At 36.5% G+C, this 72,089-nt stretch overlaps 1 protein-coding gene across 1 annotated transcript; it reads right to left on the minus strand.

The window, feature by feature from the left end:
* Window positions 1–27,978: 27,978 nt before the first annotated feature.
* LOC149201762 (uncharacterized) lies at window positions 27,979–44,684 on the minus strand. The gene is made up of 2 exons (XM_089399814.1): window positions 44,466–44,684; window positions 27,979–28,409 (listed from the first exon to the last, which is right to left on the minus strand). Exons 1-2 carry the CDS (start codon window positions 44,562–44,564, stop codon window positions 28,056–28,058), a joined length of 453 nt encoding a protein of 150 aa, XP_089255940.1. The 5' UTR covers window positions 44,565–44,684; the 3' UTR covers window positions 27,979–28,055.
* Window positions 44,685–72,089: the final 27,405 nt, after the last annotated feature.

Here is a 72,089-nt window from a genome sequence, read left to right on the forward strand (position 1 = left end):
CAAATCCTCTAGCAGAAACGCAGAGCGCAAACAACCACATTGATGCATCCAAGGGGTAGCCGAGAAAGTCAAGAAGAACTGTTGTCTATCTCTAGCTTTGGGAAGTCGAGCCCCTTGATTTTAGGAGAGATGTTGGAGGATCGCGTTGTATAAATAGTAGGGCTTAGGTGCATAGTTTTTTTAGTTGGATTTTAGCCAATCATTAGTAGAATTTTCGCACTTTTGTGCAGAACTTGTTCAACTCATTTTCCAACTTCTTTTTGTGGACAGTTTATGTAATGTGACTTTTATTTTTGATAATGTAGATGAAACATTTTTTGGGCCAACACTGATCTCTTTCAGAGGGTTGAAGCTCTTATGTTAGGGCCCAACCCAATCTTCCTAGAACCACTTGCTTTGTACTTATATGTCTTTGCTTCAGTTCATGAGTTAATTTCCGTTACCTAGATTCATTTTATCTTGTTTATAATAGGTTGCTTTTGATGGTTTATGTAGCTGATTTTGTTTCAGTTGCTGAAGTAGGTTCATACAGTGATAGGCTAAGATTCAAAAGGGAAAAAAATAGGCCCTAATCTCTTTTCTCCCTTCCTGGGATCATGATTTGAGGTCATGGCACCATTGCTACCACCAAAAACACAGTTTTTCTCTTCCATGCAATCTCTAGTGTGATGACTTGATTTGAAAGTTAATGTATTGCTTCAGATTCAGTTTGCTAAGATCATTTCATATTTTTACAATAGATCTCTTTGCATTCTTTTCTATTTAAAGGTTACTGTTCAACATTTTCTATTTGTAGGTCAGAAATTAGGTCAAGTTAGAGAAATTTTTGTTTCCAGGGTATAACTAGACTTTTCTTTGATCAGTTTTTGTAAGTAGATGTGCAGATATCTTGCGGGACACCTCAGCTCACCATACATCTATAAAGCAGCCAGCATTAGCTCACTTTTCACATATTTCCCAAGTCATTCGCAACAATTCACCAATCTGCCCTAATTTCTACATTTTTCTCCATAAGCTTCCCTCCTACCATTTGAACAAATCCAACCATCATGTTCCCTCTTGATCTTCCTTGACAAGCTCCAAACACCTCAACACCTTCATCTAGCCTTCAGTTACCCTTTCCACCATTTTTCCACCTTCAAAACCTCTAAAAATAGCTCTCAGCATCCTCCTATAGATCCCCTGTAGCCTCCTGTAGAATTTCCTGCAAGTGATTTTTCAAAATCCGATTACAAGGGAAGTCTTCATAAGGGTACTAGGGGTTTCTTAGGACCTCTCCACACCTTCCTCCACCTCTGCAAAAACCAAATCCACCCTCCATCGCCACCAAACCTCTGCCACAATAACAAACAGATAAATTACAAGCATAATAATTTCACATAAAAACACTAAAAAAATACAAAAAGATGTTTCTACTCATTTCCTTTTAGAAGTAGCTTGAATAGATACAATCTACCTTTTTAGTATTCAATGGCACTCATTTCATCAGTCTTCATCTCTTTTCCTACAAAAGTAGGGTTAGTTGGAGAAATTAGGTTTTGCTAGGGTTTACGTTACATTTCAGTCTTCCTTCTCTTTCTGAAAATAGAATAGCCTCTATAGAGTTAGCTTTCTTTCATCACAGTTAAAAGCTTCTTCTAGAAAGTCATAGAAGTTGGCTTGAGCTCCTAGTGGTCTTGCGCCAACTGATCAAGTGACAGCCTACAGTAAAAGCTAGTACTTGTGCATATAGCACTGTCACTTCCAAATTCGTTACGAACTACCGGGTTGATAAAAGTAAAGTAGGAAGCCCCAGGAGTTGCAGGATTATTGCTGCAATACTAGTGCTCACCATGAAATTTAGAGGAAAATTGCATCTTCAAAGCTTGTATAGTTTCTTTTTCATTTCCAAACAACAACATATCATTCACATACAAGACCAAATAAATAACATGGTCACCAATTTTTTTATAATACACACAGTGATTCACTTTTCTCCTTGTGAAACCAAGTACTTGTATATATGTATCAAATTTGTGATACCACATTCTTGGTGACTCTTTTAACCTGCACGGAGAATATTTTAACCTACATACCAGTTCTTTATTACCCTTCACAAAAAATCCTTCTGATTGCTTCATGTAGATTTCTTCTCCCAGATCCGCATGAAGAAATTATGTCTTCACATCCATCTACTCTACCTCAAAATCAAAATCAAGAATAATAGATAAAAGTAATCAAATAAAATCTAATATCGAAATAGGAGAAAAAACATCACCAAAATAATTTCCAACACTTGGGAATATCCTTTTTATACCAACCAAGCTTTTTATTTCTTCACCTTTCCTTTTGCATTCATCTTCTTCTTAAACACCCATTTGTTGCCAATGCATTTCCTTCCAGCCAAAAACTCCACCGGATCCCAAGCCTCATGTTTGTCTGAAGATGCCATTGCCTCTTTCCAATTTCCATCCTCTAAATCCAATGCTTCCCTGATAGTTCTAGGATCATCATTAGGTATAGATAAGGAAAATTTTGAACAAAAAGTAGATGGAATATGCCTCTATAGATGCCTTCTCTCTTGAACTGATCTCCTCAAAAATGGAGTGTGTGGCTCTTCCTCTTTTGATTCTTGTTCTACTGTTGATCCAAATGGATACTAGAATACTGTCTAAGTTTTCAAAATCATTCAAAAGATCAAAATTGTTTCATAGGCAAATCTTCATAAAATAGTGGAAAACACTATCGGCAGCCAAAAACACCAAGAAACAGTGGAAAATAGGCTTATTAGAGGCTTGAACAGTGAATGTATAGGAGCTGTCAGATTTGGCCGATCAACGATCCATATCCGATTGGCAAAATGAAAATCGACGGTGATAGGCGGAGGAAATCGGAGCACACCACATAAACTTGCGATGGCAATCAGTGGAGTCAACGAGGACCATCGATCAAGCACGTCGATCAACGTCCCACGTTGCATCGCAGAATTGCAGTCGACAAATATGAATAGAGCGCTCACTAAACAGCCCAGGGAAATTGCGATATGCAATTGTGATCAATCACATCCCGATATCGCAATTGGAAAACACAATGGAGTAGGGCTATATGCACATATATATATGTGATATGATTAGTTGGACCTGATGGGAATATAAATGCTATTTCTTAAGATTTGAGATCTGTCAATTGTCATGTTTAATGTATTTTCACATGTTTCATTTATTAAACGAAATGCGAAGGGAAGCATCGATGCGATGAAACCTGGACCCGAAGGGGTTTGGTAATGAATATGAATAATATTTCAAATCTTCCCAAAGCCATTTTCACGGGGTTTTAATGTTTTAATGTATTTTTTATACAAAAGGAAATCCCCGAAACAAGTGGGATTTGGGGAGGAACAAAGCTTGGCTCCACCCGAGCCCATACGCTGGCTGCCACGTGTCTAGGCTGAGGAGAGAGAAAACCACCCTCATCGAGCGGTTAACCCCCATATGAAAGGGCCGCCCAAGCCCATATGCTGGCTGCCACGTGTCCAAGCTGAGGAGAGAGAAAACCACCCTCATCGGCCAGTTAAACCCCGTATGAAAGGGCGCCAGAAATGAACCACAATTGTTGGATCTGGATCTCCCAGATCAATGGTGGAGATGTGATGTCAACCTAAAGGTGGATCCGATAGAAATATAAGGTAGATTTATGAATATTTGAAGTGTGAAATACTGTGTTGTGGCAGATTTTCCCAAGTTGGAAGGCATTTCTCTGCGTAAATAGAGAATGGCTATTCTAGGGATTTGAACGGCCAGATGGACATTTCCGTTGTAGAAAAGGTGGCCACCTTCCCTAAAAATGTTAGCAATGATTATTTAACGCCCAAAAGGGGGATCCGAGCAAACAGAGGCTAGAAGACAGAAGGCTTGAGAGGAGGAAATGAAAAGTCAGCACAGATTGGCTTTAAAGCCACAGATTGATAGAAAACAGGACAGGTAGTGCTGAGAGAGAGAAAAGACAGAGACAGAGAGTGATAGAGAGAGTCTGTGTACTCAGAGAGGCTTGAGGGGTTCAAGAAAAACTCTTACTGTTGTATATGTTGTTTGTTGAGACTCAAATTGAGCTCATACTTTGTAAAACTTTGTTCTGAAGACATAATAGAGAGGCCACCACTGAAGGCTAGACCAGGAGATGTAGCCGAGGAGTTTTGGGTGAACTCCATATTAAACTTGTTGTGTTTATGTGTGTTGTCTATTATGCTTCTTTATTGCTTCATTTTCTGTGTATTTCACAATCTTATCGATCCATTGCACAAAATAACATAGGCATATCCATGCACATGAGTCTGTAATACCTTAAACATTGTCTTAGATATCATCATCAAATCAAGTGGTATCAGAGCTTTAGGTTTGCTAAGGTTAGACAAGCTTGTGCTAGATTGGTGAATGCTAACTAGGTCAAAGCTCAAATTAGGAGAAGGGGAATTGGTTGAAGCTAACCCAGAAATAGGAAGAGTCTATCTTAGGAGGAAAATGGTAGAAGAGAGTCCCTTGGAATCAGACTCTCAGTTCATGGACAGTTTCATGACCATGAGAGCCATGGTAGAAGAGATGTATCGAGAATTTAAGAAAGGTCGAAGTGAAGATTCTTCAACCTCCAAACAAGACAAAGGAACAAAATAACCTCTTCTAGATGGCCATTCTTAAGGCAAAAGGAAAGGAAAAGAGCCTCCTCTATCAACACCTCATTCTAGCCCTTTGATTAAATTAGATGTAAAATTTGATTTGCCAATATATGATGGAGAATTAAATGTAGAAAATCTAGATAACTGGATTAGACAAATTGATGTATATTGCAGAGTGCAGAACATCGATTCAGAAAGGAGAAAGATTTAGCTGGCCAGCCTACTCCTTGGAGGAACTACCCTAGTGTGGTGGGAAGGCAGGACCCAAGCTGATTTCAAGAAGCATGGTAAAATTCTTTCTACCTAGAGTGAATTTGTTTCTGCCATTAAAAAGAAAATCTATCCACTAGCTTATATGCAGCAAGCCATGATGATTTGGTAAACTCTTCACCAACTAAAGGGGCAAAGTGTGCAAAGCTATACCCAGGAATTTAGAAAAAGAGATTTAATTCTAGGCATTTCTCTAGACTCACCTGAAACATTGGTGAAGTATATAGGTGGTCTACATAGCTATTTGAGGCACACCATTCTCATGTTTAACCCTACTAGCATAGATGAGGTATCAGTTCAGGCTACACATCCAGAGGCTAGAGGCAAGAATGTGAAATCAGAGATTGGGGGATCATCAAAACCCACTACAAGCAAGAACAAGGAAAAGAGGAAGCAAAAATGGAAAGAGAAGAAGGCAAACGCTATATAGAAAGACAAACATTCATGCACTCACTGTAAGAAGGATGGACATGATGATGAACATTGTTGGTCTTTACATCTGGAGCTAAAACCCAAGAAGTTCGATGGCAAGAAGAAGAAGACTATTGTTTCTATTTAGAAAGATTTGGGGTCAGACTCAAGTGATGAAACAACAGTCATAGCCACAGGTATAAAAAGGGAAAAATTATGAAGCATCTACTAGTAATTCTGCACAATCTAATGATAATGAAGAAAATGAGAGGAAAAGACATTAGCTTTTTCATATTAGAGTTATTTCCAAGCATCAAAATATTGATACTTTATTTGATAATGGTTCACAAGTAAAATTGATTTCTGAAGCAATTGTAAAGAAGTTGGGACTACTAACCACACCTCATAAGAAGCCATATCCATTAGGTTGGGTATGTGATAAAGCAAAGCTGCAAGTGACTAGACAATGTAAACTTAGGTTTGATTTTGGGTCAGAATTTGTGGATGAGTTTGAGCTAGACATAGTTCCCTTGGATATATGTGGTATTGTTTTAGGGATTCCTTACTTGTATGATAGAAAATCCATTTTCTATAGAGCTAAAAATAAGTATCAACTCACAAAATATGGAATAGAATATATTGCAAGAGCTCATCAACTCAAAAATAAGTACACTCTCATAAACTCAGGGTAGATGAAAAGAATTATAAATTCATGCAAGCAATTTTTACTAATGGTTGTAAAGGAAAAGAAACCTGATAAAACCAATGTATTTGAGGGCTGTGATGATAAATAGAAAGCTGATTTAGAAAAAGTTGTTTCAGAATATGATATCCTATTTCAAGAACCTAAAGGTCTACCACCCAAAAGGGAAATTGTGCATGATATTCATTTGCAACAAGATGCTCCATTGCCTAACATCAGAATGTACAGGTTATCCACTTTAGAGAATGCAGAGATCAAGAAGAAGGTACATGAGCTGCTCGAGAAAGGGTTCATAAGTCCAAGCACATCACCATGCGGATCTCCAATCGTGTTGGTGAGAAAGAAAGATGGTTCGTGGAGGATGTGCATTGATTACAGAGTGCTGAATAAAATAACAATCAAGAATTGTTATCCCCTTTGTCACATTGATTATCTATTGGATCAATTGAAAGAAGCTATTTACTTTTCCAAGTTGGACTTGTGTAGTGGCTACCAACAGGTTAGAGTTGCAGAGCAAGATGCATGGAAGACTGCTTTCAAAATGAAGCAAGGGCTATATGAATGGCTAGTTATGCCTTTTGGTTTAACTAATGCTCCTGCCACTTTCATGAGAGTTATGAATGATGTACTCTAGCATTTTATTGATGATTTTGTAATTGTATATTTGGATGACATTCTTGTTTTCAGTAAAACATGGGAAGAACATTTGAAGCATTTAAAGCAAACTCTAGATGTTTTGAAAAAAGAAAATCTCTATGTTAAGTTATCAAAATGTGAATTTGGTAAAACATCTTTGAATTATTTGGGTCACATTGTAGGGGGTGGTGAATTGAAGATAGATCCCTCTAAGTTTGAAGTCATTGTGAATTGGCCTAAACCCAAATCCGCTACAGAAGTTAGGAGCTTCCTAGGGGCAGTACAATATTGGAGAAAGTTTATTGCTAACTTTTCCTTGATTGCAGCTCCCTTACATGCTTTGCAAGGATTGAACAAGGCGTTTCAGTGGGGAGGCAAACAGCAGAAAGCCTTCAACACCTTGAAAGAAAATATTAGTATAGCACTAGTAATAGCATTGCTAGATCTTCAAAGATCATTTGATATTGAAACAGATGCCAGTGACTATGCCATGGGAGTAGTGTTGATGCAACATAGTAAACCCATATGTTATCATTCTGAGACATTTAAGTCTGCAATAGTTAATTATCCCACATATGATAAAGAATTGTATGCATTAGTGCAGTGTGAAAAAGTGGAAACATTACCTATTGGGCAAAGAAACAGTTATACATACTGATCATTAACCACTTCAATATTTACACTCACAAACTAAGTTGCATCAATCAAGACACTATAGGTGGATGGGTTTTCTACAATAGTTTCATCTAGTAAAAATTATCACATGGTAAAACATTCATAAAACAGCGAAAAACACTATTGGTAGCCAAAAACACTAGGAAACAGTGGAAAATAGGCTTATTGGAGGCTTGAACAGTGACTACACAGGAGCCGTCGGATTTGGTTGATCAACGGTCTAGATCCGATTTACAAAACACAAATCAAAGGTGACAGGTAGAGGAAATCAGAGCACACCACATAAAACTTGCGATGGAGATTGGCGGAGTCAACGAGGACTGTCGATCAAGCGTGTAGATCAACGGCCCACATTGCATCGTAGAATCGCAGTCAGCAAATACGAATAGAGCACTCACCAAACGGCCCAAGGTTATCGCGATATGCAATTGCGATCAATTGCATCGCGATATCACAATTGGAAAACACAATGGGGCAGGGCTATATGCACATATATATATGTGATGCAATTAGCTAGAGCCGATGGGAATATAAACACTATTTCATAAGATTTGAGATCCGTAAATTGTGATTTTTAATGTATTTTTGCATGTTTCGTTTATTAAATGAAATGCAAAGGGAAGCGCCGATGCGATGAAACCTGGACCCAAAGGGGTTTGGGAATGAAAATGAATAATATTTCAAATCCACCCAAATCCATTTTCATGGGGTTTTAATGTTTTTAATGTATTTTTTTATACAAAAGGAAATCCCCAAAACAAGTGGGATTTTGAGAGAAACAAAGCGGTAAGTGGTTTGGGCCAGGCTCCACTCGAGCCCATATGCTGGCTGCCACGTGTCCAGGCTGAGGAGAGAGAAAACCACCCTCATCGGGCAATTAACTCCCATACGAAAGGGCCGCCCGAAATGAACCACAGCTGTTGGATTCAGATCTCCCAGATCAACGCTAGAGATACGAAGTCAACCTAAAGGTGGATCCCATAGAAATATAAGGTAGGTTTATGAATATTTGAAGTCCGAAAGATTGTGTTGTGGCGGATTTGCCCAAGTTTGAAGAAAATTCTCTGTGTAAATAGAGAATGGCTGTTCTAGGGATTTCAATGGCCAGATGGACTCTTCCGTTGCATAACAGGTGGCCACCTCCCCTAAAAACATTAGCAATTATTATTTAACACCCAGAAGGGGGATTCGAGCGAACAGAGGCTGGAAGCTAGAAATCTTGAGAAGAGGAAATGAACAATCAATGCAGATTGGCTTTAAAGACACAGATTGACAGAAAATAGGACAGGCAGTGCTAAGACAGAGATAGAGAGTGATAGAGAGAGTCTGTGTACTCAGAGAGGCTTGAGGAGTTCAAGAAAAACTCTTACTATCGTATTTGTTGTGTGTTGAGACTCAAATTGAGCTCATACTTTGTAAAACTCTGTTGTGAAGACATAATAGAGAGGCCACCATTAAAGGCTGGACCAGGAGATGTAGCCGAGGAGTTTTGGGTGAACTCCATATTAAACTTGTTGTGTTTATGTGTGTTGTCTATTATGCTTCTTTACTGCTTCATTGTCTATAACACATATTTCATTAAATTTGGAAGTATTCAATGGATCTAGAATATATAACTTTAACTAGATTAAGTTTTTTCAAAATGGGGAATTAGAAATTCACTTAGTTCACTAATTTTAAGGTAGATATTCATCATTTTTTGTGAAAAAATTATCATGATAAACTTTATTAAACAAATTCATATAAACTTGCAAAAACAAATCTTTCACGTCTTAATCTTGGATTCCTTACATTATCTATTTTAATATTTTTATGGTTTGTATTAAAATATAAGTTTGTTAAGGTTATTTTATGAAAAGAATGATGTGTATTTTACTATTATTAACCCATTTAATTATAATCTGATATAGTAAATATCATGTATGTGTTAAGTTACAATTATTACTAAGACAATGTTGGCACAATTTAAAAGTCTATCACCTTTGCAACACTAGTAATATCGTTGAAGATTTAAAAAATCTCATAGATCATCGAGTTTATACTCATATTGGATTTAAATTTCAAAATATTTGTGACGCTACCAACCTTCTTGATCTTTTAACTAAACAAAATTATGATGAGCTTGAAACACTTCTTTTAATGCTTTTTGAGCATAACAATAAAATTCGAAATAATTTTGAGTAATATCTTTTTGCCTTCTTATATACCATATTTGGTCTTAGTGGATGATAATCATCATTATCACCATTATCATTTCATACTATTGTAGGAAATTTGCACCATTTTAGAGTTGAGGAGAAAATGCTTTTTTTGGATCAAATTAAATGTTGAATGTGAGTAGTAGCATAATTTATTTTTATTTATTATTTGTACTTTTGTGTTAAAAACTAAGTTGATTGAGGCTTACTTAATGAATAATAAATTAATATGCAAGATACATATTAAGTATAAAATTATTTAATGACAAATGATCATAGTAATGTGTCCAATATATACCAACATAGATCCATCTTAAGTGTGAATGTAGGGATCAAATTTCTTCACGTGCAAACATTTTTAGAGTGTAAAATACAATGTGTTATTTTTCATTGTTGAAACTATATTTTTGAATGCTAAATAGAGTATACATAAGACCAATAAAAATTTTAACCATAAAAACTTCTTTTTTATATGTATAGATATATATGAAGTTGATATTGACATAAATTAGTTAATATAGATCTTCAAATAGTTTATTTGAATCTCTAGCTGAAATATTTTTGAAAAGTATAATATTTAAACATCTAATTCACACATTTTTTTTCTTCTAATTACTTTACAACATATTCATTTTTTTTATTTTTCTATTTAGAACATAATTTTTATTTTAAAGGGGCACAAACGGACAAACAAACTTACACATCTCGTCATATTGGGTTGTAGGATGAGCCTCTCAACTCAATTACTAATCATTTTAATGATTAAAATCAATCATGAATTAGAATAGTAACAAAGTAGTACAATTTGATTATTTTCAAATACAAGAGGAAAGAGAGAAAATTGACTAAACTATTTATTACAAATGTTTAGTTTTTGTTCCTGTAGTGTTTAAGGATATTGTATTGAAAAGAACATATTAACATTCATCTAAAACTTAGATTCCTTAAATTATTTCTATTATCATTAATATTTATATTTATGTATTAAATTTGACTCATGAATAGTAGATTTTGTAAAAGAATTCTTACCTATAAAGTTTTTTAACAATATATTAATATTGTTTTTCTTACTATTATTGACCATTTTAAATTGACACTAGCTACTTTTCCTAACTTGAGTACAAAATTATTATAATGGTACAATGTTGGCCCCGCTTCAAAATCTATAAGAGGGAATATTTTACAAGTCTAGTTGTGTTGTTCAATGATCAAAATATTTTTCTTATAAATTAGAGTGCAACAAAATAGCAAATTGGATTTATATCAATTATAATAAGGAATATTAAGGAAAACTCACTTCAAACATTATTACAAGTGTCTAGCATCTATTCATTAAGTGTTTAAATGATTTATATTAAATAGAATACTAATTAGGTACCCCACTATTGTTTTAATAGACCAAGTTTAGAAGATGTTTTTAAGTGTATTATTGAATTTGATTATGCATATTTGACATGGTGAGAAGTCATGTTGGTCAAATAAAGCTTTGAAAACTTAAATATTTTATGGCAATGTCATGTAATTTGTATCAACACATGATTACATTGAAATACTGAATAATATAAAACTCCAAAAATAATATGAAGATAATATTTTATATACAACAAATATTGAAAAGTGTGTCTGAATGTATATTAATAGATCCTTCAAAAAAAAATTACATTCATGAATCATATAAACCTAATCTTAAGATATTTGTTCTTGCAATGTTCTTTCTTTGGTATCCATGCCCACACTATGGTATTAATTAGAATAGAACCAAGCTCTGTGTCATCAGGGTTTGGTATCCAATATTGCTCTAAAAAATTTCCATTGTATTTCCCTGACGTAGGCTTCCACTAGTCAACCTTTACATGAAGATTCTCAATTTCATTATACCTAAATATATCTGAGATGGATTTTGCCATCCTAATCATCTCTCCTGCATCCTCATTTCCTGATCTAACTAGCAACATCCTTCCTTTCTCAACATCAATCATCGGATTGAATGTTGGCTTTGGCTTGTTTCATTTGGATCCAACATATATTGGTTCATCTATTGCATTATCAAAATCTCCATCCATAATACTTGAGATTACATGGAGTGCATTACAATCAACATCAATGCTTTGCCTTCTCTTGGGCCAGATTCCTCAAAAGATGAATCACTTCCATCTATTATTCTATGATCATCATAGGTTCCTTCTAATGTATCAAGAACTCTTTCCCAATACACTACTTTATTTTTCCATTCCTTTATAACAGTTGGTGAATCCTCATTCCCGATAGTGTCTTTCCACATTTTTATGTATGATTTTATCCCTTCATTTAGTTCTTTTAAATAGACATCATTCTGTTTGGAAGCTCAGAAAGATGTCTTCCCTATGGGAATTATAGGTCGACCTTCATCATCTCCATATCTCAACTTGTTCTGACCACTTAGTATCTCTAATTGATTCTTTGTACCTTAGTATTGAAACATCATTGAGTACAAGAAATTGGAAGTATTGGACATTAAGATGTCCAACTAGTGCATTTTTTCCCTCCGTGTATCCGCTAAGGAAACTTTTGAAGTCATAGACCTTGTCAATAAGTATAGGTGGAAACACTCGATTTTCTTCAATTATGCGATATGTATCCATCATTTCAGGTTAAGAATATATATCTTTACTTTTTAGGTTGGAGACATTCTTCTGTAGGTTCCATCTATGTATTCATGGGTGTGCCCCACAGGCAAGAACCCAACCTCAATAGTGATGAAGACACCAAGTGCAGTTAAAAGTGATAGAAACATGAAAAGATAGCGATTCTTATTATCACTTGCTGCATTGTCCAAATGTAACAACAAATGTCAAGGAAGAGGTTCAAAATCAACATTTTGACTTGTTGATCTTCCATGAGATATAAAATCATCCTTGTACACTTGACATTTTGAGTAAATAGAGGTGTCAAGTAATGCATTTGTAAGTGGGTTTCTTGAACTTCCACTTTCATAAAGTGGATCACCATACATATCCATTTGTGGGTCTTCAAGGTCCCTTAAGCACTTTGCAAGGGATGTAATAGTAAATTGTGATCCCATATGTACAAATGGTAAAGATAAATGACCAAAACCTCTTGTCTTATGCCCATGTGTAAGCATACCTTTCAATGACAAACCTAAATTTGTTCCTACAATAGATTTTGATTTGACACGTAGCCTTGGGATTGAAGTCTTTGTTTCGTCCATTTTATCATGGATAATGCTCAAATACTCCTCTGGAAACCGCTCTAACATAATTATGTGGGCATAGTAGCATTATCTTCCACACATAACAATCTTGTTATGTTTGTTCAACCTACCTTGTGCCTTTTCTTCCAACTCTTTTGTAGTTTCTGACTTCATTTGTGCTTTCAACACAATACAGTCACTGCGTTTACTAAAGTTGGGGTTCTTTGAAAATGCCACATCTCGAAACTTAGTATTCCAGAGCTTGCTCATTATTGATTGTGATATTGATGGGTGATTGAGCTTTTGAAGAGCCTCATTGATCTCTTTTAACAAAGAATTTTGTGTGTAAGTCGAAGGAAGCAATCTTAAAGGAGAATATGTTCCATCTTCTTCAACTTGACGTGTTTGGTTTGGTGAAAATTTTGAATTATCCATTACAATTTTGTGCAATATTTCTATGGCTGTCTTTGTGTGAGCTCATGCTTTGCATGTGTTGGTGTTACCATGAATAGCTTTGATCTATTCATGTTGGAAATAACGTTGGTAGTTATAGAATGTGCTTTGAGGAATCTTATGTATCTTATACCAGGCTTTCTTACAAATAATATTCCCATTAAATATCATGTCCTTTACATTTCTAGCAATAGGTGGTAGGCCATGGCCATGGCTCTTTCACATGACTGTGTTTGACATGAGTGAATTCAAGACAAATTCCCTCTTTTTAATTATTTGTCTCATACCCTTCCTAGCACCTGCAATGGCCTTCCTATCCACATGTTGAAGACAATCTTTTCTACAACATACACCTGCTGCCAATGCACATGCATGTTCCCATGCATTCATGTGTAAGAGAAACCTTTGTACATATGAATCTAACCCTGTCTTAGGGAATATTTATGGCATGATCATGACAGTGAGGCTCCAAATCTGATTCTGGCCAAATCTCATAAGATTCCAAAGCACCCCCTAATGTATGCTCAAATCCTGTTGCATGTGGTAGAGGAGCATCATGTTTTAACACCTTCTCAATTTTAACCACTATGCATCCTTTATTTACCACATTTCTACGCACTTTATGCCCAAGCTTTGTATTGAATATGGAGCCCTCACCCAACTTCAATCCATGTTGCAGAAGATCTACCTTGTCTCCAATAGAAAATGTAGAAGAAACATTTGCACCTATAAACGAATGTAAATAAGGTTAGTATTTATTCAATAAAACATTTACTATACTATCAATAATATTTAACACATGCCTCAATATTTTGACTTACCTATGTTGTGTCTCAAATCTATGATCTTCCATGGATGTATGTCCCCTTCATTAACATCCTCATCAATCAAATGTGGTTGAGTGATACCAATTATCAAAATTGTAACATAACTTGCATTAACCCTTTCTCTGACATAATAAGTTCTAGACTCTGCAAATTCGACCCTTCCTAGCCCAATGACCTGATCATTAATAAGGAGATCAACATAGTCCCCTTTTGCCAAAATTATATTTTCCATTGTAGCTTGTATCAATTCTGTAAAAAAATTTAAATCGTAACATGTAATTAAAAGGTTGAACCATGTAAAGTGTGACTTTATATTTTCGCAAAAACATAACTTACAAAAAAGTAATATAGATGCAATAATTTAAATAGTATGGTAGTCATATCGTATGTAATGAAACATTGTTTCCCACCATCTAGTGCCTACTACCAAAAATTACTTTACATGCAAATTACACAAAAAATATATATATATGAAGACCGGGCAATTAGAGATGTAGATAGTATCATAGAATGAAAAATATAACCTCATATCAAACCACCAAGTTCCTATTTAACTTTAGAAATGACACTTGTAGTCTTGATGCATGTTTATGAATAATGACCATAAGAAATTTGTAGAAGTTGAAGAACCAAAACATGGTCCTTTGGAAAATATAAGAAATTCCAAGATCGATGCTACATAAGATGTCTAAAATCCCCATGAGAAGGAGAAATTATATTTATATTTCACTTAGTGAAGATGTTTGATGTTTGAACTTGATAATCGAAAGCCAAACTAGAGGTTTTCTTCCAAATAAAAGTTTTGGTAATGTAAATACTAGATAATTCTCATTTTTATTCTAAAAGCAAAGAAATTGCATTGAAAGAAAATTATAGTATACCTCAATAAGACATTTATTCATAAACTTCAAAATTATACAAAGCTCACATTATTCTCCATGGATCAAATAATTATGAATGGATTATTGTGTCTGTGCCAAAAGGAAAGTTATACCGTTATCTTTCCTTCCAACTCAAGGATCAAATAATTATGAATGGATTATTGTGTCTGTGCCAAAAGGAAAGCTATACCGTTATCTTTCCTTCCAACTCAAGCACAAATGTAGTGCCAACAATAACATATATTTATATACGATTATTTTGCACTATCATTGATCTTCATAAATTGTTCCAAATTCAATAAAAAGGCACATCAAAAGCTATAACTCTAACCATTGTGATTATTTAAACAATGTCACTCCTAGAGCATTGGTTGCATAAGTGTAATGGTGTCTAGAAGAAAGTTAGTAATCGCTAGGTATCCTTCTTGCATAATCACAAATGCACTGCCAAGAACAATATCAGAGCACTAACCTTGGTGAGGATGAAATCTTGATATTTTTCCTTTTGGCACAAGAACAAAGATCTAATGCATTCTATAATTCCTTCTAACACAAATACAAGCACATTTCCAACAATAATTTTGCATTGCGAAAAAAAATTAACGCACGCAAGATTTACTTCTATCACAAACACGAACACATTTTCAACTGCAAGATGAAGGAAATTTAACACATTCTAACCTTCCTTCTAGCATAACGACAAACATATTTCTAATAACAACATTGCATTATGAAGGAAATATAATGTGCTAGCTTTCCTTCTATCACAAGTAGAAGCCCATTTCGAACAACAACATTGCACCTCAAATGAAAGCTAACAATCAATATCATTCCTTCTACTACAAACATAAGCATATTGCTAGAAGCAACATTACATGGTCAAATAAATCTAGCACATGCTAGATTTCCTTCTAGCACAAACACAAGCACATTGCCAATAACAATATTATAAGGTGAACGAAATCCACCACATGCTAAATTTCCTTATAACATAAATAGAAGCATATTACTCACAAAAACATTAAAAGTAAAAGAAATCTTAAACATTCTAGAGTTTCTTCTAGCACAAACACAATCACATTGTCAAAAACAACATTGCAAGGTGGAAGATATCTAACATACGCTTGATTTACCTCTAGCATAAACACAAGGACATTGCCAACAATAACATTGTAGGGCAAACGAAATCCAACGTGTAATAGAATTCCTTCTAGCACAAACACAAGTACATTTCCAACAATATTGCATTGAAAAAGAAATCCAATGCAAGTTATATTTCATTCTAGCACAAATACAAGCACGTTGCCAACAACAATATTGCATTGCGAAAGAAATCTATTGCATACTAGATTTTATTCTAGTACAAACACAAGTACATTTCTAACACCAATAGTGCATTGCAAAATAAATTTAGTGCATGTTAGAATTCCTTCCACCATACACAAACATATTGCCAACATCAATATTGTAGGGTAAAAGAAATTTATCTCATGCTATATTTTCTTCTATCACAAACATAAGCATATTTCAAATAACAATATAGCAAGGTGAATTAGATCTAACATGCTATTTGTACTTATATCTCAAACACAAACATGTCACCAATAACAACATTGCAAGGTGAATGAAATCTAACACATGCTAGATTTCCTTCTCTCGCAAACACAAGCACATAACAATATTGTAGGGTGAAAGAAACATACCGCATATTAGATTTACTTCTAGCTCAAACAAGCATATTGCCAAAAACACCATTGCAAGACAAAAGAAATCCGGTGTGTGATAGATTTCCTTCTAGCACAAACACAAACACACAACATTGTAGGGCTAAAGAATCTAGCATATGCTAGATTTTGTTATAGCAAGAACACAAACATATTACCAACAACATTCTAGGGCAAAAGAAATCTAGCACATACTAGATTTCCTTTTAGCACAATCACAAGCACATTGCCAATAACATCATTGTAAGGTGAGGGAAATGTGATGCATACTAGATTTCCTTCTAGCACAAACAATTGAATTGCAAACAACAACATTGCAATGCGAAAGAAATCTAGTGCACACTAGATTTCCTTGTAATGCATATACAACCACATTGTCAATAAACTCATAGAAGGGTGAAAGGAATCTAATGTATGTTGGATTTCCTTCTAGCACCATCACAAACACATTATAACATTTCTAGATAAAAGAAATCTAGCACGTGGTAATATCTACTTCTAGCACAAACAAAAGCATATTGCCAACAACCACATTGTAGTGAAAAAAAAATCTAGTGCATGCTAGATTTCTTCGAGCCAAAATAGAAGCATGTTGTCAATAACAACATTGCAAGGTGAAGAAAATCTAACACGTGTTAGATTTACGCATAGCACAAACACAAGCAAACAACAACATTTTTGCCAAACAAGTAGTTCAACAAGATGTGAGTAAAAAGGCCTTATAACTCCCTTTATCAGACATTGCCACTCAACATCTGGAATTTTCGAAGTACTCATAAAACCTTCAATAGATGGAAGTTGATTAAGAGATAGTCTTTTAGGCTTCCTGTGGCCAAAATGAATAAAATTTATCAGTAGAGATCTGCAAGATCCCACTCACAACTTGAGCAACAGATAAGTCCACATGTGAAGTTAAAGGATCCTTTCTAAGTCTTTGAAATTCCACCATTAATTCCACATAGGAATGGTGAACAAAAGCCATCAATTCCTTATTCCAAGAGGCAATAATTTGATTGTGTGTGTCATGTTTATTTTTAAAATCAGTTACGAAGGCTTCATTTTCAAATAGATATCGCCCCGCAATGTGGCATATAAGAAAACATACAATGATCGTCACTAGCATGTTGACTGAGAAATTCAATGGAAGGGGGGATAAGATGCAATTATCTAAACAAACCCTCGTAGTTTTTCCATTTTGGGACACATTTGTAGCAACACCAGCAATTTGAGCTAAGTTGTAAGACATATACCTCCTGTCCAATGCCACACTTGTCTGTCCGGAGCCAAGGGTAATGGCAACAAGCCATTTGTCAGTAATTTCGCTCCCATCTTCAACTATGCATACATCTATAGTATGCAATTTTGTCACAACACTTGAGCTACTAAATAGATTTGATATTTGAAATTTTCTCCACTTTTTTTTCAGGAAATAAACTCCTTAGAATGGAAAATGTGGGACCCACAAAGACAACATATTTCTAGCATGGAAATGATAATCCTGTTTCCTGAGTTGACAATAACACCTGTTCAACTGACATAAAAACCAACAATACAACAAAACCATGATCTTTAAATTTGTTAAATAATCATTTGATTATCTGATCACCACTTTCAACAGTGTATTTTGTAGAGTTAGACTTCGAAGGCATACAAATAATTGTAGAATCAGGTGATCCCCAAGAAAGAGTTTTGCTAACAGAAAGTGGAAGAAATTGATCTTGGAACCTCCCAGGCAAATTTTTACCTCGTAAATAATACATTTTTGCACTTGGTGATCTTGAAGGTATAAAATGACCAGGGTTCGAAGACATATTAAGGACCAAACCCAAAGGATCAAATAAATAAAGAAATCCATCATAAACTATCAATGGAAGGTCACATAGCAGGTAACAACTCAGTAAGCCTGAACCATAGCTAAGGGTTTGACCTCGAAGTTTCCATGGAGGATTAAGATGGAGAATGCATATTTCCTCCATACTTAGCACAGTCTCTTCAAAAGTAATTATGAGAGCAGGCCCCTTGAATTCATCTAGATTAGGTTGAAGTAAAGATTGTCATGGGTGATCCCACTTATCATATATAATGTGTAATTTCTTTCTTTGGCATTGGTCTGCTATCTCTGATAGGTCAAACAATATAAGGTCATCATTCCCATATCTCTGAAACAATTCAATTATTCTAGTATGATCCATACAAGGCAAATCTTTTGACATTTCTTGATCTACAAATGACATATATCGTAGTGACTTTGCACCAAGTCACTCAGCCAAATCATTACTTATAAATCAACAAAGTGTAATGGTGATTCTTTGTTGTGAAGACCCATATGAAAAGTGTTGTAATGATGATAAGACCAATGCAACTACTACTAGGATACCCACTCACCTTTCCCTTTATCCTACAAAACACTCCCAAGTGTGAAATCCTTTTTTCGCCAAGTGTTTGCTTGTAAAAGGGGAAAGTAATGAATAATTTAAACTGGCAAAATAACTTTCTTTGGGGAAAGCAGGATGGAAAACATGAAGCCTCATCTCCTTACCAAGCAAGTAAGGCTAACTAGGCTTGATTGATATCCATGACTGAGGAACTATATTAGCAGTAAAATTTGTTGTTTTCACTATGATTGGCGATGAACCTTGAAAGACACACGTGCTATCATCTTCAGAATGTTAACAGTTACACATCCATGGCATCTTTGGTTCTTCCAACTTCTATGACATAATCAGTGTAGTTGAAGCCTTGGATATTTCTGGATCTAGTGTTCTTAGAAGAATGTGGTAGGGTTAGAAGTTGGTGTCCAAGCAGTTACTCACCTTTATCACAAGCTGACCAACTAGTTTTCCTATTCTATATTACTCTCAAGATCTACTTACATGCCACAAACAAAAGAAGGTATTGTAAAAACAATCTCTCTCTGTTTCTAAAGGAAAACAATCTCTGTGAAATGACCAAAGATAATTTTTTGTTATTTTTGTAACAGTTGCCTCGAGAACATTGTCGGAGAACTCATAATCCATTGCAGCATTTGAAAATGACACAGGGCACTGATTCTCAAGCATTTCTCGTTTGTTAGAATGAACTAGGTCCTATAAAAGGTAAGTCTGTCAACCCAAAATTTCTTTGCACAACTGGAGGGTTAATCTAGCTAGACTCCATCATGTTGGTTTGTTAAAATTGGCAAATAGAGCCAAATTCCACTTTGGACAGCTCCTATGGGAAAGATTATTGCAACATTAAATTCCTCTCTTCGATAAGACCAAAATCGATCTAAAGATCGCCAAACTTGGATAAGGAAAATGGGTTTTCGAATGTATGTTCTCTCAAGTAAATTTATAAGGTCGGCCTCATCCTTATGTCGACTCATCAAGCCTAATGGTCACGTCCCATGAGCCCCCATCGAATTGTGTATATAGAGGTGTCCTCTCACCACATTTCGACACATCCAAGTGCATCATCCATGCCTCTGAAAAAGGTGGACATCTAAGGCAAGGACGTAGGTGCCAAGAGTCAAGTTTATGAAGATGTTTATCTCTATTTAGGGTGTAGTTTCCTTGGGAGAGAGTCACAGGTCTGAGGCACCATGGGTGGAGGCTAGAGGATTGTCTGGGAGGTTTAACTCTTGATTATGAGAGTGAGTTTTTAATTGGATAGGGCCGCAGTCAGAGGTATGCTCATTGGGTATTTTTCTGTGCCATTTGGTGTGTTGCATCTCTATTACAAGCCACGGAAAGAGGGCTGCTACAACAACTTATTGGTAAGCAATTTGGAGGGTGTAAAATCCTTCTCTCTAGGCCACATATGCCCAGGCTAGAGCGCAGCTAGGTCAAGCACTCTTCCATGTGTTTGGGACTGCTTTGTAATCTCTCATAGGTCCAAACTGCAGCAAGGAGGAAGATGCATCCGAGAGCGAGTTCTGCATGATCTTTGGGCTTGTCATAGTTGGATTTTTCTCTCTACAGCAGGCCACAGCCCTAGCTGTGTGTTACAAGTAGATCGCAGGCCTTGACAGCCTTGGACGGGAGGTTGAAATGCTGGCAGGAGGCTGCAGGCCTTGGATCTCTTGGATGGGAGACTGTGACTCTTATCTTTTGTTTGAATAATAGTCCAAACCATCAGCAAATTGGAACAGAGGTGTTTGGAGGAAGGCCACAGTCAGGTAGGGGTCCAGGAGCAAAGAAAGAAGGTTGTAACAGTTTGCCATCAAACCCTCTCAATAATTGGCATTATCTCAGTTCATCATTACAGAAGTGTTTCAGCCCTTTAAGATCCTTGACCTGCATTGTTTCTATGACTCACATTTTATGATTTGCATTCTATAAACTCTGGCCTGCCTGGTGTTCATAAGAATCACTACAGATCTCTCCAGTCACATGACAATGACTCATTATGTCTACACAACACCTTGATATGTAAAATAGTCTGTTCAAACTCCATATTGGCCATGATACGATGGATAAGATATGACACATGGAAATTGATACTCTACAAATCCCATGATAGTGACTACAATTCTTATCTATAACATATGTGTACTGTTGTAACCTCGTAGTATAACATAATTTAGATTTCATCAACTTCGTACTAATCAAGCTTGCACCTGTGATTATTATTTGAAGCTGTCTAAACTATAATCTAGCCAGAGATAGCTTGCTCCTGTAATACGACCTTATCTCAGTGCCCTGAAATCAGTATCTATGACATATCTCCTTAGATCTGGGTTATAAATTGACATGAACCTTGCATAGAAGTAACATTGACAAGGTTAAGTCTTTAGCACAGTAAACCCTGTAGCTGCTGGTATATCATATAAATATAAATGGCACAATCCTGAGGATGAAGATAAATGAAAAAAGCATCATATGGGGTTTAATTTGATCACAACTTTGTATTGTGTCAATCTTTGAATATCTAATTTTATTAGTTGAAATACCTCTGTGGCTCAAATCTGAAGAATATAATTTGAGGTAGTATGTCCTAAGCTTTTCATCTTGTGAAGATCACCCTTGGAACACTATGATGATTACCTTGTTCACTTGATCATCCATAGTTGATTGGTGGCTTACTACTATTGAATATTGCTATATCCCTTCTAGAGATTGAAATATCAAGTCATTGTCTCTAAAGCAATAGCTCAAAAGGTCACTTCAATTGCTTCTCCAGATATTCTATTGACAATACTTTCAGATAGTTACATTTGTTGAGAGTAGGTGTTGTATGCATTTTGCAAAGGCTGAGAATTGTGAAAGTCTTGACATTGAGATCACTATACATGAGTCAGTACTACTACATACACAATTGTGAAATAACGATTGCAGGGTAGTATAATGCACATCAAGATTGAGAGTCATGTTTTTGGTGGTGCCTAGGGTTTGTCTTTGAGTGAGATTTGTCAAAATTCTGTATAGCTGATTTACAGTATTGATAACTCATATGACAAGATGCATGTGGGAGAAGATGAAAGATGGAAGACTTGCTGATCAGAAGTTTGAAGGCCTGCTTAATAGCTTAAGCAAAGCTACCAAGGTTTTCAAAGTATTTGCCATATGTCTACAACTGAATAGAATATTAAAGCAGTTTCTTTGATATCCTGGGAAGTCAGCATATGTTACTATTAGTATGATTATGTATGACAGTCAGGGTACATCTTGATGATGTATGGGCTTCAGTTTTCCAGAAGTACAATACCTTCATCTGGCATATTCAACCTTGAATAAAATCTATTGTTGAGATTCATAATCTGTTGAGCAGTCAATATATCTTAGGGTCTATATTTGATGACAGGTGTATCTAGGTCTTTATAGTGATTAGGGATTGCTACAGAGTCAGTTTCAATAGATTCCCAGAAACTGTTATTTTTTACAGTTTGTTTTTTCCTAGAAACAAGAGTTCCAGGGCTCACATGGCAGAGATGCTTAAGTAGATTGCTCCTCAAAGTGATTTTGTTAAGATAGGACCACAAATGTCACTATGAATTAACTCGTGATTTGTGTTGCTCTCAATTTAGATATTTCAAAGCTATCCATCTTCAGCTTTCCAAAAACACATGCTTCAGCTCTGATGCCAGGTCAAATTTGAAGCAAATTAGCATCATGTTATCACTGAAACTGGATCACATAGATCATTCAATAAGACAAAAATACTATGAAAATGAGACACTGACAATTTTATTACAAAGATAGAGCAAAAGAAAATGGATTTGGAAGCACATGAACACATAATAGAGCTTTTAACACTAAACATTCCAATTCCTATGACTCTTTATTTGCCCAATAACCTTTCACTTCCTATAATCTCTCTCTCACCACATATGTAGCCAAGTTTGTCCTCTTATTGACTTGCCATTTTACAGACCCTCAAATTGCACCACACATGATTGTTTCATGTACACTAATTTCAAAATTTGACCATTACTTTACTGACCTAACATTTTAACAACAGAACCAAGGCAAGCCTTTCAGGACCTTTCCTATAATAGCTCACATCAAATCACAAGATCCCAAAATGGCTTTTCCTGGTTGCAGTCAACCTCTGACAGATATGTCACCTATAATAAAGTGACACAAGAAACAGGATTGTCATAATGTATGACACACATTCTCGTCATTAAAGATGGTGTGACCCACCATAAACCTTATGCATTAGATAGGGAATTGTTTGCCGGGGAAAATAAAGTGGAAAGATGAAAAAGGTGTAGGATGATTTTGGTGAGACCTAACCAATTTTGGGAACAAAAGGGTAATCACAACAAATATGCACAACTGTGGTATCATTAAAATAACCTATTTAATCATTAATGTTTGTGCACAAAGCTATCAATGAAACAGTGATCCTCATTAATCCTTAGTGACAAACAAAGAGCATCAAGACAAAGTGTGCTAAAATAGTCTGCAGTTGTAGCTAACACATGTAAAAATTACCTTAATGGCTTTCTTGGAAGTTGTCTAAATCAAATCCTGTTGGAACTATCCTGCTACAGGAATACAAATACACATAAGAACCATTAGACCATATTTTCAAAAGGTTGTTCACCAAAACCCTAGTTGGTTATTAGAGCATGATAAAATTTACTTCCTGTCATATCTTCACTTTTATATATAAACTCCTGTGTATGCAAGTTTAGCCTTTTAGGATCTGAAGCACCCATGAAAGTGCCTCTGCATATCATTGATCACATAAAATAGTTTTAAAACAGTTGAATTAATACATGAATACACATTGAAAAACAAAATCTGCATGGCATGTTGGCAGAATATCGAATATAACAACAATTGTTATGCATAACATCAATAACTTAAATTATTGGGACAAGAGACAATTATCATTTTATATCATAAGCCTTTCTAATTCCTTCAAATCCACTCCAAGGTGCACCAAAGACATCATTTCAACTGGATTGCCTTCTTGCAAAAATTTACAGTGGTCATCAAATACATTAAAGGTACACACAACCACAGTTCTACAGATGTCCTGGGAATACCAAAGCCACTCCATTCCCTCCATCTATATTAAAGGTTCCTGAATCTATGAAAAGTTGAAACCCATCCCCCCGTCAAAATTGGCACAAAGAATCAACCAAGGGCACCCACAATAAAGAATAACATGCATAGAAGCCAACACTTAGCACAGATCTGAAATCATGCTGCTAAGGTCTTGGGCTTATAAATCCATTTACCAAAATTATTTTCCCACATTTGAATAAGCATATCCCATTTTCCTCACATGTTTCTTGAAAATAAAAGGAATTCCTAGGAATTTAAAAATCTGGCTTGACTTGACCCAAACCCACCCTTGTGTTTTAAGTAAATCTGGCATCTTCTGTGAGCTCTACCTTTAAGTCAATCGGGCATGTTTTGTGAGCTCTACCTGTAGAAATAGGTTTTCACTCATTGAATGTTTAGAGCTAAGGGCCTTGCAGAAAATGCCTAAGTAATCTATAACACATTATCAATTGACTCCAATCTAGAACAATGAGTTTTAGCCCATTCAAAAGATTATTTGGATATGGTTTGTGCAGATGAATCCATTTTAATGACACCTTGCTTGACCCTATGAGATATCAGACATACACTGGCCTCTGTTTGACAACTTGATCGGAAAAGGATTAACTCTGGTTTACACTCTTTAAGAGAGAGGCAAGGTTAGGTCTTGGTGAATAATATCTTAAAAGCCTTTAGAGAAATTGGCTCAAATGCAAAAGGTAGAATAAAGGGATACCACGCTATCACGTAAGTTTTTTCAAAGCTGGTTTTGATGACAAGGATGTTATGGCCATAATGACTGGGCCATTCCATGCCTTCACAGACTGCAATAATATTGGCGATGATGAATCGCCCTTTGATGAAACAAGTCTGCCCAAGTTTGATAATAATCATGAGAATATGCTTGATTATGAGCATTGAGCTTTGGTAAGACTATTACATGCGACATTCAATAGAGTGATAGGCTTCCAGCTCATAGTCACTTTGGAATCATTGGGTTTGGGTATAAACTTGATAATACCTTTGTTTAAGTTGGTTCTCAATGATTGCTCTTGTGATGGATTCTTTGTAAACCTATACAAAATGTTTAGATTGAAAAAGTACTAGGTAGCATTATAGAATTCGCACTAGAATCTGTGTAATCCCAAGACTTAACATCATCATTGATCATGTTTGAGAGGGTAGCAGCTAGCAGTCACACAATATTCTTTGTGCTTAGTCTTTGCAATTGAAAATTCTTTTGTAGGGAGAATTAGGAAGTAAAATGTTTTTCAATTTCATATTTTAAGCCTACCCTTGGTTGATTTGATAGTGGATATTATCTCAAGCCTTCTTTTGAATATAGATCCCCTAACAATCCTTGCACTATGATATTCTGCAGATGATTAGATCATAAACAATCATACAAACAGAAACTGTTTTCCATTGAGAAGAATCTATATACCCCTCTCAAGGTCCTGCAAGGCAAGGACATGGATTGAAAAGAATATATATACTCTTCTCAAAAGAATATATATACGTTATGCATGAGGTTAATTCTATACTATCTTGAGGAAAAACAAAAGGCTTGGGTTAGATCCGGTAGTCCAAAGGGAATATCTTCTATTGCTAGTCTAATTGAGGGCTTTTTCAAGCGTTGGGGCCCTGGGTTCCGATGATATGAAAATACCTTTCAAGACCTTGTAGTAGACGTACAAGAAGAAGAAGTTCCCACTTCTCTTGAAGATGATAACAGTATCACTGAAAAGGCCCTCCAAATTCACAAGATTAGTTCTTGATGGACAGGCTACTTGTGACCAACGTGGCCCCACATTAAACCCCATCCTCATCAAAGAACAACTATGTGTTGATGTATCTGTCCTAGATTCTATGAATGATTAGCATGAAAACAAGGAGCATGATAATAATTTTCACCATTGTGAGGATGCCAGTCATGATTTCCTACATGACAAAGTGATAAACAGAGGAAATGAAGATTTTTTTAATATTTCCACCAATGATACAACCCAAATGCAGTTCTAGACAGGTAGAAACCATGTTTCTACCCCAAAAGATCAACCATATGAAAAGGATGATGAAGATCATGCTTCCCTTGCTGATAATTTAAATCCTGAAAACACTTTTGAGGTCACAGAAATATAGTTCAATCACACTAATCCTATTTTCATAGACACTGAAATTAAGGGAGCTGTAGACTTTCATGGTAATATACTTGGCACCTCAACATTTCATTGTGAGTTTGAGGAGTAATGTAACCCCCACGTTGCACTTTGATGTTAATCATGATCATGTAAGAAATAAATGGAAGAAATCATGATTTCCTACAGTTTGAGGTCAATAAACTCAAAAGGTTTTTCAAAGCCAGCAAAGTAATAATGTGACCATTATTATTATCTGAATGAAGAAACAATTAATATTATAGTTCAATCCTCAAAGATCCTATATCATGGAATCCGACAGTCCTGCTATTTTTTATGCCTACAATCTGAATTTATTCCTCAAGCCTGATGGGATAGGGAAGTCTCTTCCTTTTACTGTCAATACTCATCTAGAAGAAAATGTTATTGACATATGTGATGGATATTCCTTGGTAGACGAAAAAAGGGTATGTTATAAACACACAATTATTGAAGCTTTCAGTCATACAGATCCATTTCCACCTCTAGATGGCTCTATTGTTGACAATAATAAAGTTGGACAGCCCAGAATATTGATGAAACCTGTAATGAAACCCTCGATGACATATACAACTACAGTGCCAAGAATGAAAACGATGTCAAGAAAATAATTGATGAAGAATACAGGCTTGACCAAATAAAAAATTTCTCTGGACCACATCAAATGCAAAGATGTTCTCTTCTTCATGAACATGTGGACAATCATTCATGCACTAGATTTTTAAAAGGAAATGTAGACAACGAACCTCTAACAAATCCACATGAAGTCAACGCTGAGGGACAATTTTGGGGCCTGGAAAAGGTGCACTCTGGAATGATCGATGATATAGGTCAAAATGATCTCGAAACCAGCAAGAGGATGTTTCCTCAACCTAGTCATAAACAAGATCTGGCTGCTCTGACCACTCAGCTTATGGGGTTTAGGGTTTGATGGTGATACAAGCACCATTATGAAGTGTTGTGTCTGTGTATCAATTTCTGGGCATTATATTTCATAAACAGACTCTAAGAGACTAAGACGTTACTTATAGTGAGTGGACCACTATAAAACAATCAGGTTCCATCTTTCTAATTCCCCTCACTGTGTGTTCAATTTTTTAATGAGAAACGACCATTTGTGGGTATTATTGGTCTTCTGGATCAAATGTGCATGACCTTGAAGGCTCTAATTTTTCAATGGCAATAGGATGAAGTTAAATCGACAAAAATGGACCTTAAACAAAAGTTTTGTACCATTACTTGGGTCAAACTCAGTCCATTCATCACTGCAATTACACAATATTAGAAACATCCAAACACCTCAAGTCTCTAAACAAAGAATCTGGTGTAAACTCATTGACTCCAGACGACAACAATACTAGAGGCAGGCATCAGAAATACCATGTAACATCCAATGGGAAAATACATTTTATACACGAAATCAAATGCAGTCAGAGTATTTTCTAATGTTAGAACCCTAGAAAATTGTGGAAGATGTACTCGTTCATTTTGATTAAAGGTCAAAATACTGATTATAATATAGTGCAAGGCAATTCCAAAAATCTCTTAATTGGAGACAGAATACACTTTCCATTAATATGTGTCCAAAGGTAAACAACTACCTTCATACATGAAAGAAGGAATTCTCTGAACTATTCAATACTTCCTAACAACTATAACCCATTCCAAAAATTAAAAAATGCCATTTCATCTAAGGATACTAAAAAGAAAATGGAAGAAATAAGTGAGTGAACTGACAAAAAAAAATTAAAACAGGTCCCCAATAAGATATTCTCAAAAGGAATCTATGCAAGTTCATTCATATTCTCAAAGTAGACAATGACATGAAAACTTTCTAGTTTGTAACTGAGGAATACCAGAGCACAATGAAGATGCCATAGAAATATATTTTTAACTTGTAAGTTATCCAGTTTAAAGTGCATGATGCTAATCAATACCAAATACAGAAGTGCAGGCTGTGGTAATCGTGTCAAGATTCCTGCAGCAAGAGCAGCAATCAAACCAGTCGTATATCCTGAAAGTGCATGCCAAAAATACTTGCAGCCCCTCGTAACAGGAAATTTTGTATCATTGCCAAGATCCCTGTTCTTTCGGTAATCAGAACAGAGCACTAAAGCGAGGAGCATCCCTGGAATTTCCTGCATTGTGATTCAATATAAAGTTTAAAGAATGAGTAGGTGGATGTGAATAAGGTGCTCACTATTTATGAGTCCTCACTTTTAACAAACCGTGACATCCATAGAAATATTGTTCATAAGAACACTTGTGTAAAAAATAATCTAAATAAAGCGTTCAAACAAAATGGTATCTTCCCACTAAAAATGCACCCACTACAACAACAATCTGCTGATGGCTTAAACAAATTAAAGAACATGTTAAATAGTTAATACTGACAGAGTTAATGACAGGTTAAGAGAAAAGACTTCATTCTGGAGTAAGAATGAAGTAAAGTAACTCTCTTTATTGTTGATCTTATACACAAAGTTTGGTGTACCTGAACGGGTATTGAATATCTTATAAATAAAGTTTGGTGTACCCAAACAGGCCCAAAATGTATCTCATGTATGCAGTTAATCTCTTACAAGCACCATATGTCCATTGATCAATTCACTGTAATACTAAAATAGTAAACAGTTATATCATGGCCAAATATGACATGTTAGGTTCCTGAACAAATAATGTCTTATAAACAAAGATGGAATACAGTATTATACTGGAATTTACTTGATGAAACATCTAAAATCTGAAACCACCTCACTGTTACATCGTTATAAATTATTCCAAAAAAAATTATAGACAAGAACACAAACAAATAATTGTTTTGAAAATGGCGGAAAACGAAGAGGAAAAGAAACCCTAGCAGAGCTCTGATGGTCAGTGATAATGGAGTTACTGTGGCACTGCTGCCAAGCGCCTGACTGTAAGCGTTAACCTCCACGGCTCGCCAAACTTCGTCCAACCTTACCTCCTTCCCGCAGGCTCTCTAGCATTTTCCGTTCCTATGGTCCTCCTGCCTTCCTCGCAGTCTGTAACCACCATCGACCGTTTTCCTGTCGGTTGCAATGGACCTGGACGAGGTGGACTATACCGAGGACCCCAATCCCCATGAGGTCATTTGGTCTCGCCATCACGCCGTGTCGGGCTCTGGTCATTTTGCCGCATCTCTGCGACCTTTGTCAGTGACTAGCTCTGCACTGGACCGACCTGGGCCATCTATGCCCCATCCTCTGCCCTCTGTCAACATCGAAGACGCCTCCGGCTTGGACTGCCCACCGCTTTCTCCGACTACCTTGAATCTCCTCGGTACCTAACTGCAACCATCGCCCACTTTCAACACGCCACTGTCCTGTCTACCCCACATCTCCACCCCACCCTACAACCCTTCCTCCTCTAGCATCCCCCCTCCTGGGACTGCTACCTACCCTGTCCCTGCACTATCCGGTAGCACCCTTAATCTTGGTGGCTGTTACACTAAAAATGTCACCATGGATATGTACAGTTAGTATGGCTCTATCAACAGTCATGCTATCCTCCTGGGCAAGTCTTAAGCCTCTGCTCTCCATGTCAAACTCCAAAAAGAGAGAAAGTCTTTATAAATGTATTTATCTCTGGGTACGCAGGTTCTCTCAACCTTACCTGCGGGTACGCACCCAATGTTCACAAAATCTGTGTACTTGTATGCTCTGTATGTAAAGGGGCAAGTGCGTCCCCCTGTAAAGGTCAAAATGCGCAAGTTTCATCTTTAAAAAGTTACTTGTGGTCATTTCTAGAACATTCTAGAAGGTTGTTCGACGTGTATTGAGCGCCTCCAGATGGTTCATGTATCCCTACCAAAGAGGAACTTATCCCATCAAGAGAGGAGCTATCCCATCCAAAGATGGGATTATCCCATTGATGGTGGACCTGATTAACTTCCTCTTGAACACTATAAATACAGGCATTGGGCCAGAAGGAGGGGAGGTTGAAAGCTAAACATTTCTAAGGGTAGATGCTGCAGGAATTAGGACTCCCATTTAGAAGCTTGTGAGGAGAGATTCCCATCCTTACTTGTTCCATTTGGAAGTGGGTGAGCCTTTTCAAAGTAAAGGAGAACTCTTGATGGACCCTGGGAGGGACTTGCACAACACCAAGGCTCAGGTTGTAATTGTTCCTTTTGTTTCCTATTAATGCAAATGAGTCCATTCTTCTCAATAACTTGTTATTTATGAGTTGTTTCATATACTCCTTGGTCTATATGTTAAATATGTTTTATTTTATGTGATATTCAGGTGTTATTTAATCGTTTGATTGTTGGTGAATGCAGGTTTCGAAGGGAAGGAGGAGCTCATCCGGATCAACGAAGCTGGACTACTACAACAGCGTTGGATTACAGGTAGGATCTAAACACTTGATTTCTCATATTGTAAAAGCATATTTAGAGAAGGATTGCTCTTCTTTGTCTTGTTTGTCACTAGAAAGTCTTAGGCTTCTAGGAAGGTCGGTTGTGTCCGCACTAACGACTCTTTCCGCGTGACAAAATGGCGACTCCGCTGGGGATCGAACCCAGAATCTCTAACTAACAAACTAACTACTGCTCTAATACAGGAATGATTTCGCAGTACATCATAATCATAGACTTTTGTAGACACAGTATGGATGCAGCCATCTGTTTATAGTTAGTCTACTGTATAATGAATACAAAACTCCTTGCAGCCTGGATGGTGGAAACTAGATCCAGGGTCTTCATTTCTGCTTCCCGAATTGGTACGATTCTAGCCATGCGAATAAATGAGTTGATGTCGAACATGGTAGAAACCACTTGATTACCAGTCGATGCTGTAAACTGTTAACAAGTGTGAGAGAGACCACCAGTAATGTCAATGGTTCTCAAAGTACCCAGTACAATCCATGAGATGTGAATGAATGAGTTGATGTCGAACATTCCACGGAATCCTTCGATCGAAAGTCAATGATGTAAACTGACGTCAAAGGCGAGAAACCTGCCATTGATGCATGCAGACTTCAAGGTACTGACGATTTCTAAGTCATCTTTCTAGATAATGTGTTGATGTCGATAGAAAGCGACCCGTTGCAGGCAAGCCCACAACACGAAATCATTTGTTCAAGTTGAAGAAATGTTGTTGTAAGGACTGACTTAGGGATGGTCAAATGGATGACAAGTATTTTGCAGATGAAAGTTTTGCTTGCAGACCTCTTGAACACATAACGACACAACAGATGGCTTGGTGACGAATGACTCAAAGTTAATCCCCGGAACCCGGCTAAAGACTTTCAATGTGGTTTGATCAATTGTGAGGCAAAGGATTTCCCAACCCAGGTGAATGAAAAGTGTCGTGTCCAAGAGTGGTAATAAAGTTTCTTCTGAGACAAAGGATAACAAATAGGCTCATTCTTCTCTCTTTTCCCCCACCATTTCTGGCAAGTACCTCTTTATTTTTTACAAGCTTGAGGAGGATAACATATGCTTGATTATAAGCTCATCCTTCGGATGAGTCCCACATGAGTACATTTTTATCATTTTTTCGAACTCATTAAAACTTACGAAAAAGTGAAAACCATGAGTACATTTTTATCCCTTTTTCAAACTCGTTAAAACTTACGAAAAAGTGAAACCTCAGAGTCATCTTTTAAGCCCTTTTCTGACTCCTAAAACATGAAAAGATTGCTGAGTGTTTCTTTTACACTCGTTAAAACGGAATTAAAAGACGGTCCCCTTATAGCCCTTTTCTGACCGTAAAAACAGGAAAAGATTGCCGGGTTTTTGTCGTTTCAAACTCGATATTGGAAATAAAACGACGTGTCCTTGATCGCTTTTTACTTTTCAGGTCAGAGGCACTAATCATGAAAGTACCCCTTGGTCGCAAGACTAAGCGGTTCTCTCAAGTATTATTTTATACTTTTTCGGGCTTGGGAGACACAAATTTATGAAAAAGTTCAACCTGGAGTCTTCTTAAGTTTTTCAGACTCTCTAAAATTGAAAAACGCCAGGTTTCTCCTATACTAGGCTCGTTAAAATTTCACAATAAAGGGCCTGTTCAATTACAAACAGGAACGAACCACTCCTTCCTAGGGTTCGAATCAAAACTAGGTTGGACTCATCCGAAGGATGAGCTTATAATCAAGCATATGTTATCCTCCTCAAGCTTGTAAAAAATAAAGAGGTACTTGCCAGAAATGGTGGGAGATTGTAGAGAGGAGTCATGAGCATAGTTCCTTGTCTTGTGTCAAGCTCGTTAAAAAATGAATCAAGGTTTTGAGAGTAGAGTTTTTTGTTAGGTAGATTGTAGAAAGTAGGATTTTGAGGATAGTTCCTATTACTGAGTCAACCTCGTTAAAAAATGAATCAGGTATGAGGATAGTTCCTGTTACTGAGTCAACCTCGTTAAAAAATGAATCAGGTATGAGGATAGTTCTTTTCTTGTGTCAACCTCCTTAAAAATGAAACAACTCCCTTTTCAAGTTAAATATTGAAAGTAAACCTTCATTTCATCCAGCCGGTTGAATGCAATGAAGCCTGGGGGGCATGTACCTCACTTTGCATCATTATACTGGGGGCATGCGAACTTTTTGAGCATAGTTCCTTGTCTTGTGTCAAGCTCGTTTAAAAATGAAACAAGGAGTCTGGAGCATAGTTCCTTGTCTTGTGTCAAGCTCGTTTAAAAATGAAACAAGGAGTCTTGAGCATAGTTCCTTGTCTTGTGTCAAGCTCTTTAAAAAATGAAACAAGGGTAGGTTAAGTTGGTAGATTGTAGAGAGTAGTCATGAGCATAGTTCCTTGTCTTGTGTCAAGCTCATTAAAAAATGAAACAAGGAGTTGTGAGGAAAGTTCCTTTTACTGTGTCAACCTCATTAAAAAATGAATCAGTGTGCGTGAGGAAAGTTCCTTTTACTGTGTCAACCTCGTTAAAAAATGAATCAGTGTGTACGAGGAAAGTTCCTTTTACTGTGTCGACCTCGTTAAAAAATGAATTAGTGAGTGCGAGGATAGTTCCTGTTACTGAGTCAACCTCGTTAAAAAATGAATCAGGTGTGAGGAAAGTTCCTTTTACTGTGTCAACCTCGTTAAAAAATGAATCAGTGTGTACGAGGAAAGTTTTTTCCTGTATCAACCTCGTTAAAAAATGAAATAGGCTGTTACGAGGATAGTTTTTTCCTATATCAACCTCGTTAAAAAATGAAACAGGCTAGTATGAGGATAGTTCTTTTACTGAGTCAACCTCATTAAAAAATGAATCAGGTAGATTTTAGGATATGTAAGTAGATTGTAGAAACAAGGAGTTGTGAGGAAAGTTCCTATTACTGTGTCAACCTCATTAAAAAATGAATCAGTAACTGCGAGGATAGTTCCTTTTCCTGTGCCAACCTCGTTAAAAAAAGAAACAGGCTGCAACGAGGATAGTTCCTGTTACTGAGTCAACCTCGTTAAAAAGTGAATCAGGTCCGAGGATAGTTTGTTCCCGTCTCAACCTCGTTAAAAAATGAAACTGGATGTTATGAGGATAGTTCTTTTACTGAGTCAACCTCATTAAAAAAAAATGAATCAGCTAGATTTTAGGATATGTAAGTAGGATTAACGAGGAAAGTTCCTGTTACTGAGTCAACCTCGTTAAAAAATGAATCAGGTTTGAGGATAGTTCTTTTCTTGTGTCAACCTCACTAAAAAATGAAACAACTCCCACAAGTCTTTCCAAGATCTTGAAAGTAAAGCTTCATTCCATCCACCTCATTGAATGCAATGAAGCTTGGGGGGCATGTACCTCGTTTTGCGTCATTATGCTGGGGGCATGTGAACTTATAACAAGCATAGTTTTTCGTTTCAAGCTTGCGTAAACATGAAACCGAATCCGAGCATAGTTCTTTTCCTGTGTCAAGCTCGTTAAAAAATGAAACAAATCCTCCTCTACTTGAGTCGAGAGTTTGACTAGACCTCATAAATGTTAAGTTGTATATTTAGGTTAGTTATTTCAGTTTTTGTTTTAGGTCGAGTCTTTCAAATGATCTCGTAACTCAACCTTCATTTCATCCAACTGGTTGAATGAAATGAAGCTGGGGGGGCATGCACTCTAGCAGTTACGCTTAGGGGGCATCAAGCACAGTTTTCTCTCTGTTTCAAGCTTGTGTAAAAATGAAACTACTCTAAAGCATAGTTTTTCTTTGTTTCAAGCTTTTGTAAAAATGAAACCTATCTCGAGTCAATTTCAGTTATTTTCAAGACTCGTTAAACTCATGAAAATCCCGAGATTATTTTGCTATTTTTCATTCTCGTAAAACAAATGAAAATGCCGAGTTCTTTCCGTCTTTTCTTGCTCGTAAATTAAATTGAAAGTCGACCACATGAGTACATTTTTATCATTTTTTCGAACTCATTAAAACTTACGAAAAAGTGAAAACCATGAGTACATTTTTATCCCTTTTTCGAACTCGTTAAAACTTACGAAAAAGTGAAACCTTAGAGTCATCTTTTAAGCCCTTTTCTGACTCCTAAAACATGAAAAGATTGCTGAGTGTTTCTTTTACACTCGTTAAAACGGAATTAAAAGACAGTCCCCTTATAGCCCTTTTCTGACCGTAAAAACAGGAAAAGATTGCCGGGTTTTTGTCGTTTCAAACTCGATATTGGAAATAAAACGACGTGTCCTTGATCGCTTTTTACTTTTCAGGTCAGAGGCACTAATCATGAAAGTACCCCTTGGTCGCAAGACTAAGCGGTTCTCTCATGTATTATTTTATACTTTTTCGGGCTTGGGAGACACAAATTTACGAAAAAGTTCAACCTGGAGTCTTCTTAAGTTTTTCGGACTCTCTAAAATTGAAAAACACCGAGTTTCTCCTATATTGGGCTTGTTAAAATTTCACAGTAAAGGGCCTGTTCAATTACAAACAGGAACAAACCACTCCTTCCTAGGGTTCGAATCAAAACTAGGTTGGACTCATCCGAAGGATGAGCTTATAATCAAGCATATGTTATCCTCCTCAAGCTTGTAAAAAATAAAGAGGTACTTGCTAGAAATGGTGGGGGAAAAGAGAGAAGAATGAGCCTATTTGTTATCCTTTGTCTCAGAAGAAACTTTATTACCACTCTTGGACACGACACTTTTCATTCACCTGGGTTGGGAAATCCTTTGCCTCACAGTTGATCAAACCACATTGAAAGTCTTCAGCCGGGTTCCGGGGATTAACTTTGTGTCATTCATCACCAAGCCATCTGTTGTGTCGTTATGTGTTCAAGAGGTCTGCAAGCAAAACTTTCATCTGCAAAATACTTGTCATCCATTTGACCATCCCTAAGTCAGTCCTTACAGCAACATTTCTTCAACTTGAACAAATGATTTCGTGTTGTGGGCTTGCCTGCAACGGGTCGCTTTCTATCGACATCAACACATTATCTAGAAAGATGACTTAGAAATCGTCAGTACCTTGAAGTCTGCATGCATCAATGGCAGGTTTCTCGCCTTTGACGTCAGTTTACATCATTGACTTTCGATCGAAGGATTCCGTGGAATGTTCGACATCAACTCATTCATTCACATCTCATGGATTGTACTGGGTACTTTGAGAACCATTGACATTACTGGTGGTCTCTCTCACACTTGTTAACAGTTTACATCATCGACTGGTAATCAAGTGGTTTCTACAATGTTCGACATCAACTCATTTATTCGCATGGCTAGAATCGTACCAATTCGGGAAGCAGAAATGAAGACCTTGGATCTAGTTTCCACCATCCAGGCTGCAAGGAGTCTTGTATTCATTATACAGTAGACTAACTATAAACAGATGGCTGCATCCATACTGTGTCTACAAAAGTCTATGATTATGATGTACTGTGAAATCATTCCTGTATCAGAGCAGTAGTTAGTTTGTTAGTTAAAATTTTCAATCTGAGTATGGGAATGCCTACCTCAGCAATGATATAATCTTATATATGTATTTTGTGTTGAATACTTGCAGGTTCCGACTGGGCTCTCCACAAGATAATCCTTGAAATGATAAAGTACTTCACCCTTCCTAGAATTACAAAACCCTAATCTACTACAGGCTTCGCACTTTAGGGGGCAATCTGTTACACTAAAAAATGTCACCATGGCTATGTACAGTTAGTATGGCTCTATCAACAGTCATGCTATCCTCCTGGGCAAGTCTTAAGCCTCTGCTCTCCATGTCAAACTCCAAAAAGAGAGAAAGTCTTTATAAATGTATTTATCTCTGGGTACGTAGGTTCTCTCAACCTTACCTGCGGGTACGCACCCAATGTTCACAAAATTTGTGTACTTGTATGCTCTGTATGTAAAGGGGCAGGTGCGTCCCCCTGTAAAGGTCAAAATGCGCAAGTTTCATCTTTAAAAAGTTACTTGTGGTCATTTCTAGAACATTCTAGAAGGTTGTTCGACGTGTATTGAGCGCCTCCAGATGGTTCATGTATCCCTACCAAAGAGGAACTTATCCCATCAAGAGAGGAGCTATCCCATCCAAAGAGGGGATTATCCCATTGATGGTGGACCTGATTAACTTCCTCTTGAGCACTATAAATACAGGCATTGGGCCAGAAGGAGGGGAGGTTGAAAGCTAAACATTTCTAAGGGTAGATGCTGCAGGAATTAGGACTCCCATTTAGAAGCTTGTGAGGAGAGATTCCCATCCTTACTTGTTCCATTTGGAAGTGGGTGAGCCTTTTCAAAGTAAAGGAGAACTCTTGATGGACCCTGGGAGGGACTTGCACAACACCAAGGCTCAGGTTGTAATTGTTCCTTTTGTTTCCTATTAATGCAAATGAGTCCATTCTTCTCAATAACTTGTTATTTATGAGTTGTTTCATATACTCCTTGGTCTATATGTTAAATATGTTTTATTTTATGTGATATTCAGGTGTTATTTAATCGTTTGATTGTTGGTGAATGCAGGTTTCGAAGGGAAGGAGGAGCTCATTCGGATCAACAAAGCTGGACTACTACAACAACGTTGGATTACAGGTAGGATCTAAACACTTGATTTCTCATATTGTAAAAGCATATTTAGAGAAGGATTGCTCTTCTTTGTCTTGTTTGTCACTAGAAAGTCTTAGGCTTCTAGGAAGGTCGGTTGTGTCCGCACTAACGACTCTTTCCGTGTGACAGTGGCCCATCTCCCAACACCCCTATCCATTTTGGATGCTTCAGCTCCCCAGTCTCAAACCATAAATCGACCCCATCCACCCCACAGACAGTTAACCAGGGCATACGGGGACATATTTGGGACTATCCAACGGCTCGCAGATCTAACAAGCTAAAGAAAGGAAGGTGCCTAAAAGCTGTCGACAGGGACATCAACCTATCCTTGGGCGAAGGCCTCTCGATGGGGGAAGTTGTTGATACAGCCAAGAAGGTCTTGGTGGGCCGAGTTCGGGGGCAGAACTATATTGTGGAGAGACTTCGTCTCTGGACCTCGGAGATTTGGGGTTCTTTACTCAAAGAATTACCCACCATTCGGGTGCTTGTGCGAGGATGGTTTGCCCTTCATTTCCACAGGGAAGAGTACACGGACTGGATACTCTCTAGATTCTGGCATATCAAATTAGCCCCTGTTCTGCTAAAAAGATGGGATCCCTTATTTGATCCTGAGAGGGAACAGATGGGAGTTGGGCTGATTTGGGTTCGATTACCAAGCCTTCCGATGCAATACTGGACTCCAGTCATTTTTAAGCGCATAGGCAACGCACTAGGTACCTATTTGGAACATGATCAGTCCTATGAAACGTCAAGGAATATGACTATGGCTCGCATCCTGGTTCATTTGGACACCAGAGAAGGCCTGGAGGAAAAGATTACCCTACATTGGAGGCATTTCTCTCGCTGACAAAATCTTGATTACGAAGGCGTTCCATTCAGGTGTAGACGATGCCATAAGGTTGGACATCTTTTTAAAGAATTCCCACTGCTCATGCCTACTACTCCAGCTGCTACAAAGGGAACCAAACATCACCAGATAGAAGACCCGATTGTGGATGAGTAGCCCACAGGTCTGAATAGTCCAAAGAATGTGGCTGGGGTCACTGCTCATCCATCCAGTGCTTCCCAGATGCCGCCAATCTCCCCTCCTATGACTAGATCCCAGTCTGCTACGGAGGCTGCTCCTACAGCGGGTACAGTTTCTTCTCCCTTATCCTCTGCACTGAATTTTAATCAATATTTTTTTCTCATTGGCATCATCTGCATCTTCACCTTGTTTGATTACATCTCCCATTACCTGTGCACGTGATCACCCATTGCCTATCTTTTCCACCACCCCCCGGCTGTCTTTAGACAGGGGCTCCAACAAAATCCTATTTCCCCATTTGCTTCGGGTTCACATTCCTACAACCTCCGTTCCCACCACCGAGAAATCCCTGACTCGCTTGGATTGGGTATCACACCCTCTAATGTTGAGCATAAACCCACCCGGGGGAGGCCTTCCAAGATGTCCAAAGCCATTAAGATTGTTGGGGATGATGTAGCTTAGGGCAGACAGAACACCATTGAAAGGGTACTTAGAGCACCAGACACCCTTGGCAATGTTCTGGCATGAAGTGGCTCTTCTTCAACTGTAGGGGATTAGCTAGTCCCTCTAAAAAATTGGCCCTTAAGAGACTCTTGAGCTGTGAGCCTTGTGACATTATTTTTCTTCAAGAAACCCTAAGTAGCTTTGAGCTGATTGTTATGACCCTTCTAACTATCATGCCAGGGTGGCACTTTCAAGCCTTGGATGTTGTTGGGAGATCCGGGGGTCTAGCTCTCGGGATAAACCCTCAAACCATCAAGGTTACATCGGCTTGGGGAGGTCAAGGTTTCTTGGGTATCGATATATTTTCAGTTGAATTGGGTAGAAATCTTTGTATTATGAACATTTATGCACCCAATCACAGTATATTAGATTTCTTGTAGCAGCTCCTTGAGAATCCCCTGATAGACCAATCCACTATTCTAGGGGGAGATCTTAATTTCTCCATCGGACATGAAGAATTCTGGGGACACCACTCACAGCTGGATCCACTCTCGGATCAGCTCAGCATCCTCTTGGAGCAACATGGTCTTATGGTCCTTTGGAACCTTAATCAATGGATCAGTCTCCCATTCCTTTCAGACGGAGCGAGGAATCAGGCAGGAGTGTCCTCTCTCCCCATTGCTTTTTCTTATTGTGATGGAAGGCTTAAGCGGCCTAATTACATCAGAAAAAAGAGCCGGGAGGCTCAAGGGTCTCAAGATCATGGAGCAATGCACTCTAACACATCTGTTTTTTGTGGATGACATGCTCATCTTCTTAGATGGAGGCATTCAAGACAACAACACTCTCTCTGAAGTGCTGAATCTTTTTTGTGGCGCAACAGGGATGGAAATAAATGGGGCCAAATCCACTGTATCTCTCTCATCTTGTACTCAACAGGAGACCTATCATGCACTCCAAAACTTCCCCTTCCAAAACTTGACAATGGAGGATGGATTGAAGTACTTGGGTTTCAGGATAAAAGCAGATGGATACAAAATTGCAGATTAGACCATCTCCCTCACACCATCTCACACCATCTCCCTCGTGGCTTGATTTCCTTCCTAAATCATAATGGAGTGGCAAACATCACACAGATCTGTGGGACCTATACAACACCACTACATATACCAGTGGAGGCCCTGGATATACCAGATCAATGGCATATGGAGTGGAGGAGATATTTGGCGGCTTTAATTGAATCGCATGTGAGACTAAGGGATGAGGATGACGAACTAATTTGGGGTTTTGCACAGAAGGGGATCTATACTCCAAAGGATGGATATCCTATTATCCATGCTAGCCATAAACCTAATTCTTTGGATAGTTGGTGGAGCAGCATATGGAAGCTAAAAGGCCCGTCGAGTACTCGTCTTTTGATGTGGAACATCATTATGGACAAAACCCCGACCGGAAATAATCTCAGAAAACAATCTTTTGAGGGACCTACATGGTGTGTATTATGTCGTGACGAGGAGGAATCAAATCACCATCTCTTTCTCTCCTGCCCTACAACACAACAGGTCTAGGCGCAGGTGTTACATACTCCTAATTTATCACTTACTTGGGGTGGCAATGGTATACTAAATGCCTGGAACCGATGGTGGGCTGAAGCTCCAAACCCAAGATCCCAAAATCTTCCATTAATGGTGTGTTGGCACATATGGATGAGCAAGAACAACAACATATTTCGTGGGAAGCATATAGTTTGGCCTTTGATTATTCCTAAGATTTGTAACAGTTATATGGAAATTTCGGATGATGAACAGGTTGCCAAGATTCAAACCATCACCCCGGAGGTCATAGACAAAGCACACCCTTGGGCCTATTATAATGGATCAGCACAGGAACAGGGTTGTGGCGGTGGCAGTATCCTCCATATATCTGAGACACATTATTTCCATATTTGTATGGGGTTAGGAGATGGCACAAATAACTTTGCGGAGCTCCTTACACTTCGTCATCTTTTATATTTTGCTATAAACAAAAACTGTAGATATTTACAAGTTTATGGGGACTCCAAGATTGTTATTAACTGGTTCAACTGCATTTCTACATGCAATGCATATACACTCATAACCATATTGGATGATTTTTTGTTTTTAAAAACACATTTTGATCATGTTTCATGTGCTCATATCTACAGGGAGTGCAATGAACCTGCAGACCAGCTTTCAAAAGCGGCAGCGCATCCTAGAGGGGAATGGTTGATCAGGGAGCACACACCAAAACAGATCTACCAGTATTTCCATAGACCATACATGGATCAGGAACTGCAAAGGGTTGACAAGCCCTAACTTATCTATTTCTGTTATTTAGGTTTTGTCTACAGAACAGTAATCACCATGGGTGAAATTTTGAAAAAATTTGAATATGTAAATAATAATGTATATGATCAGATACTATCAGCACACCCTTCTTTGGGTTTTTTGTATAGATTTCTACAGTACAAAACAATTCTCAGATGACCACGATCACTTTTCTGCATATGCCTATGGCATTTACAACATGTAATTTTCCTTGATAATGAAAATTACGATACTTTTCCCCAGGAAAAAAAATGTTTTGAAATACCTGAAATCTGAAACAAAATTCTGAATTTTGGAATAAAACGTTGAATATTTGACAATAAAGAAGAACAACATTTAAATATTTGTGGACAACCCTCAAAACAAAGCTTTTATTAATATGAAAAAGAAAATGCTTCAACAATATATAGGATAAAATGGCTTTTCCTGCCAATGGGCGATTGACTCACTAGTGAGGTGAACAAGTGTTTTGTTGTCCACCAGGGTTCCATTCTCACTTTGATCTTAATTAAATTAGATTGGGTGTATGTCCTGAGCAATTTTGGCAAAATAAATACCCGTCAAATTCACACCTTATGCCAATGAAACTCTGCTCCATGGTGCATGTCCTGAGCAATTTTGGCAGAATAAATACACCTCAGAGTTCACAGAATAAATACCCCTCAGATTTCACACCTTACGCCAATAAATAACCCTCAAAATTCACACCTTACGCCAATGAAAGTTTGCTCCATGGTGCAGCCACTCGAGGCATATTTTTTGAAGCATTACCCCAAAATGCTTTCCTAGATAGGTTTAGATGTGAATCCATGCTTGTCCAAGAGGAATATGGACACTGCACTTGACCTAGGAATCTGTTTCTCATAGATTACCCACATGAAAACATTCCCAAATATACTTTTGTATCAGGCTTAAGAGCCCGTCTAAAGCCTTCAGGCAGGCTCACTTATCTCTTGCATGTGGGATAACCAATTTTACACAATAAACTTTATTTTGTTAAAATTTCAAATTAATACCACTAATTTTTGTTACCCTAAAGCTGTCATTCAGCCTTAAATTTCTCTTTAAACCTAGTTGGCTCTTCTAACTCCAAATTGATTTTTCTTAAATCCATGAAGCCTATAAACATGTGGCATGAATAGTTCAACAACGTGTGAGAATTTGTTAGTAGCACCCTAGAAATAACAAAGATGGAGATTTTCCCTCCGGCCTGAGGCAAACTTCTAAAGACAATGTTAATGGATTCTCACCTTTTATTCAAAATGGGCAAGGCATACATTAGTCCTGGACTTCTCACAGTCTCTGTTTTATTCCTCTAATAAGTCTCACATGAAGCAACAAATATTTTTCACCTCTTATTAGAGTCCATTCTAAAAGAAATTACTCTTGTTGTTATATGTCTTAAAGAAGCCAGTGTGACTAGCAGCATGTGAGAAATGGCATTCTGCTAAGACCTTTGCTTTGATTTGGAACTAGGTGCAAGGTATACAGGTTATGTCGATAAGTGTAACTCACGTAGGAACTTCTTACACATGTAAGGTGTCAATGTGTGAGAAGTGGTTCTAGACAACTTTTGGTGACCACCTAGTAAAACTGTGAAATAATACCATATTGTAATTTCACTTAGTAAATAAAAGTGAAAGATCAATTTCACTAGATCTCCTAACTCTTCAAAATCTAAATGAAATATTCTAGATATTTTTGGAATATTAGTGATTTGTACTTGATCTAACTTAGCTGTACACATAATTGTTGAGAAAAGGTGGTTGCTTGGATTAAAGAGATTAGTTGCTAAGATAGGGGAGATTAATTTTCTCAATTAGAGTCTGAGAGCATAAATAGAACAAGATGAGAGAAGTTGTATGCAAACATTTTTGGACATCAAAAAGACAAGAGATCAGAGAAAGATCAGCTGAGCAGATTCAAAGCACAAGAGAGGAGCCAAGGTCAGATCAGAATCCATATTGAACAGTGTTGTACAACAATTCAGTAAAGTGTGGGTTTGAGTATCTAGCAAGGAGATAGAGCATATCTGAGTGTCCAGGAATCTGAAAACCTTAGTTTTGACATGTCCTTGTAAGTTTTGATCATTAATGATAAGCTGATTTTAAGGACAGAATTATGTGTGTACTTGAAAAGCTATTATGAGTCCATTGTTTAGGTTTTCCAGTTATATGTGTGACTGTTGCATGTTCAGAATTTCATTCAGTTATTAAAGTAATTCAAGATTTGAGTTATTTGAGAAAGAAACACAAGACAATTGTCCTCTTGAATAATAAAAATTTCACATGGTATAAGAGGATCATCTCTAATTGAGATCCTCAAGGGTTTACAACAATAGATCAACTACCAGAATCAAAGACCAGCAGTTAGAGGGTTTCATTATTGTTGCTTGAAGGACTAACCACTCTTGCAGGTATATTTTTGTTGTTTTATTTTCATATCTGAAAAGTTTGTAAAATAGATCTCAGAGATGGCAGCATCAAGTCTCAAATTTGAGGAAAATTAGATGGTGCCTCCATATAGGTGTCATCAAAAGCCAAGGTAACATTGTTTTTGAAAGAAAACGATCTCTAAGATATTGTCAAGAATGTTATAATTCAGTCTACATATCTGCATGAATTGGCATCACATAAAAATAAGGAAGTGAAGGCCCAAATTACTTCAGGAAAGGGTCCAAATCCTGCCTCAGGAAAAAATGACGAACTCTGCCTCAAGAAGGTCAAACTGCATATATGATTGAAGATGTTTTCATGTACAATCGTTGCAAATGCTGGTGTGGAAGGTGCAGTGGTTGTTGGGAAATTACTGAGCAATATAATCTTGACCTTAGCTACGATGCTGACTAAGGTGAATACATTGATAAGGTGAAGGCAGGGATTATTGATCCCCTGAAAGTGATCAGAGTTGTTTTGGTTGATGCTGCAAGTGTGTCTTCCTTGTTAACCACAACAGAGTGCATCATTGTTGTGATTCTGAAGGATAAGAGGGAAGTCCCAGGTATGAGAGACGGTATGGGTGGCATGGACTACTAAAGAGCATATCTAGACCAGTGTGCCTTCTGCGTGGTGTCCTGTTCTGAAAGTAGGGTTAAAGTTCAGGTTATCTGGTGTCCTAGTTTTGAAGGTTAAACTTCGGGTCAATTAGTTTGACCCTTGTTATTGTCTCGAGCATTACATTTCCCATTACTGGGAGAAATTGCTTGTGTATTCAATCTAACTTAAAGGAAAAAATTTCGATTGAAGTGCCCTGCAGTTCTACCACCTATCTTTTCTGCAGGGAAAAACGTAATCCTTATCAAGGACAGGCTGGAGAAACGTTTTCCGTTTTCACCTACTGGAGATGATATTTTATTCAAAGAGATAATTTTTTAGAAGAAGAAAAAAATACCTGTTTTAGGCAAAAACCATGGAAGATCGGGCCTTGCAAAATCCACGGAAGATCGGGCCTCGCAGAAGGAATGGCTGTAACTGCATAGCTTGTAAACATGTCTTATGGTGTGAAAGGGTTATTGCCAGAAGCACCACACCTGTTAATGCTCCACGATACTCCCCGAGGATAGTGGAGTTAATCATCTATCTGTAAATGTGTGCACCAGCTAATGCTCTTCGAACGGTTTATCTGTTCGCTGAAAAGTGTCCCAAAATGCTTCAACACCAAATTGTTCCAGAGGCGCTTGAAATTTGAAAATTTCCCACCAAATTGTTTGAAAAGTGCCCGATCGATTTTTGATTTATGTAATAATTACATGATTTTAATGGGTTAATTAGGATCTATTGATTTAATATTTATTAATTATTTTATTTTGTTTAATTTAACGGGTTAATAAAAAATTATTGATTCAATATATATTAATTATATATATATATATATATATATATATATTTTAAATATATCTTAATAATATAAATATATTTTTAGTAAAATATATAAATTAAAAAATTGAGATGTATTTTCAAAATTGTTAGATTTTTTGAGCGAATGAAAGCACTAGCCCAGCTTTAAGTGCTTTTATGGGAGTCTGTTGGAGGGAATCATTTATGCTCATAATTATCATTGGATTCAACATAAGTTGGAAGATGAATCAAGCAGTTTGAGAATAGAAATGCACCAATCTAGACCTATTTTAAACCCTTAAACATCCACCATAGTTGAGGCAATGTTGAGAGGATTACGAGCTGAGTTGAATTTAGAAAGAGCATTTTCAAGGCTTGAGGTGTAAGATACAAAGTGTTTCAAGGACACTTGAAGCCTCTAAATCATGTGATCAACCATGATGAGTAATGCTCCTCTGCCTTCACTAGGTCGGATCAAATACCCACTAGATAAGAGTTCACCATACACATCTTTGAGATTGTGATACCATATGCATACAATCAACACATAGCCATACATATGCTTTAATTTATTGATCTACACACATGTTTACACTATTCATACTCTATTGCATTTTTACTATGCAATTGCTTCCTCGCATTATGAGAGCCTTGAAGCTTTTGCTTAGCACACTGTGTGATCCTGAATTCTTTTAGGCAAGGGATTATAGTCAACTTCAGGGGATAGTGAATTCCTTGGTGGCAGTCTTTTAAGAAGGCTTGAACATTTCTCAATAAGACTCATGAGACATGCAACATATTAAGGGTTACCTCCAATTCAGCAATGACACTTTCTTTGGCATCAATGGCAAAACTCTCAAAACTCCACGCATTCAAGTGTCTCCTTGAATATCATAATCTAGAGCCTCTTTTTCTCCCTTGTGTCATGCACGGAAGAGTGCTCCTGATCTTCAACTTTAATCGAGTTTGCTAGACACTATCAGATAAGCTCCTCCAACCTCATAGTAGGGTCCTCCCTCCCCAAGCAACAACCTCCTTTTCCTAGTTCCTTGCCTATCTCTTATTGTGTTTTTGTGCTTTAGTGTCCTTTCATGAATCACTTCCTCCCCCTTGGATATTGGATGAATAGTTTTGGCCTCTACATGATATCGAATCAAATGATATTTCATATTGATGTGCTTGGTTCGATCAAAATCTTGGGTTCTTGGCCAACTTGATTGCAGAAGTATTATCCAAACGTAAAGGAGTTGAGTTCACTTGTTTCTCTTGCAAGCCTTCAATTATTTTCCTGAGCTATGCAATTTCCTTTGTCGCTTCTGCGAATGCCACATATTCTGCTTTTGTTGTTGAATCTATCGAAACTGATTGTTTGTGTGACCTCTAGGAGACCACGAGGGCTTCATTTGGGGAGCAATACCATACCACATTCATTCATAATGGGGTTATATAATGTGATTTATACATGTGTTTTTCAATATTTTATCAAATTAGGGGTATCGTTTAGTATGCCACGAGTGCACGTGAAATGTGAGAGATTCATTGAGTGAAGCCCCGTGCAGGAGACCATTGTTGATCCAAGACTCATGAGATATCCTGAAGTTGATACTATGTTTTCCTTGTCCCCATTGAAGTATGAATTAGAATGTGCAATAAGACAGAAGTCATCCACCTTGGTGTACTTAAGCCCATAATCTTGAGTCCCCTTTAAGTATCTCATGACTCTTTTTGCAGCAAACCAATGTCCCTCACATGGTTTATGCATAAATCTGAAAAGTATGCTCACAAATTTGTAGATGACTCATATAAGGTACGAAGTGATTTAGGTACATTTGAAGCCTCTAAGTCATGTGATCAACCATAATGACTAATGCTCCTCTGCCTTCACAAGGTTAGATCAAATACCCACTAGATAAGAGTTCACCATACATAGCTTTGAGACTGTGACACCATATGCATACAATCAATACATACACATACATTTGTTTCCTCAATAAGCCCTCCAAAATTTCACGAGGTTTTGATGGTGGGATCTTGAGATATCATAAGCCATAGCTCGAAGACCAATTCTTTCCCTTCGTTTCCCTTAGACTAGAAACATCGTTGGTATCCTTGCATTGTCTTTCATTGAAAATTCATTCATTGATCCCTTTCCCCTCCCTAATTACGTCAAGCATATCATTGGTTGCTAAATCCTATCCCCTTGACTGAACCTTGAGTCCACTTGGTCCGGTGTGGTCCCATTCACTATCAAGGTTAATTCTTCAAAGATCACATGGAACCCAAGCTTCGACAAGAATTATAGGGCTTAGGGATCTCCTTTATAAGGCACATACTTAAAACCTAACCCTATAAATTTTCCCCAAGCCCTTCACAAATAGCCTTACATATTGTCTTCCAAGAGAAGCAAGCACATATTTGAGCCTCTCTTGTGAATAGGTTTCTAGGATCACCCCTCACCCTATCATTGGTCCATCCATTTCGTGATCCTTATCATAATGGGTCTCCTCCCATCAGTGAAAATTTGTAGAGAGAAAGGAGCCTTAGCCAAGGTGACAAAGGGCTATCGGTCCGTTGTTGCCCTTAGGCTAGTAGTAACCCTTCGAGGATCCCCTTTTAGGACCCCCGCTAGTTTGAGCGGTAACAGGTTACATTACTGCCAAGGGATATTTAAATTTCTCTTTGTGGGGTTTTTAAGTTTGGGATCCATATGGTTAGGAAGACCCTCTCTCGAAGTTCTTTATAGACCTTTTTGATGACATTGGCCTTTGTGATATCCTCCCTACAAAGCATATGCCAACTTGCCTAATGATATACGAAGAAATGCTCATATTACAAAGCAACTAGATCATTTTATTTTATTTGAAGGTCTCTTGGACACAAATCTCAAAAAATTTCAATTCATGTAGAATTCAATATCTTTAAACATGTGCAATAGAAAAAGGTAGAACTCTTATATGGCCCCTTTGATTTGAAGACTAAATTCCAATGATTAAAAATACTTCTCAACATATTAACAGCTCAATATTCCTTTCTTTGCATTTCTCTTTTAGATTTCTTGCTTTCAACCAATTTATTTAGAGCTTAGGGAGGCTCAAGTAGCACCAACTACCTTGCTTCTATTGGATTGAATAAAATGCTCTCTTTGAAATCCATAATATCTCATTCATGTTGCTTCCTGTTTTTTCCATAAGATTTTGGCATGTAATCCATGATCATGTTTGTGTCATTCTTAATAACACACTCCTTGGAGGGTGTCATAGAATATTTTATTGGGACTAAACTTGGACACCTCTTCTTTCATGATCTTTGATTCTTCATTCAATCCTACCACCAATTAGCTGTTATTTTTCAATTTTTCTTATAATCATTTTGTTGTTGGGAAGGTGTTTTTCGAGTATATTCTCTTTGCACATAGATACACATAAAGTATCATTATTGTAATCAAATGGATGGGTTGTTAAAATCATGAATATTTAATTAAATATGCATTGCTATACCTTTGCTCAAGTCAACTTCAATGCAAATTTTAGCACATGTGTGTATAACCTTCCTTGATTGGTTTGTATCTTGTTATACATCCCCAATATATTTATGTTGGCTTTTGAAAGATTGTCTCATCCCAAAATAAGTAGGCGGATATTGAAAATTCAAATCTAGAGTGGGGTTGAAGAGACAAACATTGAAGATGGATTCAATTTTAGAAACTATCCTTTAAAAAGAGGCTAGCTTTGCTCCAAAATGACAGTCCCTCCTCCAAGACCTTGCCACAACTTCCATAATTGAAATTTTACAATAATAGAACCTCTAAAGTACAAGCTTACTATATACTTAGAAGTTAGGTTGGAATTTATTTGATTCTTGAACTCTTTAGATGACGACTAGAGATCATTAAATATATAGATTGAAGCATTTGATTGTAGCTATTGATCAACTTGTTAACCATCCATAGAGGAATACTTCCCTCTAACATGTACTTGAGTTTGTCCACAATGAAAGAATCCTACTATGTTTTTGGTATATTCGACAAGACTGCATTTTTAAAGTAATGAAGATTCAATTCTTAATGTTTAGCAATCCTTTAAGAGGGAGAGATAATCAACGTCACATAGGAGGAGGTATTCCCTTTGTTTAGTGAACCTCCATGGAGATAAAACACTAAATGCAAGATTAAACTCTTGTTTATGTGATAATTAGGGAATGTATACCCAATCTCTCAAAGATTAGTTATAGATAATGAGAAAGAATCTCCTATTTATTCTAAATAACTCTTTAACTCTATTTATAGATTACTTTCTCACCATAGAGTCACAATAGTCAATTTTTAAAGCAAAAGCTACGTCAAAACTTTTTGAATATGCAAATAGATAACCTCCACATATAAAGGTAAAAACAACTCTTTGAATATGCAAGTAGATAACCTCCACATATGAAGATGAAAGCATATTTTAAACATGTTTAAAGCGAATTAAAATATAATAGTAGAAAAAAAAAAATCTTCATACTATAATAATTCAAATAATTCTATTTAACAAAAATATATAAAAAATCACTATAAATTAACATTAATAAATAATTTATATATAATCCCAATTTAATAATAAATAATTACCTAATTTATAAATGATTTAAGTATAGTCTTAATTTATATCACTTAATGTAAGCTAAAGAATTGAGATAAGCCATTATTATCCCACATACGTTCATTCCTTTGCCCTCTCTCCATTTGCGAAGCCGAGGACTGTCACAATACTTGCAGGAAAGCATTTGACACATCAGCTAGATAGCCACTAGGAGGGACAGAGCAAAAGCTATCTGTGTAAATACTTGTTCATAGATTCTCTCACATTTGATTCGTATCAAACAGTTCGAGGCGAAATGGGAGGAAACCGGAGACGCAGCAGAAGCGACATCCCCAGGAGGAGCCGAAGCCCTCCTCATAGAAGACGTTGGTAGGATTGCAGGGAGAGCGATCAATACAGAGAGCGAGATAGGTTCAGAGACATGCGCTCCACTCTGCCCACTATCCTTCTGGTCCAAAATATTTCTCTAGACGCGAGGTTCGTATCTTCATGTTTTCTTCTTAGTTTGAGGTTTCATACCCAATATTTTTAATGAAGTTGTCTTAAGTGAGCCATTTCTGGTTATGCATTTTAGTCATCGAACAATGTATTGGGTCTTCAATCTTATTTTTTAAGTAAAAAGACTATTCTGGAATAGACTGTAGTTTTTCACGTGTTTTTTTCGGAGGTCTCATTAAAATCATCAGGGTCTGATAAATTTAGGGTTTGCAGTTTTTTGGTTTATTTTAAGCTTCGACAATGACAATGTTGTTCTGTATGCAACCCCATGATGAAGAATAAGTTTCCACGTTGAGTAGATAGGGTCGCTTAACTGCCATTTTGTAGTGGTACTTTAATTAGATTGAATAACTTGGCAACCGACCCCTGAACTTGGGGGTTTGCAAGGGTAAATAATTTTCTTAAAGAACCTCGGGGAGCGACTTCAAGGGTAATGATTTTCTTAAAGAACCTTGGGAGCTATTTTAAGAGAATAATAAAATTTGCGGGAATTAAGACGAAAATTACATAACATCATGCAAAATGGATGGTTTCTTATAGGAAGCCTATCTCATTTTGCTAATTCAAATGACACTATTTGAAATAATCTTAAAATTTCCTTAGAGTATAAAACAACCATAACTAGCGTTTGCGAATTTTTTATTAAGTTTGTATTTTCAGTTTTAGCAGGGGTTTCTTCTGTTTCATTTCCAAAGTGGCTTAAGAGCGTTATCAAGACATGAATGGCTGGTAGGATCAGTATGGTCCAAACTTTGAAGGGTTGCCAAAAATATAGTAGGTTTTAGCTTTTTGTTATCCAGAGGGCTATCAAAAATACATTATGTTTTACCTTCTGTTGCTAGTTATCCAGATGCATTTCTGAACAACATTTTGTTTCCATAGGGTTGTAAACGAATTTGAGGTTTTAACTGTGCTGTTAGTTATTTTGAAACATTCCTGTTCCCACCGAAATCAAAGAGATCATTGTATGCTCTCACCAAGGAATTGATTGTTAGTTTCTTTCTTCAAGTGTTCCATCTTAGCAACAAAATAATGAGAAACCAAATGATAAACTAGCATGAAGGATTGTAACAGGATTTGGATTATTTTTAAGGGTTTACTGTTAATGTGAAAGTTAAAAATCCCATCACTATACCCCAAATAAGTCAAAATCAAAATAATCAAGGAACTAAAGGAAATCAGAATTAGGAAATGTTAAGCAATGAATTTCTGTAAATGGGTAGGGTAACAGTCCAGAAAGTGTCAGAAACTTGGGGTAGACTTTTTATGAAACTGCATGAAACAATGAAAATGACAAGAAATTGATTCCAGCAACTTCTGCAATTTCGACTTGGCCACCAGATTTTTTTGGACCTTCGACCTGCCCAACACATTCTTCTGCAATTTCGATATGCCTAGCAAACTCTTCTGCAACTATGACTTGCCCAACAAATTCTTCTGCAACTTCGACTTCCCCAACAAATTCTTCTGCCCATCAAATGTAGAAACCCTAACACGAGAGAGAGAGAGGCCCAAAAACTTAGATCTAGTTCTTCGCCTTCCTTTTCGTCCTTTTACCAACTTCTATCTTGAGAAGATCGAACTTTTTTTTGGTGAGTCACAATGAGGTTGAGTTCCTTCTTATTTATAGGCTTGTGAGGGGTACAAATTGCTCTCTTTAGGCTGACTTGCCCCTTCATGTAGGTCAACTTGATCTTTGTGCATGGAGGATCTTTTGATTCTATTTTGAGGGCCTCTCGGGGATTCTTTTGAGAATCACTTTTTCAAAATCGTCGAGAATGCGGTAGATGATGGGGGTGAGAAACAAAATTTATGTGATCAGTAGTTAATGGAATTATTACCGTCTTGGAGGTCAACAAAGCATATGACTAGGTTGCCTAATAAGAGGAGGCAACTTCAATTTTCAAAATCCATAGGCAAATTCAGTACATAAATCTATTTTCTCTCATGGAAGCTATGGGATATTTAAAACTTCATCATAGAAATCTAATTGCTTTGGAATAATTGGTGAGAAACAAACAAAAAGAGTGAGTTCTAAATGTTCAAATCCAAAATTGAGATTGCTATGGTCTTGTATTTCATTTATATTTGTTCAATCTCCAAAGAAAACTGGGAAGTGATAATTAATGAGAAATAATCACGTTATGATCAACAAAGTAAAATTAGTTGTTGGGAGTAGGTTACTTGAGCAATATCTTAGACATTCAGCTAAATAGGTCACAAAGTTTATCATTATGAACATTAATGTAGGAAAGATGCACCTTTTTGGTTGTGCAGAAAAAATAGATTTATAATTCAAAACCGTAGAAATTTTATCATGTATATTGAGAATGTTTATGTTTAGATTTAATAACAAGGTTCCAAGTCATTAAGACAAAAATTTTCCAATTATTCAAGACAAACTCAATTAATTATCAATTTAATAATAAAAAATAATTTCCATTTTTTTCCTTATGACTTTATAAAAGGGATATTGTGTCCTTATTCAGTTTGTGGAAGGCAGGGAATATGATTCTCAATACAACTTAAATGAGCGTTTTGCTATTGAATATGGCATTGAATGAGCTAGAATTCCTTGTGGATTTCCAGTATTTTTGTTGCCAACTCCAAAAGTCCTGCAAAGGTGGACGTTAAAGCTTTTGCCAAGAGATTTTTCATCATCCAGAAAAGGTAAAGGGTCTAGTGGACCTGGTTTTATCAACCTTTGGTATCGAGGTTAGGGATGAGATCTTGCCATTCATTTAGCTCCAGTTCATTATCTATTGCCTGTTGCTTCAATTCATTGTCCCAATTCGAAATAATATAATGAGCCCGTGGGTGTGCGTTAGTCCGATAAGGCCGAGTTGCTTCCAAGATTAAATCATTGTTATTTCTACGACCCCAATTTTGGGTGGTTTGAGGTTGAGCTTGAGTTCTTCCACAACCACAACCCTGGCCTTGGCTACGACCTTGACCACCCCTTACATTTCTCCCTTGGGACGAAAGAGTGAGGAGAAAGAACATTAGGGAAAATATTGGACTTGAGGGATGCACTTTGGAGGGAAAGTAAATATGATAGATGCACTAACAACCCAACAGACTACAGACTCAAAGAGTTAGAGACCAAACGAACTGCAAGATACTAAATGAAAATTCATTATATGGCAATATACCTAAATGTCTTTGTGTTAAGGGGAGAAAGCTCCTTGAGAATTAAACAAACTCTATTACGAGTGATGCCCTACCAAAGGCTATCGAAATAAAGTGCAGGAGTTTGTTGGCAAGGAAACATAATGCAAAGAGGTAAAGGGACTAGGCTAGGATGGATTGGTCCTTCAACTTGCTTGGTTGTTATTGCGGCAATATGCAAAGCTTTTTCACCTTCAAGAGAAAGGAAGTTAAGGATGATACTGTTCAACAGAAAGAGCTTGCAGTTTATTTTAGTCATAGCAACCTTCAAAAATTCCATTTAAGGTTGGCTTTGCTGAATACCATGGGTGTTTGTTATAAGGGATGGAGCTTTAGTACAACAGCTAACTTTTCTTGATGACTATTGGAAAGTGAACCCCCGCAACCATTCAACAAAGGTACAACAAGTTCTGCAGGCATGTGAAAGGCAGCTGCAGGATGCCAAAAAATTGAATTATGATTTTGACTTCAGAAATCCTTTTGTTGGTGGTGCAGCAACTTTTACACCTATATACCATGGTCAATCAGAAGGATGTGTCCTATCCATATTGTACAACATGCTTTGTTCCAGTCATACAACGAAATATCTGCCCTATATGTGAGCTTTCCATTGTGGGTTCCGATGTTTCTAGGTGCTAAATGTGCATCTTTATTTCAAGAAATTTCATTACCCATGCATATTTCCATATCAATATTGCACTCTCTACCTTTGAGAGCCACGTTGAGAGATATGGCAGGACAATCACTAACAAGTCTTGGACAGACTTGAGGGTCTTCTTAAGAGACTGGAGGAGGCTGTTTATTGATCACTGAAGTGATAGTAGAAGTAAAACTTTCCATGTTTTTTCATTGTTGACAATTTGAAATTTCAGTCTGTGTTTTTGCTTCCCTTTCTCAGTCTCAGACGATGAAAAGTGCCAGTAATTTAGCTTTAGGTCTCGAGAATTTTTGATAGAACCCCCTGGGTGTTTATCCTATCTTTATCATGCAAGTGTTCTAGTGGTTTGTCTGAGTAGAAACAGGCACTAGGGTCTTATTATTCAACACCAGAAAGCAATGCAATTGTTTGAATGCTTTTTCATATGTAGGTCCTGTTAGAATCAGAACTGGTCAAATCGCCCCATTGGACTGGGCATGGTATTGAACCAGCCTGCTGACTAGACTGGTACCTAACCAGTACAGACTGGCCCTAATTGGCTGGACAAGAGACTTAAATTTTTATGAATTTTCTGAATGAATTTTCTTGTACATGCACAACAAAGTTGGTTTATTCTTTTGATGATGACTATAGATGCAAAGTAAACATTCGTGAATTTTTCTTAATGCCTGGAAATAACAATCCTCTCTTAATTATGACTCAAAATTTATAACTCTGAAGTTGTTATGTGTTTGAATGAAAACTATTTTACAAAATGCTTAAAAGAATTGGTTTGCATCTATATAACAGTATTCATGTCTATACTTGTATGTTGGCCATAGGGCTTTAGATTTGGGTTTCTATCTTTGTTTACACGGGTATTCTAAGTTCAGAACGTAACATCACTTTTACACTAGAAAGGCTTGGAAATTCTATAGCCAGCTGTTTGTGCTACATGCACTTGAAAAGGTGTCATTTATTTGCTGAAACCAAGGCATCTTTTAATGCAATTGACTCACAGCAGGAAGGAAAGCTATGACACAATTTAGATTTGCATTATTTGTATATTTACCTGTCTATATGCTGAAAATTTAGTAGTGGGTTATATTATATTCACGCTGCCTAGGAAACTTACACCATGTGGCCTCATTCCTAATCTCAAACTAAACCTCGCAGCCAAACACCGCTTCATCTCAAGAACAAATTATAAGGCCTTTAGGGCTTCAACATCTAGGACTCTTTGGTCTTCCTTTTTCTTTGGAGGCAAGGTCGTTTGAAACTCAATGCATGTTATATTAGGATCCAAGGGACCAAACTTGGCGTATAAAGAAAAAGCACTACTTTCTAAACATGTTTTTATTACCAAACTAGGTGCACCAAACCTTTTTTAAATCCCGAACACTAGTAGTAAAATTATAGCATTTCATAGTAAGTCGTCCTCTGTAGCTGATATCAGAGAAAGAGATTGCTGCAGCAGCAGAAGGAGAGATTACCATGGGAAGCAGAGGGTTTCAAGAAACAAAGAACTGATACTGATAAGGGGAGTAGGTCGTTTTTCCAGATCGAAAATGTATCACAAAAGGGTTATTTGGGCCCTCAAGGAAAAGAACGGGGGCAGTTTTTCCCAGCATGCCAAACAATAAAAAATGTATCACAAAAGAGGTATTTGGGCCCTTAAGGAAAAGAACAGGGCAATTTTTCCCAGCATGCCAAACAACCGCAGGTGCCCAAATCCGATGAAAACCCTCCCAAATTCTATCTTGCAGAATATGTGTTTGAGTACCCAGATGCTCAAAAACTGAGATTGCTAAACCTATCAATCGCAATTCTCAAAAAGAGTAATGGGAAATTGGGAATCCAAGGCTTATGATGAAAAAAATCTTAACCTTATGCGTGGCGCTTGCGTCAGAGCTCTGGAATAGTGAAGACAGAGGTAATCAATGGGGAGAAGAGGAACTTAGGTCTTTAAAATTACTAAATTTAGATGTAAATTAAAATGTATGGTTTTTATTTTTTGATGGCTCTAAGTTGAGTTCATGAGCAAGGTCTAGATGCACTCGTAGAGATCTTAAAGGATACAAATATTTGATGTCTTGTCACTTGTATTTCCCATGCACAAATAATGTCACTAAGTATGAGGCTTTGATACAATGCCTTAAAAAAGTGATAGATTTGGATGTTAAATAGCTCCAACTAATAAGGATTTACAAGTAGTTATCAAACATTTAGGAAATTCAATTCATTGTATTTTAATCACCTTAAGAATTATAGAGATGAGGCATTGTTTATTATTTCTAATTTTGAAACATTCAATATTAATTATGTACATTGAAGTCAAAATGCAAATGCAAATTTACTTTCAAACACAACTCCTATATTTATACCATTGGAAAACTTTTCTATGGACATGTTTTCTAATGAACAATTTTCCAGACCTTCTATACCAAACAATATTACAAACTAGATATTTTTTGATGATGATGCCCCTATTTTAGAATTCCTCACATAGGGAGATACTTTTAGGGGATCAACCATTGATGAAAATTGACATTGTGATCAACAAATTAATATATTGCCTCTAGATGCAAAACCAAAGAGTGAGAACTTATTTCTTAAATATGTGGTTCAAATCTCTGTAACAAATAATACCCACAAAATATTTATCTAGGTATTGGATATGTGCCTATTGAGAGGGCTACATTTTTTCATTTCCTTAAGGAATTATAAAGACTTTTTTCTCGTAGAATTACACTGATTCAAAGACCCATGACACTAAAATCATTTAGGATGTGATATCATTCAAGAAATATATAAATCCTATTCAACAAACATTCTTAGATATGTATTCAACAATATAATAACAAATGAAAATGAATATAAGAGGAAAAATATTTTTTATCATTCATCATTCCCTGTGGGTATCCAATATGGTCCCTCTTAGGAATAAGAATGGAGAAACCGATATTTTCATTGATTTCAAAAATATCAATAAAGCATTAGATAAATATAACCTTGTTCCAACTGTGGAACACATCCTCTAGTGTATTTTAGGTTCTAAAATTTTGTCTATGTTGGATGATTTTTCTAACACCCCAATTCCAACCCCTCGATTCTCAATAACATGTACATGCAAAGATTAGGCTAGTGGGGGTATCATGCCCATGTGTATGTATGTGTATATGTTTTGGGACCAGAGTATCGATGTGCATATGCTTTTATATGTTTTGAGGCTAAAAAGTTTGGTGTTGCAAATATGATATTTCATGCACACTAATAAACGCATTAGCACTGCAGACCAAATAAGATGAAAAGAGTATGGGGGTAAGACCCCATGTGCATACAAAGTGGGTTTCACATAACTTAATAATTATGATAAAAGTGCATTGGCTTCTCAAAAAAGTCCATGAAATGACTTGAGGGGTGTTAGGTGTCAAAAAACAAACATGCAAATAAAAGTATGTGTGTGGGAGCTACTAAGGGTTAAAGTTGTTATGTGCTTATTTGTGCTAAAGAAAATCTAACATTCGTTAGATTTCTTTCATCTTACAATGTTGTTATTAGCAATACACTTGTGTATGATAGAATGAAATCTAGCATGTGTTAGCTTTCTTTTGCTTGATAATGTTGTTGTTGGCAATAGGCTTGTGTTTTTGCTAAATGTAAATATAACACATGTTAGAATTTTTTCACCTCACATTGTTTTTATGTGCTTGTGTTTGAGCTATAAGGAAATTTAGCATGCATTAGATTTCTTTCATAATGCAATGTTGTGGTTGGAAATTTGGTTGTTTGTGCTAGAAGGAAATATGCTAGAATTCTTTGACCTTGCAATGTTGTTATTGGAATTTTGCATGTGATTGTGTTAGAAGGAAATTTAGCACATGCTAGATTTCTTTTATTGCAATATTGTTATTGGCAATATGTTTCAGTTTGTGCTAGAAGTAAATTTAGTGTGTTATATTTCTTTAACCCTACAATGTTGTTATGTTCTTGTGTTTGTGCTAGAAGGAAATCTAGCATGGGTTATATTTCTTTCATCCTGTAATGTGCTTGTGTTTGTGTTAGAAAGAAATCTAGCATGCACTAGGTTTCCTTGCCGTGTAATGTTGTTGTTGTCAACATGGTTGTGTTTGTGCTAGAAGTAAATCTAGCGCGAGCTATAATTATTTCACCTTATAATGTTTGTGTTTGCGTGTGTTTATACTAGAAGAAAATCTAAAACACATTGATTTTTTTCACCTTGCAATGTTGTTGTTGGCGATGTGCTTATCATTGGGCTAGAAGGAAATTTTGCATGCACTAGATTTATTTCACAATGCAATGTTTTTGGAAATATGGTTGCTTGTATTAGAAGCAATGTTTTAAAACTCCGACTCCGGTTCAGAAAAAGCCGAGGGTTAGCTCCGACTTCGACTCTGGTTCAGAAATAGCCGAGGGTTAGCTCCGACTTCGACTCCGACTTGGTATCGACTCAACTGGTTTGATTTCAATGACTCAGTAGTTGTAAAAAATACATTAAATATATATATATATATATCTATATATATATATATATATATATATATATATATATATATATATATATATATATATATATATCTATATATATATATATATATATATATATATATATAAAAAACATAATTTTAAAGATTTTCATTCATGTTTCCAAACACAAAGCTTTAGAATATAGAGAGAAGACAACATATGATCAAAGTAGGCTCATGAATGTATCCATTATAACAAAATGGCACCCAGTGCACTGTCCAATACAAAGTTCATACTTAGCCACCACTGCCAGGATTCTTTTCTGCCTCAGCCTAAGGACAATCACTAGACTACAACAACAATAATACCAATTCTCTGCCCCTAATGAAGTCTCAAAACCCTTGATTTAATTCTAGTCAAGCTCCAGAACAATTGGAGGTAAATATGTATTTATTAGTCCATTGCCAGAACGTTTGCCTTTTTAAAAACATTGTATGGCTTAATGCATTGTTTCAGTGTTCTAATTCATGCCACTAGGATAACCATACTTCGGCCTTGTAATTTTCAAAACTTTCTCACAATGATAGATTACTTTAGGGCTATAAATATGTAATAAACAACAACCCAACCATTGATATGTAGGAGGCGGAACAACTTTTGACAAATGTGCTTCAGGATTTTTGTCAAAGAGGCTAGCCGACCAAGTTGTTACCGAGCCGGCCGAGTCATTATCGAGTCGACCAAGTTGTTATCGAGCTGATCGAGTCAATGACTGGCTCGATAACAACTCTACCAGCCATTCCGTTTTGGCCGCCGAGCTGACCCGGCAAGGCATTGGCTCGGTCTGACTCGGCCGAGTCAAAGTCGACTTGGTTGTTTTTTAAAACAATGGCTAGAAGGAATCTAGCATGTGTTTTGTTTCCTTCAGCTTGCAATCTACTTGTGTTTGTGATAGAAATGAATCTAGCATGCACTAGACTTCTTTAGTCCTACAATGTTGTTATGTGCTTGTGTTTGTGCTAGACGGAAATATAACATGCGTTAGATTTCTTTCAAATTGAAATGTTCTTGTGTTTGTGTTGGAATTTTTTTTAGCACAGGCTATATTTCTTATACTCTACAATGTTGTTGTTGGCAACGTGCTTGTATTTGTGGTAGACATAAATCTAGCAGTTGCTAGATTTCTCACTCTACATTGTTGCTATGTACTTGTGTTTGTGCTAACAGGAAATCTAACACATGTTAGATAGATTTTCTTTTACCTTGCTTTAATGTTGTTGTTGACAACATATTTGTGTTTGTGCTAGAAGTAATTCTAGCACATGTAAGATTTCTTTCACCTACCAATGTTGATATGAGTTTTTTTTTTTTTTTGTTATATATTTCTTATGCTTAAATTTATTTCCCCTTCTAATGTTGTTATTACTTTCTAGCACATGTTAGATTTCTTTCACCTACCAATGTTGATATGAGTTTTTCTTTTTTTTCTTATGCTTAAATTTCTTTCCCCTTCTAATGTTGTTATTGGCAATGTGCTTTTGTCTGTACTAAAAATAAATCTAGCATGTGCTACATTTAATTTTCTTTGCAATATTGTCGTTGGAAACATGTTTTTATTTTTGCTAAACATAATTCTAGCACATGCTAGATTTATTTCACCCTATAATGTTTTTATGTGTTTGTTTTTATGCTGTTAAAATTGGAAACTAGCGCCAAACTCCATGTGGGTCATCTTATTAATGGTAGTTGATATTTTTCTTGGATCCCTCTCATCGAGAGGTGTAGGATTGATCTAAAGATCATCCGATTCCGATAAGTATTCATGGAGATCTAAATTTATTTGTGTTGTGGGACAATTTGTCAAGGTCGGCCAACAACCAAATAAACCCCACTTGTGCCCAATGTTTTAGTATAAATAGAGGTGGCCTTCAAGTCATTTCTACAAACACTTGGGATCTCTTCCTCTCTACTTGTCTTTGGGTTTTAGTAGGAGGAGAGATCCTAAGGAATAACACTGCCCTATGGAGAAGCCTAACGCTGCCCTATTGAGAAGCCCTAACGCTGCCCTATGGAGAAGCCCTAACGCTGCCCTATGGAGAAGCCCTAACGTAGCCTATGAAGAAGCTTATACGCTGTCCTAAGGGTGGTATGGATCTACCCTAGCCGCAACAAGCCTAGAAGAGAACAATGAGGAGTTCGGGGGCTATTCCAGGAGGTTGAGGAGCTGTTGAAGAAGGCCGCAACCCACATCTTGAGGTTGAGAGGCAGGGGGATTGTTTTGGGGTGGTTAGGTGAAGGAATATCCCCTAGAAGGGCTACCACAACTAAGGGACAACTTGCTGTAGCAAGCCACAATAGATAAGAGGAGGCCGAAGGATGGAATAGGGGTTGGAACAGCCGAGCATTGCAGTCAAGGCTTTCCTCCCCTCTTAGAAAGGCAGATGCAGTTGTGGAGGGCTATTCTGGCCACATTTTGAACGCTGTTAGGACTGCTGTTAGAATGCCCTAACCAGTCCAGCAATGCAACAAATAGAAAAGCCCCAAAACAGTGATGATGATACATTGAAGCAACATGATGATGGAAGCAACATGATGATGATATATTGCAGCAACATGATGATGAACGCTGCAACATGATGGGTATAGTGACGAAGTGTATCATAGCATAATGAGGGGCAACACAATGGTGAGGTGCAGTAGTATGATATAGCAAGTTCATGGTGCTGCAAGTATAGCACATTAGTACAATAGCATGCAAGGGACAACAAACTAACATTGGGACAGTTGTATGGTACTTAACAGTAAGTACACCAAGCATGCAATGGTACAACAGCATGCAAGGGACAACAAACTAACATTGGGACAACTGTATGGTATTTAGCAGCAAGTACACCAAGCATGCAATGATACATCAACATGTAAGGGACATCAAACTAACATTGGGACAATTGTATGGTACTTAGCAACAAGTACACCAAGCATGAAAGGGACAACAAGCAAGCAATGGGACAAAAAACATGGACAACATGGTTCAACCATGACACATGGGACAACAATACAACATTAAGTGCAGTAGTCATGAGGTCCAACATTGTGATGATGGGTGCAGCATGATGACGAGATGCACGATGATAGGTGAAGGAGTCACATTGGAGAATCAGTTGAAGCAACATGTCTTCAACTAATCTCATGCATCATCTTCTTAGAGATGATCTATGTTCTCATTTAGATAAGTCAAAGTGTTGACTTCAGTTGTATATGTACTACCTCTCTGTCTCTCTCTCTCTCTGCTGAACTATTGAAGAACATATAAGAAGAATTGATCAAGGGTTTCCCCACATTGGGGTTTGTCCCTGGCTAGCACCACATCTTGTGTCCTTTTGTCTTGGCTTGTCTTCTACAATTTATATTTATGTTCTATCTGTAGTTACTTTAATGTTGATGTGATTGCTAATCCGGAAAAAATATTGAGCTAACTGTGAAAATTGAAATAAGTTGCTCTAGAATAGAACATACCCAAAACTTAACATGGTATCAGAGCTGAGGTGAAGACAAAGCCCAAGAAAGAGTGAAAGAGCAATCACCGAAGACAGTTGGGAAATGACAAAATGATCAATGGATTCCTCATCCCTCTTCTAATTCACCAAGGGTGAAGTCGAAGCAAATAATATTATCAGAATGGTGCAACGGAAGTTTCTGATGGCCTACTTGAAGATCACTTCAATGGGAAGTCTGAATCTAAGGGTGGAAGGAAAGGTAGATGCCTTGGTTGAAATAAGTTCAGCCATTATGCAAAGGAGTGTCCGACTGGCAGGGACACATCGCTTGATGATGATAACAATCATTCCAGGGACATCTTCAACGATCAGAGGAATGACATGACACAACTGACTCTTCAGAGAAACCAAGGAACCCCAGGTATGAAGAATCAAATGTTGTTTCTGATAAGATAAAGAAGTGTTATCTTGTATTGGCCCTCTCCTTCAAATTCTTTGGGAATCTGGCTTATTGATTGTAGTGCTTCAAGGCACTCCATTGAATAGAAGGGTGCTCTCTCTCTAATTTGGAGAGATGGAAACATTCATGGGATTATACTTGGAGTTGATGCCACCTATCCCGGAAAGGGTGTTACCCCTCAATTGAATGAGGGCCTCAATTGAATGAGGGTAACTCGATTCATTTACATAATTTCTTTTACGTACCTGATCGCAAGAAGAACCTGTTGTCCATTTCGGTAATGGAAGTCAAAGGTTTCAGGGTGGCATTCATCGATGGAAAGGTATGTGTTTGAAAATAGAATTTTCAAGGATGCTTTTACTTGTGGGTTCAGGGTTGGCAATTTGTATCAAATTGCAGAAAGTCCATTGGGGACCATGTTAGTTGACACAACACCAGAGGTCTATGAGTCAGATGTTGACAGGGATCCCTGAATTCAAAGGGAGCATGAAGGTACATGTTTGAGATGTACCGAAGGAAAATCTCACAAGGGGACCATTCCCCTCATGTAGCAGGTCCACAGGTTTGGAACAACTCGAGGAAGTTTGAGATTGATGACCAGGAATCTCATGTGTGCAGGTGGAAGAAAGCCCTCTATGGCTTGAAGCAAATCACCCCGGGTTTGATATGAGAGGATTGATAGCTGTCAGATGAAGCTGAGATTCACTAAGAGTGAAGGCGATCCAAACCATTGTTTGAAGGTTGTGGATGATATACCTCTCATACCGACGCCTTATGAGAACAACCTATTTCTAACAGGTGCAGACCCTCTCACTTGCAGAAGTAAGAGGGAGTTGGATTCCGGATATGGAATGGTAAACTGCAAGCCTGTGACTACCTCAAGGATCTTAACTTTCAGAAGTTATATGGTGGTGATGCCGGACCAGATTTGGGAAATGCCTCTGAGTTTCATAAACTCATTTGCATTGATGTTCTTGGTGAACTTCCGTTCGGATATATATTTTGCAGTTAGCATGGTGAGCTCATATTTGGTTGAGCTTCACTGGATTGGTCCCAAGAATCTTCTGAGATATCTTTGGGGCACAATCTCTCATGGATTGAGATACACTGTCGGAAATATGAAGCTGCATGATTATTTGAATGCTAACTGGGCACCCAGTGTGGAGGATCACTAGAGCACTCCTTAGTGCTGGTTCTTTTTAGGTTCTGCTTCGATATCATGGATGAGCAAGAAACATAAGTCAGTTGTTATAAGCACCACCAAGACCGAATACATAGCCACAAATTGCATTTAGAAGTGCCTTAAGACGAGCGATGTCTATTTCATGCTATTATATGTATGACATCATGAATTATTGCTTTTATTTCACAACACTAATAAAATAATTGTTGATTTGGTTTGTCATTACTAAAAATAAAATATTTCTATTTTATTTATTTTTGGTGAGATATTGTGTTGATAACAGTTATTGATTTGAATGGTCATTTAATGTTTTCATATCAAAATTTCCCATGCTATAGAATTTTTTACAATGGATTACATTATATGTAAAAATTAATAGATAACTGGTCTATTTGTTTGAATTAGATCATTACAATTATTTGTTTCAATCGTGGTTTAAGTTATCATTATACCTCTTAGAAATTAGTAATGTGAAAGATGACCCATTGCATTCTTATAACTTTTTTTATTCCATACAAGTTGAAAAACTATATTAGGTTTTACGTAGCACCAACAATAAACATACAATTTGTACTAAAAGCAACACCAAAAGCAACTAAGGTAGAGACTCTAGAAATTAGCATATAATTAATTAGGTTTGAAATTTAAAAGTTGTATTATATTGTATCTGGAAGTTAATATATAATTAGTTTGTTTACTTGCACTAGACCATTGTAATTATATTTTTCAATTGCAATTAAAGAAATCATCATAAGTATTAAAATCAATGATTTTAATGGTGGGTCAACGCTTTCGTAGAAGAATTGTATTCCATACAAATTAAATAAAGGTACTAGGTTGTATATATAAATTAAACATATCATTAGTTTGTTCATTTTAATGGGGCCATTGTATTTGTATTTTTGATTATAATTAACTTGTAAAATTCCCTTTGCATATAAATGGAAACAATTCATAATAAATACTAACATCATTTTTAATTTGGTAGGTGTTTATGTCCTTAAGCAATGAAGTATAGATATTTTAATATCATACATGTGGTTACAGTGCAGATGCAGATGGGCATTACTAGAAGTCAAAAGATGTTGATATTTGAAATGGAAGGAGTATTCTTCAAATCATACACCAAAGATGAACACAATTTTCATATTCAAAGAGAACTAGATTGATAGTTTGGTGGTAGGTCTTATTTTTTAAGGCTTTTTCAGTCAGAGGTATTAAAATGTTGCTTAAAAAATTATGATGTCACAATATGGACATCAATGTCACTGACAAGTACATCTGAAAAGTACTTGAAAAGTCAAATATTGATATAGAGGACTTTAAATTTGCATGGCACAAGTCTCATTGTTATTTGCAAACAAAATTGGAAGCAGGGAGAACAAGACAATTTTATGAGAAAAAGTTGACCGATGTGTGGTCCCAATATGGAGATAATTATAAAGAATCAAATGTATTGCTAATAGATACAACAAAGCATACTTTTCAATTCATTGGATATCGATCAAACCACATTTTGATAAAAGCCTATACAGGAAAAGAGCAAGATACTTGACTTATGCAAGTTTTATTCCCCTTTCTTAAGACACTTCATTGTATCAAAGAAAAATATGAGTACATTCGAATGTTCAATAGAACATGTACTTCATTGTAGTGGATGGAGATAATTTCCTTTATAAATTTGTTGAAAAGTACATTCCAAATTTTCAATACATTTTGGACATAGTTTTTGTTGTATCAATTTGTATGATTTTATGTTTTTTGAAATATATGGGAATTGCCAATTATATTAATATGTATATTTCTTATTATTTATAATTTCTTTTGCAATGACTTTGTTTCTTGCCTTTTAAATTATCTTACATGAACCATCGAGACATGTTATTTTTAATGATTTCTGTTTACTCATATGCATCAGTAATCATATATAAATGTGAAATATAAGTTTTGAAATAGAACTCCTTGCAAGCAAAGGTGTAATTCTTACTAAAGAAATTATAATAATTTAATTGATAAATGCTATGTGCACTATTCACTATTCACAATGCATTATTCACTATTAAGGCTAATGGGAAATGTGTCATAGATGAATGATTTGAACCTTTTGAAGCATAAGATATGTGATTTCTCAATTCATAATTTTCCTAAATTTATATGCTTAAATCAATTAATGGTTGTAGTTGCAATCATATAACAATGAAAATCGACAAGGCACAAAGATAGTTATTTATTGTTTACATATAAAATGCACTAATATGAGTGCATAAATATGATTTGTAATTTTTGAGATAAAAATCTATTGTAAATAATTTTGCATTTCTTAAAAAAACATATAATTAATGATAATGTTTGCTAAGTGGACTATCAAGGTTTGGTTAGACACTATCATGGATGAATTATATCTTTGAACTTAAAGCATTTAATTTCATTACTTAAAGTTAATTTTTTGTAAATTTTTATTTTAAATAAACTGAAATTCTTAATCCATAATCCTATCACTTAATTTATTAAGAGTATTAATTTCATATTGTAGTGTTTTGAAACAAAACTCTATGTAAAACAAAATTATCTTCTTAATAAAACATGGAATAATTAATTAACAATGTGTTAAGTGGACCATCTAGACTCATTAAAGAGGTGGGTAAAAAATGGTTGTATCTAAATTTTTTGCACCATAAGGCATTGATTTTCCCATCCATATTAACATTTTGTCATTTTCAATTCTTAAATAGTTTATTTGTGGTTTAAATAATTTCATAGAATCCACTAGGACTTGAAGAAATCTATTTGGTTATATGCATTGATAGAAGTTTATAAATGTGATGTATTTTTGAAATGTAGCTCTATATATATATATATATATATATATATATATATATATATATATATATAACAAATTATAAATAATTGATAATGAATTCTAAGTGATCTATACAAAAGCATTTATCGACTTTTATTTTTCTATCATGAGGTTTAATATAAATGTATAAATGTGACATTTTTTTGGAAATAAAATTCCAGGTAAAATTAAATGTTTTTCCTAACAACACATAGAATAATTAATTCGTAATGAATGTTAAGTAGATTGTTCAAGTTCATTCAAGATACATGCCATAAATAAATGTAATTAAACTCTCTGCAACATAAGACATTTGATTTTCCCACCCCTAACATTTGGTAAATTTCAATTCTTAAATAAATTATTTGTAATTGAATAATCTGACAGAAGACAATAAGACAAGTATGTATTAAATTATATTTAGTATATATGTATGTATACATGCAATTTGTTTTTGAAATAAAGTTTTAAATGTAAGTAAAAATATATTTTTTAGAAAATTTATAATTTAAAATCAATCTTTGATGAGTTCTAACTAATTTATTCTATTTTGAATTGACAACTTTTTCTAACCAAGCATTCGTAAATCAATTATCTCTATATGTAATCATGTCATATAAGTCAATACGTCAAGAAACCATTAATTGATTTTTATTTATCATGTGGTTTAATATGAATGTATAAATGTGACATTGTTATTTCTAGAATAAAAATCCATGTAAAAAATGCATTTTCTAATAAAACATGGATTAATGAATTCACAATGAGCATTAAGTAGACTATTTAAGCTCATTCAACAGATGAGCCATAAATGAATGTCTTTAAACTTTTTGCACCATATGACATGATTTTCCCATCAAAATAAACATTTTGTAAATTTCAATTCTTAAAGAAACTATTTGTACTTAAAATAATCTCATAGATTCCAACAAGACTTAGAAGCTATTTATTCAATTCCATTTACTTATATGTATTGATATAAGTTTATAAATGTAATTTTTATTTTTGAAATAAAGCTCTTAACATAAGTAAAGATATATCTTTTACAAAAATAATTAGGATTAATTGATAATGAAATTTAAGTGGTTTATTCAGAGTATATCAAAAATCAAGTGTCATAGATGAATGCCTTTTAATACACATTTAATCTTCAAAATCAATATTTTAACGATAATTTATTTGTATTTACATTAAGTATTTAATAATTAAAGAACATGAGGACTTGTATAAATTTCAACTAAAATTCATGAGTTATGTTTCACAATTATTTCTTCCCCATTAAAAGTTCTTATCATTTTCTCCTCTTAGTGAAAGTAATGGTCAATCATGGCTTTCCATACAATTGAGACTATTATTTACATACAATGAGACTATTATTGGTTTTGACAATGTTTGCAAGGAGATATCAATATCCACACTACCATCAAGTTTACTAATCTTTGAAAACCCTTGCCTCCACTACTTACAAGAAGACCACTAATTCTTGTTTACTTCAATTTCTTACATTGTCCATCACAATGGAATGACTTGAATACCCATTTACGAACTCTCATTTGATGTACTTGGATTTTTAGTGGAGATAGATCAAAGGTGCCTAACCTTCTTAAAATACCTAAATCAACAATGCCTAACTTTTATAATGGATGCTTGGATGCTATGAAGATGAATGATCACCCCCTCATTATGTTAGGATATTCCGACACATAGGATATAGTTAAGATCAACTTGGTCTAGTTTAGAGTTAGGTATAGAGTTAGGTAAAGTGTCTTTCTTTACCGTTGTACATATTGTAACTTACAATCCGACGGTCACGATATGTAGTGATCCGACGGTTCACTCTCACCTCGGTATTATCGACACTTGATCCGTGGCTTGACACCCGATTGGTCCATGAGTTCTATTTAAAGCGCATGGAGGGTCATTGTTCGGGTAATCCGTGCATGAGAGAAGCTTATGTAAATTTTCATTCTTTGATTAATAAATTGTCTGTACCCACGTTGGGACAGGCCGTGGACTGTTTCCCTCCTTGCACTCTGAGGGTTTTAACCACGTCAAAAATATTGGTGTATTGATTTGAGATCTGGTTGTGAGCGGTGTCCTTTTGGTATTCTTTCTGAGGAACTTACCCTGTAAATTCCTACATGGTATCAGAGCTATTTGAGGGCCGCGTCCGTTGGTGATCCAAATCTGAAGCCGGTAGAACTGCATGCGGCTGTCGTTTCCTAGATCTGCTGTTTCTGACTGCTTTCGGGCCGAGAGGACTGCTCTGTTGCGTTCGGAGCATCTGTTTCAGTGAGGAACCCCTTTCGTTTCACGCGAAAAGGTTTCCGGTAGCCCTAGCTACGTCATTTTTCAGATCGGGAGGTATACAGTGTTTTTTGCAGTTTACTGTCATTTTCTCTCTGCTTATTTCGGTTTCGGTTTATTTAGCCTTTTTTTTTTCCCGGATCTATACCTTTCATTTCTGCGTATGCTCTTTGCCCTGCGACTCTGTGCGATCTGGGCAAATCAGAAACAGAAAGAAAGGATTTTTTCTCATGCGTATGCTCTTTTCCCTGCACCTTAGTGTGATCTTGGAAAATCAGAAACATTGAGAAAAATATTTAGTTTTTCGGTTAAAAGCTAACCTTGAGATTTTTTTTAAAATTCTAGTTTTTTGGCTAAAGCTAACTTCGAACCGTAAGGTTCGTTTTTTCTTTGCATATTCGTGTTGGGTTTTGTGTTTTGTGTTTTGTAGGGGAAAAGAGCCTTCCCAAGGCAAGCACGCAAATCGAGGCCCCCCCCCCCCCCCCCCTCTCTCTCTCTCTCTCTCTCTCTCTCTCTCTCAAATATTTTGTATAGATCAATTGGTTCAAAGACTTTTTAAGAGAGTAGAGGTCTTGGGTTCAAGTCTCCATTTTGTGGGGGCGGATTTTTTCATTCCCGCACATTCGCGCACTTTGCCGGCAACGTCAACAATTTTTTTTCAAAAAGCCATAACTTCTTCATCCGGAAGCCTTTTTCAGAGCCGTTTTTTTTAAAACCGCCTATTTTTTCGAGATCTATCCATTGGACCACTTACTTTCAGCATCTTCAGCTTCAGGATTTTTTTCAAAAAATGGAAAGTCCATGCCAAGTCATTCTTGACAGCACTAACTACTTCCAATGGGTAGCCTACATGGGAGACTTACTTAGAAGTAAAGGTCTCTTCAGAATAGCCACAGACCAAGAGAAGAAACCCAAAGATGAAGACAAGGCCGAAAAATGGGAAAATAGACAAGATCAAGCACGTGGTTTGATAGGAATGTCTGTTTCTCCTGATCTTAGATTCCACATTGCAGAAATTGAAACTCCTCATGAAGCATTAGAAAAACTTGCTAAAGTGTTTGGGATTAAAAATGAAATTAGAGCCCATCAACTTGAGAATGAGTTGCTTACTTTGGATCCTAATCATTTTTCTTGCATTGAAGATTTCTTGTCCAAATTCAAGACCCTTAGATATCTCTTGGAAGGTGTTAAAGTTAAGAAAGAAGATGGTAACCTTATTTATTCCATCCTTACTAAGTTGGGACCAGCCTACTCTGTATTTGTTTCCACTTTCCATTCTACAAGGGAAGCTTTCATTTGTCAAGGCAAAGACTACAAACCCCCTTCCTTTGACTCCTTTTGTGATTCCTTAATAAGAGAACAAGAAAAACTCTTACACCTTGGTCTTCTTAATCTTGGAAACTCTTCCTCGAAAGCGTTAGCCGCCCAGCAGCAACCAAATTCAAAGAATCCTAAGAAGTCTTATCCTCAAAGGAATGGTCCTAAACCAACTCAGCCTCAAGATGAAAGATCATTTCAGCAAAATGACAAGCCCAATAAAAACAAATGGAAGAGGACTGACAGACATTGTAACTTTTGTAATCGAGATGGCCACTTAGAATCTAAATGCTTTAAGAAGATGGAAGCCTTGGAAGCCGCAATGAAGAAACATAACATCCATGTGGAGCCTACTTCAACTTCAACTTCCGGAATGGCACTTTCTGCATGTCGTTATCAATCATCTCAGTCTGGTTATGCTTTAAATGTATCTTCTTCTTCTTCTCATTCTCATGAGTGGCTCATTGATTCTGGAGCCTCTTATCACATGGCCAAAAACCAAGCCATGTTTTCTTCTTTAAAAGATTGTAACACCAAATATATATATGTTGGTGATGATAGATCTCTTAGTGTTGTAGGGACTGGAACTGTTCATCTAGACAATGGTCAGTTTAATGATGTATTATGTGTTCCAACCTTATCCTCCAACCTTCTATCTGTCTATCAGATAACTCATTCAGGTGAAGGCAAAATTGTTGAATTTTCACCTCATGATGTTGTAATCAAGGATCTAAAAGATCCTAAACAGATTCTAGCTACTGGTCTTGCTGATGATTCCACAAGGTTGTATAAGTTTCACAACTTTGGGTCATCAAATCTTCCCTCAGCATTTGTTGCTCATAATGATGAAGTGAGCAAACTTTGGCATGAGCGATTTGGTCACTTAAACTATCGCTCCCTTCAGCATCTATGTAAAGAAAATATGGTGACAGGTCTTCCTATGATATCTTGCAGAGATGGTGTTTGTTCCGGATGTGTACTTGGAAAACATCATCGGGACAGTTTTGACAAACGTGCCTCTTGGCATGCCTCAGCCCCTTTACAGCTTGTGCACAGTGATTTATGTGGTCCTCTTCCTGTTGCTTCATTCTCTGGTTGCAAGTACTTCTTAACCTTCATTGATGATTTCTCCAGACGCACTTGGGTATACTTCTTAAAACTCAAGAGCGAAGTATTTAACACTTTTTTGGCCTTCAAAGCCTTTGTTGAAAAACAATCTGGACATCAAATTCTTAAGCTACGAACTGATAATGGTGGAGAATATGTTAAAAACACATTCATCAACTTTTGCACTGAAAATGGAATTCAAATGCAAGATACTGTTCCATACACTCCACAACAAAATGGTGTAGCTGAAAGGAAAAATCGCACCTTAAAGGAAATGGCTAATTGTATGCTGCAATCTAAAGGACTCAGTCTTAGTTTTTGGGCCGAAGCAATTAATTGTGCAAATTATATAATCAATCGCACTCCTACTAAGGTTCTAGAGAATATCACTCCAGAAGAAGCTTGGAGTTCCATTAAACCAGATGTAAGTCACTTTCGTGTGTTTGGAAGTGAAGCATGGGCCCATATTCCAGATGAAAAGCATACAGCTTTAGAACCTAAGAGTGAGAAATGCACTTTTGTTGGATATTCTGAAGATGTAAAAGGTTACAGACTTATTCCATTTAAGTCCAAAAATGTTATCATTAGAAGAGATGTAAAATTTGATGAAAATAAATCGGCCTACGAGCCTAGTCCGGCGGATGTGCCACCTCTTCCTATCTCTTCTACTTTTGAAAACATTTCTTCTTCAGATGATGAAAGTGAGGATGACAATCCTCCCCCACCTTCTCAGGATCCTCAACTTCCAAGATGGGTCCGTGCTACTCGAGATGCAGCAGGTGATCTTGCCGGTGATCCTACAGATCAACGACGTACACGTTCTCAGTTTGAAAGAGCCTCTTCTTTACTGGCTCAAGCTCCAGTAAATCATGATCCTGACACTTTTGTAGAAGCTTCAGGCCATCCACATTGGGAAGCAGCTATGAATGAAGAATATCAGTCATTGATGACAAATGATACATGGGATCTTGTTCCTCTACCAACGGGACGAAAACTTGTAAGATGTAAATGGGTTTACAAAACCAAGTATGGACCAGATGGCAAAATTGATAAACATAAAGCTCGTCTTGTTGCTAAGGGCTTTTCACAGGTTGAAG

Source organism: Pinus tabuliformis, chromosome 2_1, assembly GCF_031772625.1.
Source record: "Pinus tabuliformis cultivar Carrire ecotype Pingquan chromosome 2_1, CPIR1, whole genome shotgun sequence".
In the NCBI taxonomy this organism is placed as follows: domain Eukaryota; kingdom Viridiplantae; phylum Streptophyta; class Pinopsida; order Pinales; family Pinaceae; genus Pinus; species Pinus tabuliformis.

Excerpts from the sequence above, each read along its gene's own strand:
- LOC149201762 (XM_089399814.1), bottom strand. The coding sequence starts at position 44,564 with ATGTTTACAAGCTATGCAGTTACAGCCATTCCTTCTGCGAGGCCCGAT. Across the intron at positions 28,410-44,465 it reads ATGGTTTTTGCCTAAAACAG|GAAATTCCAGGGATGCTCCT; the intron begins GTATTTTTTTCT and ends ATCACAATGCAG.